Below are 72,089 nucleotides of genomic sequence, written 5' to 3' on the forward strand. Positions count from 1 at the left end.
TCTATTTATCAAGGGATATGTAGAACAGGAAGAAATCACACTCTTAAACGTATATGCACCTCATGAATGACCGGCTAAATATTTAAAATGATTCCTAACAGACTTTAAAGAGGACATCGCTAGCAGCACAATAATAGTTGGAGACTTTAACACCGCCTTATCATCTCTGGATAGATCGACAAGAGCAAAACTCAGCAAGGAAACACTGACTCTGAAAGAAGAAATGGAGAGAGAGGCCTAATAGACCTATACAGGGCTTTACACCACAAAAAGAAAGAATACACATTCCTTTCCAGTGCATATGGAACATTTTCCAAAATAGACCATGTACTGGGCCACAAAACATACCTCAATAGAATCGGAAAAATAGAAATTGTATCAACCATCTTTTCAGACCACAGTGCACTGAAGATAGAAGCTAATCACACACAGGCACGGAAAACCAAAGCAAACACCTGGAAATTAAACAGCTCGGTGTTGAACAATGAGTGGGTCAGAAAGGAAATCAAGGAAGAAATCAAGAGATACCTTGAAACAAATGAGAATGAAGACACAAGCTACCAAAACCTATGGGACACAGCTAAAGCCATGTTAAGGGGAAAATTTAAAGAATGCAAGCATTCTTTAGGAAGGAAGAAAGGCCCTACATAGATAGCTTGACTTTACAGCTCAAGATCTTAGAAAAGAACCAGAAAAAGGAACCCAAACCTGATCGAAGGAAAGAAATAATAAAAATTAGAGCAGAAATTAACGACATGGAAACCCAGAAAACAATCTGAAAGGTCAATGAAACCAAGACCTGGTTCTTTGAGAAAATAAACAAGATTGATAAACCGCTAGAAAGACTCACAAAGAGAGAGAGAATCCTAATAAACTGAATCAGAAATGAAAAGGGGGACATCACAACAGAAAGCAATGAAATTCAAAAGATCATCAGATCATCATCATTACTTTGAAAATCTGTATGCCACAAAACAAGAGAACCTAAAAGAAATGGATGAATTCCTTGATTCCTACAATCTCCCAAGACTGAACCAAGAAAACCTGGAATACCTGAATAGACCCATTAACATCAAGGAAATCGAAACTGTAATCAAAAGTCTCCCCAAAAACAAAAGCCCAGGTCCAGACGGATTCACTGGTGAATTCTTCCAAACATTTAAAGAGGACCTGTTGCCAGTTCTCTTCAAGCTTTTCTAGGAAATTGAAAAAACAGGAACCCTCCCAAACAGTTTCTATGAGGCACATATCTCCCTAATACCAAAAGCAAACAAAGACACCACAAAAAAAGAAAACTATAGACCAATATCTCTGATGAATACCGATGCGAAGATCCTCAACGAAATATTAGCAAATAGAATCCAACAACTCATCAAAAAGATCATACACCATGACCAAGTGGGATTCATCCCGGGGATGCAAGGATGGTTTAACATTCGGAAATCAATCAACATAATCCATCACATCAACAAAAGTAAAGATAAAAACCTTATGATCATATCAATAGATGCAGAGAAAACATTTGACAAGATCCAACATCCATTCATGATGAAAGCTCTCACAAAAATGGGTTTTGGAGAAATTTTCCTCAAGATAGTCAAAGCCAGCTACCACAAACCTATGGCAAGTATTATCCTCAATGAGGAAAAGCTAAGGGCCTTTCCTCTAAGATCAGGGACAAGACAAGGATGCCCACTCTCACCACTGCTGTTCAGTATAGTACTGGAAATACTTGCAACAGCTGTTAGACAAGAAAAAGACATGAAGAGCATCCAGGTAGGAAAAGAAGAAATCAAATTCTCACTACTCGCAGATGATATGATACTAAATCTAGAGAAGCCTAAAAACCTCTACTAAGAAACTCTTAGAAACAATAGACTTGTACAGTAAAGTGTAGGCTATAAAATCAATACCCAAAAATCCATGGCCTTCCTATTTGCAAACAATGAGATAGAGGAAAGGGACATGAAAAAAGCAATCCCATTCACAATCGTGCCCCAGAAAATCAAGTACCTTGGAATCAGCTTAACTAAAGAAATAAAGGACCTCTACAAAGAAAACTATAAAACGCTACTCCATGAAATGAAAGAGGACATGAGGAAATGGAAACATATCCCCTGCTCATGGATAGGGAGAATCAACATTGTCAAAATGGCAATACTCCCCAAAGCATTATACAGATTCAGCGCGATCCCTATAAAAATACTCATGAAATTCTTCAAAGAAATGGATCAAGCAATCCTGAAATTCATATGAAATAACAAATGCCCACGGATAGCTAAAACAATTCTTGGGAAAAAGATGATGGGAGGCATCACCCTCCCCAACCTTAAACTTTACTACAAAGCGGTAACAATTAAAACAGCATGGTACTGGGACAAAGGCAGAGTCACAGACCAGTGGAACAGGGTGGGATATCCCTACACACAACCTCAAATGTATGGTCATCTAATCTTTAATAAGGGAGCAAGAAATATGAAATGGAGCAAGGAAAGCCTCTTTAACAAATGGTGCTGGCATAACTGGACAACCACATGCAAAAGAATGGGCTTAGACCTTGACCTGACACCATGCACAAAAATCAGATCAAAATGGATTAAAGACCTCAACATCAGACCACAATCCATAAGGTACATCGAAGACAAGGTTGGCAAAACCCTCCATGATATTGAAGATAAAGGTATCTTCAAAGATAGCACGCAACTGATCAACCAAGTGGAAACAGAGATAAACATATGGGACTATATTAAACTAAGAAGCTTCTGCACGCAAAAGATACAGTGACCAAAAACAAACAAACAAACAAACAAATAAATAAAGATACAGTAATCAAAATACAAAGACAATCTACAGAATGGGAAAGGATAGTCAGCCAATACCCATCCAATAAGGGGTTGATATCAAGGGTATATAAAGCACTGGTTGAACTCTATGAGAAGAAAAGATCCAACCCCATCAGAAAATGGGGCTAAGAAATGAACAGAAACTTTTCCAAGGAAGAGATACGAATGGCTAAAAGGCACATGAAAAAATGCTCTGCATCACTAATCATCAGGGAGATGCAGATCAAAACAACCATGAGATACCACCTCACACCACAAAGAATGGCACACATCCAAAAGAACAAAAGCAACCGTTGTTGGAGAGGATGTGGGGAGAAAGGGACCCTCCTACACTGCTGGTGGGAATGCCGACTGGTTCAGCCCCTTTGGAAAACAATATGGACGCTTCTCAAAAAATTAGAAATTGAGCTTCCATTTGATCCTGCAATACCACTTCTGGGAATATATCCCAGAGAAGCAAAAAAGTGTAGTCAAAATGACATCTGCACTTATATGTTCATTAAAGCACTGCTTACAGTAGCAAGAATCTGGAAAAAACCCGAGTGCCCGAGAATAGATGACTGGTTAAAGAAACTCTGGTACATATATACAATGGAATACTATACAGCTGTTAGAAAAGATGAAGTCATGAACTTTGCATATAAGTGGATCAACATGGAAAGTATCATGCTAAGTTAAATGAATCAGAAAGAGAGGGACAGACATAGGAAAATTGCACTCATCTGTGGAATATAAAATAACAGAGTAGGAGACTAACACCCAAGAATAGTAGTATATAATAACAGGAGGTTGGCTCCATGGCTTGGAAGCTGGCCTCACATGCTGGGGAAAAGGCAGCCTGGGTAGAGAAGGAAACACCAAGTAAAATGTGGTTTGAAATCCCGAGCGGGAAGGGAGATGCATGCTGAAAGTAGACTAGAGACTGAACATGATGGCCACTCAATACCCCTATTGCAAACCACAACACCCAAAAGGAGAGAGAGAACAAAATGGAATATCCTGCCACAGAGGCAGGGTGAGGTGGGGGGATGGGATTGGAAGGTGGGAGGGATACTGGGTTCATTGGTGGTGGAGAATGGACACTGGTGGAGGGTTGGTTCTCGAACATTGTATGAGGGAAACACAAGCACAAAAATGGGTAAATTTGTACCTGTACCCTCACAGTGACTCACTAATTAAAAAAATAAATAAATGTTTTTAAAAAAGAAATGTCAACCTCAAAGCCATCAAGATATACTTTATTCTATCATCTAATGGTTTGATTGCCTTATCGTTCACACTTTGATCTTTATTTTATTTTAAAATTTACTTTATTTGTAGGGCTGGAGCAATAGCACAGCGGTTGGGCTTTCACCTTTTACGAGGCCGACCCGTGTTCAATTCCTCTGCCCCTCTTGGAGAGCCCAGCAAGCTACCAAGAGTATGGAGTCCGCACGGCAGAGCCTGGCAAGCTACCCGTGTGTATTGAATATGCCAAAAACAGTAACAATAAGTCTCTCAATGAGAGACGTTACTGGTGCCGCTCGAACAAATTGATGAGCAATGGGATGACAGTGACAGTGACTTTATTTGTGGTTGTCAGGCTCATACCCAGCTGTGCTCAGGGCTTACTCCTGGCTCTGTGCTCAGGATTATCACTCTTGGTGGTGGTCAGGGGGCCATATGCAGTGCCAAACCTGAGTTGGCCACTAGGAAGACAAATGCCTTACCCACTGGTTTTCTCTGGCTGCATATTTTGTTTTTTAATTCATTCAAAATTAATTCTACCAGGAATTTAAAATGTGGCATTTTTCAGAGCCTGGCAAGCTACCTGTGGCATATTTGATATGACAAAACAGTAACAAATCTCACAATGGAAACATTACTGGTGCCTGCTTGAGCAAATTGATGAACAACGGGATGACAGTACTACAGTTTTTATTTATATATCTTATACATTTTTCTTATTCTGTTCTATTATTCTGCTTTTTGGTACTTGTGCAAAAAACCCATCTTGGCTTGATGAGGCTTTATATTGTTTTGTTATCAATATTATAAAAACCTCACTTTGTTCTTTTTTGAGAGTATTCTGGCCTTCTGTGTTTTCATGTGAATCTTAGAATCATACTCAAGTTACACAAAAGCATGCACTGGTATCACAGTGAATCTCTAGAGTAACTTGAATGGAATTGGTATTTTTCTAGTAAGAATTTTCCAGTCCATGAACATGGTTTATCTTTCAATTTACCTAGATTATTATTTTCTCTCACAAATGTTTCAGTACGTATTTCTGTATGCAAACTTACACATCTTTGTCACATTTCTCCCTAGAAATATTTTAGTGATGCAAGTGACATTTTACCCCATTTAAAAATTATCACTGGTAAGCATTTTCTTTCAAATTTCTGCTTTAATGTAAATACATATGACATTTTAAAATCAAGTTATACTTTCTTTCTATTACAAAAATGCACTTATATTCTTATATGAAAATGGGATCTGGAGAGATAGTGTACTGGTTAAGGGGCTTGCCTTGCATGCACCTGACCTGAGTCAATAGTTGGAACCACATTTGGTCCTCAGAGCCCGCCGGAACTGCCCTCTGAGCACAGAGCCAGGAGTGAACTCTGGCACCGCTTAGTGTGGTCCAAGCCCCTTCTGCCACCTGTGTCTCCTGTATTCCTTTTTTATTACTGTTGTAATAAACCAATAATCTATCTTCCTGAGACTTTTACTATCCCAGGACAGTGTTTTTCCATTTCAGAAACACTATCCTACTTGCTGCTGCTTTTTTATGCAAGAATTTGTCTCTACAAATACCAATTTAGAATAGAAAAGCTCGAACTGGCAGGGCCCAAGGCTGTAGGTTCCAACAGGAAAGCAAGTACCCCCTTCAGTGAGAGCAGAACCTCAGACCCCCATGACAGCCTTCCTCTCCAGTACTATTACCCAGAATCCCACTGAAACAACATCAGTTGGGGGCAGGCGACCGTGTGGTTAGAGCAGACTTGTGACTCTCTAACGACTGGTGTTATGTTTTCTGAGCACAAGAATCATGCCTAACATCTATTAAACATGTTGATCCACAGATGCTTTATAATCAGATTTTTTTTAAATTTTAATTTTTTATTTTTTGCTTCTTGGGTCACACTCAGTGATACTCAGGGATTACTCCTGGCACTGAATTCAGGAATTATTCCTGATAGTGTTTGGAGGGCCAAATGGGATGTTAGGATTGAACCTGGGTTGGCTGCATGCAAGGCAAATACCCTACTGGCTCTACTATCATTCCTATAAATAAGAATTTCTAAGGGAAATGATTTGCAAAAGAAATTTAATAAGAGCTGGTCATTTTCAAGATTACACAACTATAGGAATCATTGTTCTCCAGGACTATCCAGGGCAATGGAGTTAAGTTTCAACGTAGCTATTCTCAGTCAAGATTTGCAGCAAGGTTTCCTTAAATACCATGCTCTAGATTGTGGCTGCACACATTTGATTAATTTCAAGAATTTTGAAAATGTTGAATGTGTTTGCCAGTTTGGGGAGTTTTGTTCTGTCTTGTTTTTGCTTTTATGAAGGGATGCATGTATGTACTTATGTATAGGTCCTCTGAATGCATTTTGGAAGCTTTACCTTTTACAAGTTGGTGTTATGGTAAAAATTAGTTTCACCATTTTATTAAGTACATAAAACAAATTCACAACATTGTGTAACCATAACTACTATCCATCTCCAGAAATGTCATCCTCTCATGGAGAAACTATTGCCATTAAAAAAACAATAACACTCCTCTCCCAAGAACAGATGACTGGTTAAAGAAACTTTGGTACATCTACATGATGGAATACTATGCAGCTGTTAGAAAAGATGAAGTCATGACCTTTGCATATAAGTGGATCAACATGGAAAGCATCATGCTAAGTGAAATGAATCAGAAAGAGAGGGACAGACATAAGAAAGATTGCACTCCTTGTGGAATATAAAGTAGCAGAATGGGAGACTAACACCCAAGAATAGTGGAGATAAGTACCAGAAGGATTACTCCACAGCTTAGAAGCCAGCCTTGCATGCTGGGAAAAAAAGGCAGCTCAGATAGAGAAGGGACCACCAAGTAAAGGGTGCTAGGAGGGCCCACTCAGGATGGGAGATTCGGGCTGAAAGCAGACTATAGACCGAACATGATGGCCACTTAATACCTCTACTGCAAACCACAACACCCCAAAGGGGGGGGAGAGAGAGAGAGAGAGAGAGAGAGAGAGAGAGAGAGAGAGAGAGAGAGAGAGAGAGAGAGAGAGAGAGAGAGAGAGAGAGAGAGAGAGAGCAAAAGGGAATGCCCTGCCACAGAGGCAGGGCAGGGTGGAGGGGACGGGGCGGGGGTGGTGGGAAGGATTCTGTGACCATTGGTGGTGGAAAATGGGCACTGGTGGAGGGATGGGTACTCTACTATTGTATGACTGAAATGCAAGCACAAAGTTTGGTGTAAATCTGTAACTGTACCACACGGTGATTCACTAATAAAAAAATTTTAAAAAAAACCAAAATCAATAACACTCCTCATTTCTACCTGCCCTGCCAGTCCATGATAAGTTCCTTCTATCTCTATAAATTTTCTTTTCTCTAGCTCCCTCATAAGTCTAATCATAACCCACTTTTTTTTTCTTTTTGGGTCACACCCTGCAATGCACAGGGGTCACTTCTGGCTCTGCACTCAGGAATTACCCCTGGCGGTGCTCAGGGGACCATATGGGATGCTGGGAATTGAACCTGGGTCGGCCGCGTGCAAGGCAAATGCCCTACCCGCTGTGCTATCACTCCAGCCCCCATATCCCACTTCTTAACTTACAATAGATTAAGCAATAGTTGTGCAGGATAGATTTATACATCTGAGGTTCCAACAACATTCCTCTCTGACTTATCCTCTTTCTGTGGTCTACAAGGCCTCAGGGCCCTTGATTGGACTGGTTCACACAATAGTCACATACCAAATAGGAAACAAATTCAATCTTTTGATTACCTTTACCAGAAGCTATATTTCTATATTTTTCTCTAGTTATTATTTTGCAAGATTTGGACAAAATGGAGTGCGCAGGGCATGGAGAAACCGCGGTGGCAGCCGCAGTGTTACCGCCTGCCCTGGCCGGGCTGAGTCACAGCGCCATTGGACATAGAGCCTTGGCGGCAGTGCACATAGAGGCTCATCCACTGTGGGGTGCTGTCAGCTAACCACCGGTGACCTGGGACTCGGCGCAGGTGTTTGACCTGGCACAGACCCTCCACAATAGGGTCCTGCTCTGCCAGCTGCTCAACAACCTGCGGGCACACTCCATCAACTCAAGAGATCAACCTGAGGCCTCAGATGTCCCAGGTGCTACCCAGAGATGCAAGCAGGTGTGTGTTTGTCAGTGTGCACATCGTTACAACATGCCAGTTTACCATTCAGTAGACTGGGAACACCTGTAAAGGTGATTAGAGGCCGCCCCAAAAGCCTCCGTCCCTCTTGGAGAGCCCGGCAAGCTACTGAGAGTATCCCGCCCGCACAGCAGGGCCTGGCAAGTTACCCATGGCGTACTCGATATGCCAAAAACAGTAACAATGATGGTCCTCATTCCCCTAGCCCTGAAAAAGAGCCCCCAATACGCCATCGGGCTACACTAGCACGTGACAGGGAGGAATGGAGACATTACTGGTGCCTGCTTGAGTAAACTGATGAACAATGGGATGACAGTGATTATTTTATTTTATTGAGGTGAGTGGGTCTGTTTGGATATTGATTTCAAACACTCTTTTCAGAAAGGACCCCCTATAGCACTTGAAGATTCTCTGTCTGGCCAAGGGATTGGATGAGGGAAGCCAGGGGTCATGAAATTCACAGATTAGCAAAGGTTTTCTCAGGCTAACAGAAGGACGGACAGGCTGTTCTGGACTGGAATCTGCCAGAGAAGCCATCTAATTGGAACAGTGTTTCTGAGACATTTCTGCCGTAAGCGCTGTTTTGATGATTTTGACAAGTCTGGAAGGCAATGAAACTACTATTTATTAGGATATTATTTGAGTTATTCCTCCCAGTTCAGGTCAGAGACAATGATTTCAATTGACACGCAAGTCAATTTCCAAGATCTGGGCAAGATCGTTGACAATTAATACACCGGGAAATATACTCTATCATGAGGCTTCCTGTTATCCCACATTTTCACTGTGCATTGTCAACATTATTGTCCACAACCCAACATTAGCATTCACAACTTTCAAAGAGTGTTGGGTGGGGGGTGTTGCCACGTATGCTCAGATGAGTGAACTCATCCTTAAGCCTTGGATCTGCCTCCTCCCCCAACCCTGGGGGTCGTGGTGTTTCCCCTTTCACTGGAACCAAGGGGGGTACTTCTGGGAGTTGTTTCTTAGGGAGTGGTTGGCCTTGGATTTGGGGAAGCGCATGTGCACCTTGTGATGAACACACTCTCCAACTGCTCTCTCTTGTTTCCAAATACTCCCACGTCTGCGTTGGAATAGCACGACTTTGGGTTGAGCTCAACAAACTTTCTATCTCACACCTATGGAGTGATGAGTTCTCTGAGGATGCTTGGGAGGAAATGCTGCTCACCCGTGTCTCTCTGAAGAGCACCCTGGTGTTCTCCACAACCAAACCAGCTCAGAAACAGGCGTGACCCAGATCTTTCCAGAAACACAGAGAAACAGAAATACTCAGAACACCTTCCGGTGTGCTGCCTATCATTTCTATGGCGGTGATGACCTGTGAAATGGAAACGAGCAGCGCCTTTCAGAGGGTTTGAACCATAACTGAAAAACCAAAATCCAGTAAGGCAGGACAGGGGTGTAGGCACTTGCCTTGCACACAGGTCATCCCTGTCCCTCAAGCATGGTCACATGTGATCTCTGAGCATAGAGCCAGGAGTAAGCCCTGGGCACAGCCTGGTGTGGCCCAAATCACCCCTCTGCCAAAATGAGAAACAAAAACCAAATAACAGAAATAATTTTTCAGGTCTTCAACACTTCCCTTTCTCAATTGATAGTATCAGGCATGGTGGAGAGAATTAAATGACTTTTCTCCTACAACCAGAGCCTTTTTCAAGTCCTGAAATTGGAAAAACTCAACAAGAAACCCAGGAAAAAATTCTCAGGAGAGCCTCTCGGCTGAGAGATGAGAACCAAATACCTATATAGTTTAACTAAATTTAAATGTTCATCATTTTTTTAAAGAGGAAGTAGTGAGGTATCATTTTAGGGGTGCTCAGTAGACTAGATATCATTTCAGCTGTAAACTGACATGAGCGCTTCTTCCCCCTGACATTTACACAGGAAAATACACAACTGAAGGCAATGCATCTCTGGTCTACAGAATCCTGCTGCTGATCTCATTTTTGGGTATGTCTACCCCAGGGTGAATTACAAAGACATCTTACTGGTTACACTCGGGCCAAAAATGGTGACTGCTCAGCGACTTATCCAGCTGTTTCTTCTGGTAACTGCCCATATATGTTGTCATAGAAGAATCTAATGACTTCGTTTGTGTTTGCCAAGATGCACCAGCCTTATGTCTGATCTTATCAAACTCCTTTGCAGTCAGAGGACTAAAGGGAAGAAGGACTTCTGGGGTCAAGTAGAAGTAGCATGACATAGCGAGGGCTGGCTTGCTCCAAAGGGCAACTTTGCAAGTCCTCTGGCCACAGGATTCTTGCCTGTGAATTTATTTCTTTGAGTAGCAGGAAGTCGCCCAACACTTTACAGAATGCAGAAGCTTAGAGCTCTGAAGGTTGCCCAGCAACAGATCACAAAATTCTACCGAAAGCAGCAAGCACATACGTAAGCTAGCTGACTTCTCTGGCCTTTGTGCAAAATGATCTATTGTGACAAATTATAGCAAGGAGGCAGGTGCAACTGCCTTGGTCCCTGAATATAGTAGATTCTAAGGATCCACTGTTCTTGAGAAGTGAGTACAAGAGCTCAAAGACCGGCCCTTGGTCACCTCTTGTGAGGTGAAAGGAGGTGGGAGCTGCTTGTGATGTCAACAATAGCCAGTGACTCAAATGGCTTCTCATAGGTCACAGAGAAAAGGTGTTCAACAGCTGCCCCCCCCCAGGAGTGGTCAGAATAAGAAGCTGCTTGGGACTCATGCCACCATCACCCCACCTCATCCCCACATAGATTAACTTATCTAGAATCATCATCATCATCCCATTGATCGTTGATTTTCTCGAGCAGTCTCAGTAACGTCTCCATTCGTCCTAGCCCTGAGATTTTTAGCAGCCTCTCTTTACTTGTCCCTCCCAACTGTGCCACACTGTAGGCTCTTTCAGGGTCAGGGGAATGAGACCCATCGTTGTTACTGGTTTTGGCATATGAATACACCATGGGGAGCTTGCCAGGCTCCCCCAGAATAGGAACTAGATTGCTGCTTGGTTTCATCAAAACTTTCTGAAAAGCAGCCAAGCAAAGCATTGAGTGCTGTGCAAAAACCTTTTTGACATCAGAAATCAAGCATCCATCTCTGTCCTGACTTCCTCTATCCTTCTCTCCCAAAGACTCCAAATCCCGTGGTCATGGCCATGCCGGTCCCGTGGTCTCCTTCACAGAGTAGTTGGGAGCAAATAGGTAAGATCTTTTAACACCTGTCCTTTCATCGCTCCTGGAGGGGCGGGTCTCAGCTCACAGAATCTGCATGATTCCCCACAAATGCACCTGGTTTGTCCCACCTGGAGGTGTGGAGAAGCACCCTAGGTTTGACCCCCAGCATCCCATATGGTCCCCCAAGCATCCCAGGAGTGATTCCTGAGTGCAGAGCCAGGAGTAACCCAAAAAGTGTGACCCAAAAAGCTGAGAGAGAGACAGAGAGAGACAGGAGAGAAGGGAGACAGGGGAGATGGGGGAAACGAGTGAGACAGAGAAGAGACGGGGGGAAGAGGAGAGAGGATTTCTGTGAGGGTGGAGAGTTAGTACAGGGGTTAAAGTGTTTACCCTGCATGTGGCTGACCTGGTTTCACCCCCAGCACCACTGGGAGTGACTGCTGAGCACAGAGCTATCAGTACCATAGAGCCAAGAATAGTCTGAGCACCTCTGGGGTGCCCTCACCCCTTCTCCACCCCCCCAAAAGCAAGTTTATGAATCTACATATTTTCATGACTTCATAATTATGATGCCCTGACTTTTTGAATTCTGGGTATACTGCTCTGGCAATGGATTTTAAACTATTTTGTTTTCGTATTTATTTGGTTTCGGGGCCACACCCAGCAGTAGAGTGCTTACTGAGTTCACTGTCCAGCGGTCATTTCTGGCAGTGCTCTGGGGGCCCTGTGTAGGGCTGGGGGTTGATCTGGGACCAGCTGCATGCAGGGCAAGACCCTTATCCCCTGTCCAATCTCTCTGGCCCATGCTCTGTATTTTTCATTACAATTTTGTTTTATCTTTGTTTTGGGAACACACCCAGTGGTACTCAGGGTTTACTCCCGGCTCTGTGCCCAGGATCACTCCTGGCAGGACTCCTTGGACCATACGTGATACCAGGGATTGAACCATGACTTCCAATACATACAGCATATGTTCAAGCCTTTGAACTGTCTGTCTGATCCAAAGCAGGAGTTTTAAGGAGTTACGCTAGCAATATATCTATATATCTCTCTATAAATCTATCTCTGTGTACATAATGTTGAGACAAAATAAACTGAACAGATTTTAAACGATTTGTAGGAATTTAAATTTTCTTCTCAAATCGAGTGGCAGCATATAAACAAGAATCTAATGAAATAGATACTTAAAAAATAAATCATGATGGAAGTGGACTTTGTCACATTTCTGTACTATACATTAATTTTTCTCCCAGAATCAATCATGATGACCTTCTTTTTTTTTCTTTTTTTTTTTTTTTTGCATTTTGGGTCACACTGGCGATGCACAGGGGTTACTCCTGGCTTTGCTTTCAGAAATTACTCCTGGCGGTGCTCAGGGGACCATATGGGATGCTGGGAATCGAACCTGGGTCGGCGGTGTGCAAGGCAAACGCCCTCCCCGCTGTGCTATTGCTCCAGCCCCTCATGATGCCATTCTAACAAGCATAACCTCAAGATACCAGAGCAGGAGTCTTGGGATCAGAGTGCACGTGGAAAGATCTAACACTGATTTTAAACCGTGTCAGGGTTCAGAGAATCGGTTGATTAGGTGCTGAACAAGTTTGCAGAAAGAGAAGCTGGACTCCAAATTAGAGGATGCGTAGGCCGACATGCCTGATGTGACCACCGTGCTGAGAATCTGCTGCAAGACGTTCCCTTTGCAGCTGAAGTTTGACAAACCATGTTGTTCGCTCTCCAGGGTCTTTAATGCTCAAACAAATCAAAACAAATCAAAAGCTCTGTCATGATGTGCTCTGGCTGGCGAGTGAAACTCAATCTAGAAGGTTCCAGCTTAAGACCTCGGTAGCCCGTGGAGCCAGCAGGGGCCAAACAGATCTCTCCACACGGGAGCGCCTGGCGGACAGGCCCTGACCTGGCCCCTAAGTAAGACGACAGGTTCTTCTAAGGAGCTGTTAGTAGGCCTTCATTAAGAAGCTACATGGTTAAGTAAATCAAGGATACTGTTGGGATACCGTTGTTTCTTTGCTGAGCAACTTTCTGGAGTCTTTGCTATTCCAATGCCCATGAGGAAAGTTTCAAAAAGACCCAGAGTAAGTAGCACTTCCTAAACTCATTTGGCCTTAGATCTCCTGATGCTGGCGCATCTCTGGATGCTGCTGTTGGGTGGAATGGCGCAGGATCTGGGCTGGGGGGCCCACGCTGAGGCAATCACGGCTGGAAGTCTCTGAGATTTGTTGACCAGCCTTCGCCACTGACTCCCCAACAAGAGGGGAGAGCAAATAAATTACAGAACATGATTTCAATAGCTGGTGTCATTGGGTGGTAACATGGCACTCCTCAAGCATACAAACATGCATGCTCTTAGAAACAAAATTACCTTTAAAACTCCACGAATTTCATTCAAGTTAAGATTGCTCTAGAACATTCCACAGGTTTTAGGTGTGCATCACTATATCTTGACCTCTGAATATACTATATCAAGTTCCTCGCTGAAAGTCAAACTCTATTCCAAGCATCCGTAGACTCTCTAGACATGCTGAGCCGCATCCCTCCACCGTCCTCTCTGGTAATCCTGGTCTTGCTTTTTGTGTTCTTTTGGGGCCACACCCAATGGTGCTTAGAGCTTGCATCTGACTCTGTGTTCAGGGATCACTCCTAGAGGGTTCAGGGGGCCATATGTGATGCCGGGGATCAAACTGGGTTGGCCATATGCAAGGTCAATGCCCTACCCGCTGTACTATCACTCTGATCCCTCGTAATATTGTTTTGTTCTTACCATCTTTGGATTGTTGATTTCTTTTTTAACCTACCACAAAACTATGAAAGAGGGGCTACATGAAGGAGGAGTATAGGGTGTTTGCCTTGCACGGGGCCAACCCTGGGTTCGATTCTCAGCATCACATATGGTCCCCTGAACACCACCAGGAGTAATTCCTGTGCATTGCTGGGTGTGACCCAAAAAACAAAAAAACAAAAACAAAAACAAAACATGAAAGAATGTGTGTGGGGGGGTTTCTTCCTCCACGTGACCCACCAGTGAGCACTGTCCCCTTCAAACTTGCCCACATCACTAGAGCCGAGAGGTGCTCCCTTTCATCCTCTTCATCCCAACATCTATCTGTCGGCACCTTTACTCTTGGTCACTGTGAATATGTCAAGCAATCATCAGACAGTGAAAGCACACAAATCGAGTTTACATCCAGCGGGCCAATCCTCATGCAACACTTGGTTCCTTTCCAGTCAAAATAACACATGTGCACATATACACATGCACACACACACGTGCACACACACATAAATGCACATATACATACAGGTCGCCACTATTTCAACTTCCATCCTCACCGAAGACTAGATACGTCTGGCTGTGTTCTCTGGCGGCGGAAACTGAAGCCCACCATTCCAAGATGAAACACCAAGAAGAGAACAAGTCCCACGAAGTAGGAGCAAAGCGGGATTCCCCAGAACAAAGAGGGGAGCCAGAGAGCACAAACAGAAGCTTCCATCTCAGCAAGAATCAGTCCTCCCCAAAGGGCCAGAGTCTGGCACTTTGACGTGTGTCCAACAGCTGAGTGAGCACAGAAAATGTGTCTCAGTAACTAACTGGGAGAGGCTGTTCATCATAATACTCTTAATCCTTGCTCCTTGATCTCAGAATGATTTCTTCATGCTTGCCAGTGGTGCGATTTGGAAATTTCTAGTTCAACGACTGTGTGGTGTGTGGTTGAAATGGCAGAGGAACAAGGGAACGTTACAACAGGACTGGATGGAAATAAAAGAAGGCTAAAGTGCAACGGAAGAGGAAAGGACATTGATAAAAATGAGTGCTTAGAGGCCCCCCCAAAATCTCTTTTTCCAGAAATTTAACTTTGGTTATGATTTTTTTATTTGAAAAGTGAAACTGATAATGGTGTATACCCTTGAGATTCTAATTTTGTGACTAAAATGTTTATGACTCTAAGCAAAGGCCTATAGGGTGAAACCATTAATACTCATAGCTTAGTGGGGATTACATGCGTCTTTCATATTTTACATTCTTCTTTCTTGAATGTTTTACAGTGGACGTATGTGAGTCATAATTGGAGACAAAGTTGTATTTTACAAAAGCCAAAAGAAATGGAACGAGTTTTCCTATCATCATGTTCCCGGATCTCACAAAGTAGGTCTGTCAGGGATTATTTTTCCACTTATTTGAGTCTACATTAAAATGAAAACCCAAGCCCACAATTTTAGAGCAAAAAAGATTGGAGCCAATTTGATCAAAGATGATGCTTCTTTCATTCCTGGGTCCATTATCGGAGGTAAAGAGAAAATAAGTGTCCATGTCTTTTGGATGTGTGTGTGTGTGTGTGTGTGTGTGAGTGTGAGTGTGTGTGAGTGAATGTGTGTGTGTGGCAGTGGGTTCGGTTGGGAATTGGAAAATATAGCTAGAAGATTAGGTATACACTTGAAACCCAATTTATTCATAATTTCTCACAAGACGGTGTCCTACAGATTGGGCCTCCTCCTCCTCCATGTAGCAGAAGAACTCGAGACAAGCCACAACCACAGTTAAGGCACCAGGCGTGCTCCCTGGGTAAATAGTTTGCAGGAGCATCTTATTGCTCTTTTATCATTTTTTGGTTTGGGGGACACCCAACTGTTCTCATGGTTTACCCCTGGCTCTGTGCTCAGGGATCACTCTTGGCAGGGCTTGGAGGACCATTTGGAGTACTGGGGATCGAACCCGGGTCGGCCACATACAAAGAGAAGCACCTCCCTGCTGCGCTATCGCTGCAGTTCCTAAGAGTTCCCCACTTCCTTGTTTCACCCCCGGAGAGTGTGTGGAAAGGGGCTGCCAGCTTAGGCCTGTCTCTACTGTACTATCTCTGTGCAGTTCTGCTGGGACACCACCCTCGGTCTTGCAGAGAGCATATTTTAAGGAAGTCAAAAGTCACGGAGAAGAGTATTCTAGAAGGGATTTCAAGATTCTGTTCTTGCATAATCAGCCTGAGTCCCGGGAGAGTCTTGCATGTATGGTAATAACCGGTGAAGAGAGAAGCAAGTCCCTCTGTGTTCGAGGCATTTTTCTAACCCCTTTACACTCTAAGCAAAGGCCTATAGGGTGAAACCATTAATACTTATAGCTTAGTGGGGATTACATGCGTCCCATTTATATAAATTCCACAACGTCCCTCAGAGAAAAGAACAGTTATTATCCCCAGTATCCCCATTTTACAGATGAGAACATGGATCCACAGGAAGTTTGCCCTGGATCACGCTGCTAGGACCTGAGAGAACAGGAGATGAATTGCGGGTTGGGGAATCACGGCCGGAACTCTTTAGATCCTAGCTTCTTAAACTGCGGGTGGTCATCCCCTTTGGGGCCCATAACCAAACTGGGGCAGAGGAGGGTGTCTGTAATGTAAAGTGTCTTTAAAACATGTTTTAAAATATTTTTTAATGATTTAGCAGTAAATGTTTGATTTGTATACCTATTCTATACATTGTCTTCATACCTGGGTGGCATAAAAATTCCTCAGTGAAAGGTATTAGAAGACATGCATGAAGTCCTGAGGCAGATTCCTCAGAAGTGTATCTCATCTCCACTTTGCTCTGTCTCTGCTGCTCTCTGCCCAGTGCCCTTGCCCCATTTCCAGTCTGCATGCCTGCTTGGTTTCCCACGCCCAAAGCACCCCCAACAAGCTGTATTTCCACATTCAAAGATCATTAATCAATGACTAAATAAAAGCACCCTGTAGAAAAAGCAAAGAATTATAGTCTGTTTCAATTCATGGAAAACTACCTACCTTGTGTTCCCAAGCCGAGGCCCATGGGTTTGTGTATAAGTGAAAAGGTGCATGCCCTCCTATTTATACACAGCGTTTTGTACTTTGAGGATTAAGAACCACAGGGGCCGAAGTAGATAGTACAGCAGGTTGGGCATTTGCTTGCCAGCGGCCGACCCGGGTTCAATCTCCTATCCCTGGCACCCTATATGGTCCCCTGAGCACCGCCAGGAGTAATTGCTGAGTGCAGAGCCAGGAATAACCCCTGAGCATCACCCAGTGACCCCCAAAGCCCTCCCTCCTCCAAAAAATAGATTATGAACCATAGATCAAAGATTGGTAGTGAAATACCAACCTGCAAACTCTTACAAGCCCAGAAATTTCCCAAGGCCAGAAGAGAGATTCCAGATAGTTGTCACCCACACATACTTCCTAACTGGAACTCGAAACATTTCTCTTAAAAAAGAAACTGAAGGGCAGAAAGGTAGTACAGTGAGCAGGTACTTGCCTTGCATGAAGCTCAACTCAGGCTCGACTCCTGGCCCTATATTATCCCCTGCCCTGCATCAGGAGTGACCCTTGCGCACAGAGCCAGGATAAGCCTGAGCAATGCCAGTGTGACTTTAGTTTCAAAACGCTTGAAGGCAAATAAATCTACTCCCAGTTTTGGAAGGGTGATGAGTGCTGAATGTAGACTAGAGACTGAATACAATGGCCACTCAACACCTTTATTGCAAACCACAACACCTAATTAGAGAGAGAGAACAAAAGGGAATACCCTGCCACAGTGGCAGGGTGGGGTGGGGGGAGATGGGATTGGGGGGGTGGGAGGGATGCTGGGTTTATTTGTGGTGGAGAATGGGCACTGGTGAAGGGATGGGTTCTCGAACTTTGTATGAGGAAAACATGAGCACAAAAATGTATAAATCTGTAACTGTACCCTCACGGTGATTCACTAATTAAAACATAAATAAATTTTTTTAAAAATCTACTCCCAGTTTTGACCGCCGAGATGTGATCCCGGGGGGCCGCACGCCCCAGCAAAACCTCTTTTGGCATGGGCAACTCTTTGCAGAATGTCTCCAGCCTGAGAACTCAGCCTCGGCCCCATGCCCACCCAGGAGGGGAAAGGTATTTCTCTCTCTCTCGCCTCTTTCTCTCCGGGGATGAAGGGCGCGGTGGACGCCATATTAAGACGACCACAGATGGGATTTACGACAAAAACTGCAGCAAAAGGACACGAGGGTGCTCTTGGGAAGGTGGGAGGCACCGGCCCCTCCCACCGCCGAGATGTGATCCCAGGGGCTGCACGCGTGTGCGGCCTCTCCGCAGCTGCACAAGCGTGAATCCAGACCCAGCAAAACCTCTTTCGGCATGGGCAACTCCTCGCAGAATGTCTCCAGCCTGAGAACTAAGCCTCGGCCCCGTGCCCGCCCAGGAGGGGGAAGGTATTTCTCTTTTCTCTCTCTCTCTCTCTCTCTCTCTCTCTCTCTCTCTCTCTCTCTCTCTTTCTCGCCTCTTTCTCTCCAGGGATGAAGGGCGCGGTGTCCGCCATATTATGACGACCACAGATTGGATTTTCAAGCCTGCAATGATCCAATATCTGGAAGAAATCTCCAAAACCGCGCGGCCGCTAGTGTGGCCACGCGACCTCATTTGTCTTCACAGTAGGTCTGAATCTAGTGGGGTACTCCTAACAACAATAGTGAGGTTTGAGTTGAAATATTGAATTTAACCAAAGTAAACAGAAAGTGAAATGAAACTTATCAGTTACAAGGTGGGAGTGGGGGGGCGGGATGGGAGGTGTACTGTGTGTGTGGTTTTTTTTTTTTGGTGGTGGTATATGGGTGCTGGTGAAGGGATGGTTGTTTCAGCATTGTATAACTGAGACCTAAGCCTGAGAGAATTGTAATCTTCCACATGGTGATTTAATAAAATAAAATTTTTATTTAAAAAAAAAATCTACTGCCAGTTTTTAAACAAGTTGAATCCTACCTGGAAGATCCTGGGCAGGAGAGGATGAAAGGCACAAAGTTGCAAAAACCAGCTAGAGACGGCGTGTTTGTGGGGGAACAACCACAATAGCCATAAATTCTTTTTAGGATTTAAATGGTGGACCTTCGTTCCCTTCCTCATCACAAAGGGCAGTTTGCTTCCAAAGCCATTGGCCTGGCTAAATACCAACTGAAATTCTACTGCCTTTTCTGGGTCACTAAATCTTACTACAAAAGAATCAGGGCACCCCAATATAAGGAACTGCGGGATGGAATGGAACAGACTCCCTAGAACAAGAGGGCCAATCCCCCGCCCCTCCTCCTCCAGTACTTAACCACACAGTGGCAGGTCTATACTCAGTACAGCCCTTGCGTGCCTGTGTCTGGACTTCCAAACATCTATTGAGACATGCTCTGAACTTAGACGCACAGTGGGGCTGGAGAGATATTACAGGGATGAAGGCACTTGCCTTGCACACTGCCAACCTTCAAATCCCAGCACCTCACATCGTCCCCTTTGCATCTCCAGGAGTGATCCTTGAGCACAGAGCCAGGAGTTAGCCCAAAGTACAGCTGGGTGTGTTCCCCCCAAGAAAAATCCAAAACCACAGAAAAAAAAAGAGAAAAAAACAGTGATGGAGAATGGGCACTGGTGGAGGGATGGGTACTTGATCATTATGTGTCTGAAGTGTAATCACGAAAGTTTGTATGTCTGTAACTGTATCTCACGGTGATTCATTAATACATATATATATATATGAAAAAGAAAAAACATATGACAGGAATTTGCATTACATATATGTGGTTATACTGACAAATGTAATTTTCGGGTGCTCTGGAGAACTGGGTTCATTCAATATCCTGCCAATATCTGTTTGCCATTCTCTGTCAGATTGGCTCAATGGTGCCTACGCCTTTTCATCTCTGAGGCTATGAAGGAAGTTTGCTCAGAATCTGCTCATTCAGCCATTCAGTCTATAAATATTTATTACATTCCTACCCCGGGTCACTGAACATGACCTTTTATTATTTTGCACTCTGTGGATCTCCTCCCTACAAATGCCATGAGAAATATAATGCTTTGGGCTCTGTCCTGGCTCTCTGCTTAGGATTTGTTCACTAATCAAGAGCCATTTAGGGAACTCTGTAAATGACAGTCCGAACAATGTTCAGATTGAACCGAGAACACTTCCTTTCAGGGGATGGCCACACCCAGCAGTGCACAGGGCTTACTGGGAGTGCAGATGTCTCTGCTCAGAGGTCAGTCCTGGTGTTGCTTAGGGGACCAGAGTGGTGCTGGCGATCTGACGGGGGGTGGGGGGGGAGTCGAGTGCAACACAAGCCCCTTAACTTTTGTGCAGTCTTTCTGCCCTACATGTTTGTTTGTTTGTTCTGAGTCACACCCAGGAGTGCTTAAGGCTTACTCCTGTTTCCGTGCTTGGGGGTCACTTTTGGTAGTACTCTGGGGGTCCAATAGGGTGCCAGAGATCAAACCAGGGGTGGTCACGTGAGCACCCTACCCACTGTACTATCTCTCTGGCTCCTGCCTTACATTTTTAAATACTGGAAAGTATTTTCTGTTGTCTTGGGTTCCAAATGCCTAGTACAGTTTTTCACTAATTATTATGGCTCCATTATTTTAGCTAAAAGTGCCTGGTGTTGTGAAGACCGATGGATAGAATTTCCTGCTGAATAAGTTTAAGATAAGCTATAAAAAGTTGGAAAGAATGAAGCGAGTCTTGTAATACTTTTAATACAGTCTCTGGTATCAGCCTGTGTCTCTTTCAGGGAGTGTAGCTCGGAGTGTCCACACATTTCACAGAGACTGTGGTACTGTTAGCAGTGGATTACTTGAGACGGCTTCTGGAATTTTTTTTGAATCCCTTTCACAGGAACCAACCTGCTGGACTTGAAACATTTCAGTCCTTTGGGATTGTCAAAGCCCACGATTGAGTTCCATGACACAGGAGAGGACAAATTGTGGGATGGAACAGAAGTCAGGAATTTCCACAAGGGACACTCAAGGACCCTCTTTGTTCCTGTGGTTGGAACGGTTTCAAAGGAAGACAGAACGCGGAGGTCAGCTGGTTTCTTGTTTGAAGTGGGGGTGAGGAGTGTAATAAACCTGTGTCGAGACTTCCCTCTGCTCAAGTTCTGGCAGGGGCTGAGCAGTCTATCAGCTTCCCGGCACCGCTGTGGCAGCTCCAGCAAGTCCGAGCCTTAAAACAACTCACACTCCGGAGGTGAAAGTCTACCTTCGAGGTGCCGGCAGAGCTCATGCACCCTTGTGAGAAGGGTGGGGCCGTCTCTGGCATCTTTCTTTTTTCTGCGGGATTTTCCAGCATTCTCCTGCAGGGGCCCCATCGTCTCCATCCCTGTCTCGAACATCTCACAGCATAGTTTATTTGTATCTGTCTCGCAGTGCTCTTCTTATGGAGGCAACATTGTTTGCAGCAGTTAATATTTATACTTTAGGCATAAAGTGTTATTATTCCATGCCCACCTGTAAATGCCAATTTCCTTCCATCACCTCCCTAGGTCCTTCCTTGATTACCCCCCATCCTTACCAATCACCCTTACATACACACACACACACACACACACACACACACATACACACACACACACACACACGCCTAGTTACATGGCATGTGCCTGTCTTCTGACAAAGACACCAAATATCGCATTGAGGCCAACCCAACTCCAATATGACACCGTCTTAGCTTATCACATTTGCAGTAACCTTATCTCCTGCGTAAGATCCTGTTCTGAGATACTTGGGATTAGGACTTCAACATTCTGTTTAGGGGGACACAACCCAAACCCTGACAGTGATGATGCTGCTAGATCGGCAATAAAGTGTTCTGTGGTTCATTGGCTGAAACTATTTCTGTACCTTCTCTCACTCGGAGCCCCGGGGGAAGACCCTGGAACTGGCAACATGCCTGGTTTTAAAAAGAAATGGTGTGATTTCTCAAAATTCTCCTCCTAAATAAAGGGGCAGTAGTGTTACAGATCTCTGATCTGCTATGGTTACAACATGTCTGGAATGAAATGTACCGAAGACTTACTGATGGAGAGCAGAATAATTTGAGATGTTCCAGCATTTTCCCCAGCAGTGCTCCCCAGCCATGCCTCAGAGAGCCGAGGAAGGCCTCAGGAGCAGCAGGTGTGAGCCAGGGTCACAGTGGCTGCTCCAGCGAACCATGTTTTCCCACGGAAACTCACCGTCTTCTTCGTAATTTGTTCTGTGTTGGGAGGGTGCCGTAGAGCCTGTCTTACCCCTCCACGGTGCCCTAGACAGCGGTCTTGAGGAATCAGAAGGCTCATATGGAGACTGTATTCCAGGTGCTGAAAAATACTGGTCCTGGGCAACCCATCCGTAAAGTAAATTTTCCCCAGTGACCCCTGTTGTCTCCATAAGACCAACAGGCAATCATACCTCAGTCTGGAATTTGAATCTCAGAGCCAAGAAACTGCAGTGTTAGTGTAGAAGCAAGGGCTAGACAGACCTTTGGTGATTGTGTAAAAAAAAGGAACCAAAAAACCCCAAATAACCAACCAATCAGTCAGGAGAAAGGCAGTATAGCTGGTAGGACGCTTGTCTTGCATGTGACCAACCTGGGTTCAACTCCTGGCACCCCGTATGGTTCCCTTAAGCCCAGCAGTCATAAAAGAATAAGGCCCAGAATAGAGCAATAGGGGGTAGGTAGCTCAATGTCTGGGGTGTATGCGTGGAACTCAGAGACCCCAGAGTTTGATCCCTGGCCCCACAAGGCTCCTTGAACACCACTGGGGTTGACCTGGCTAGCCCCCAACACTAGCAGGTCCAAGCAGCACTGGGCAGAATATCACCGGAGGGAAGTGGGAGAGGAGCCCTCATTCACCGTGGGGACGACTGGCTTCCGGTTCAACTTCTGTGGACAACAGAATGAAGACTTCTCAGAGAAGGCAAAACCGGAACTTCCTCATGGCCCAAACATTTCACTCTTTGGCATCTGTTCCCAATGGAACAAACACATTCATTCACAAAGATATTTGAACACATCTGCTTATTGCAGCGCTACTTACAACAGCCAAGGTCTGTAAATGATTCAAATGGCCGGCAACAAGAGAAAGTAAGGAAACTGTGGCGTATGTAACAATGGAATAGTACTCAGCTGTAGTAGTAAGAGAGTGAGGGTAGGCATTAAGGCATTTGCCTCACATGTGGCTGGTCCCATCCCTGATAACACACATGGGGGTCCCCTGAGCACTGCCAGGAGTCAAGGCAAAGGCCCTCTGCATTGTGCTGTTGCTCTGCTCCCCATGGGTTCCACATGTTAATGAGGTTCGGCACAGAATTCTAGTGGCTTTATTGTCATTCTAAGGTATCTGGAAACTCTTGTCCACACCTCAACCAGGTGAATGTTCTATAGAGCTTCATGATCCCCCATGATTTCCTGTTTAACGAAGAGCACCATTATTTATGCTTTTCTTCCCCATGTTTACTGTAGTACTGTGTCTGAGGAGTTTATAAGACTGCCATGCACACATCGTTCCAACACCGCATCCACACCAGAGTGCCTGCTTCTGTCCACCAAACTCCCAAGGACCCCTCCTCTCCATCCCCCACCACCCTCCAAGGAAATCTCAGTGAAAAGCAACGTGACAGAGATTAAACACTAAGCCTTACTCAGAGTTCAGTTCGCTGACTTACCTGAGCTTTCATTCCATCAAGAGACTGAAGTGGCTTAAGCCACCTACTCATCCAGATTTCAAGTAAAGATGGCTTTACTGTCGTCCTAAGATATCCAGAGATTCCGTATCAAGGGTCTAATGACAGCAGGAGAGGACAAAGGAGTTGAGTGCTTTCTGTGTCTGTTTTTACCCCGGATAGTTCCGAGGAGAAGCTGGAGACCCACTCAATGGGTGGGAGCTCAGCCATTGCGTGCAGGAGGCCTGGCTCCATCCTGGTGCCACCTGGTCCCTGAGGACCGCCAGAAGTGGCTCCTAAGAACAGATCCAGGGGTATCCCCTGAACATGCCCCTCCGCCCCCAAATCAACATCAAACTGAGAAGAAATGCGTAACCATCGAGGGGCTAAGAAAAGCCACAATTTCTCCACCTTTGTCAAGAAAACACGTGTGTTCCGCTGCAATTTACACTACCACAGACAGCAGGCTTGGTACTGCCTGGCCTGGCTCATGAAGGGGGAAAGACCCCTTCTCTGGAAAACACAAAGACGTTTTTCACCAGATAAGATGGTTCCCTGGGCACTGGAGTGGGGCGGCGCCAGCCCAAACTCCATATGGCCCCGGCCGCCGGAAGTCACGCCCTCGACCCACCCTCGGCGCCATCTTGCCACATTCAACAGAGAAGCGGCCAGGCATTCTGGTGAGCAATGCGGCCCGGAAAATGCTCCGGACCCGAATTGGGGCCAACAACACCGGGGAGCCGGACGGAGGAGGTGCAGTCAGCACACCTTCTCCAGATGGAGCCCTGGCGACACTGAGCAGCAACTAACACAGCTCTGGGATTCGGGACTGGGACACATCCGAGCTGCACGACCGCTAACTCGGCCGTGCGACCTTTTCTAAAATCTGAAAACACACAGTCTTTTAATGGAAAACTAATTATCAAATGCTTCCTTAGTAGGGCTATCTTGTTTGGGGGTATAACTCCCACAACAATAGTGAGTTTTGTGTTGAAATATGGAACGTAATCGAGGTAAAGAGAAAATGAAGTGAAATTCATCAGTTATACAGTTGGGGTGGGGGGCTGGGGCGGGGGCAGGGGGTATACTGGGGATTTTGGTGGTGGAATATGGGCACTGGTGAAGGGATGGTGTTTGAATATGGTATAACTGAGACATAAACCTGAGAACTTTGTAACTTTCCACATGGTGATAAAAAAAAAACATGTGCATCTCAAAATATATATATATATATAATTTTAATTATATATAAAAAAAAGATGGTTCCCTGGGGGCCCTGGAAGGATGAGAATCAACTTACCCTCTCAAAGTTTCTCCTAACTCTCAATATGGAAGAGCTCGGCGGAGACAGTACAGTGGGTAGGGCGTTTGCCTTGCATGCAGCGACCAAGATCTGATCCCCGACACCCCACAAGGTCTCCTGAGGCCACCAGGAGTGATCTCTGAGTACAGAGCCAGAAGGAAGCTCTGAGCGTTTCTGGGTATGGCCAAAAAAGAAAAAAGAAAAAATACACACACATACACACATATGTAGAGCTGTTCCACTAGTCTTATTTTTTAAATGTAAAGTTATATGTGCTAAAACAATATTTGAGATTCAATTCCAGATAGGAATGGCAGTCAGAATGAAAGCTAATATACCAATTAAAAAATACCCTAGGGTTGGGTTCAGAATAGAGTATGTTAGAAACTTCCGAGACAGTGTTTTGTGCACTGCAGACATTTTATGGCTAGGAATACTACTCAAATGTACCTGGATATATTCATCATCCAAAGTATAAAAGGTATCTGAAGAATTGTCACGAAAGGGCATCATCAAGTACCCTCAGAGCATGAATGTGGCCAGGCCCCAGAAGACTGAACCAAGAGTCTCACAGACTCTTACACCCACAACTCGAACACTGAACAAATATCTGCGAACAGCGAGTCTCCCAAATTGTCTCTTTCAATCACCACCAGACCTCAAAAGTTAGTGTGATCACCCCACTTTATTAGGGTACAGGCTGACACTGAGAGGTTTTTAATCTGTCCAAGTGAACACAGTTCATAATCCTGGGGTGCAGATATAAAGTCTACACCTGCCCTGAGTTCAGGAAACACATTTAAAACTTTTTTATTTTTTGGCTTCCAGCTGTGCTGAGGGCTGACTCCTGGCTCTGTGTCCAGGGATTCCTCCTGGCAAGGTTCAGGAGACTGTATGTGGTACAGGAGATCTAAACCTGTATGCAGAGCCAGGGCTTACCAGCTGTTCTGAGCCCCAGGACCCGAGTTCTGAACTGTGGCTGAGAAAGCCTTGGAGGCATCCTCCTTGGAGCATCTTACAGAGTAAGACTTCCGACTGCATCTTACAGAACACAGTCAACGCTGAAGATGCTAATACAAAGTCAGACAGCCAAGGTGGAAGAGAAAACCCCGTGCGATGGTCCAGGTAGGTGTCGCTGGGATCATTCTCATCCCCCGGGGCTCCTGGGCGGGCTGCCTCCCGCCACATTCGTGGCAACGGATTCCTCCAGCTCTGTCTGGGGTTTCTTTCAAGGCGGGAGAGCGACAGCCTGTACCACGTCGCTATTGGCTCTGTGTCCTGAACCCGGACGCTCGGAAACGCCCTCCAGCCCGCAGGAGTGGTGAGGGGCAGCAGGACCACCCCGTTCCTGGGGGCCCACTGTGCGGGCGTCAGGAAGCACCTCGGAAATGTGTCCATCTGTGCTTACATCTGCTCTGGAAAACCCAGAGGACGTGGAAATCAGAATTTTTTGCTTGTTCGCTTTTGGACCACACCGGCAGTGGTCAGTGCTCAGGACTTACCCTGGCTCTGAGCGCAGGGGCCACTCCCGGTGGTGCTGGGAACGGAGCCGGGAGGGCTGTGTGCAAAACTAGTGCCTTCCCTGCTGCGCTATGGCTCGGGCCCGCAAGGGAGCATAATTCAGGCACACTCGGCGAGCCGGCCTGACCGGGGGGAACGGGGAGCAGGAGCTGAGGGTCCGGCCAGTCCCCCGCCGGTCCAGCCGCCCAGCGCCGCCGCCTCGTCGCGCTGGAGCCGGGGGTGCGAGGAAGGAGGCCAAGGACACAGGGGAGCCTCTTTGAAAAGCGGACGCGTCCGAGGGACTTTTAATACTGCAACGCGCCGGGCCGGGCTCAGTCCCTGCTCTGGAAGGCCTTCAGCAGCAGGTCGGCGGCCAGCCCCGGGGCCAGCGCCCCGCTGAGCACGCGCTGCTCCAGGAGCGGGATCTGGCGGCGCACGGCCGCGTGCGCGCGGAAGTGCTCCAGCACGCTCTCCTGGATGAGCCGCCACATCCACACCTTCTGCTGCCGCCGCCGCCGCGCCGCCAGCTCCCCGCTGGCCAGCATCCGCCTCCGGAACTCCTGCATCGCGTCCCACATTTCCGAGATGCCCTCCCCGCTGCGGGCCGAGATCCGGATCACCTGCGGGGGCGGCAAGACCCAGAACCGTCACTTCAGGAGAAAACGTTTCTTTGGGAGCGAGGTGGGAGGAGGGGGATGATATTGGGCAAGTGATGGGGGAAAAAAAAAGAGAGAGAAAAGATCATTTGGCAGCGGTGGGGCTCGAGGCCCCCCCCCACACACACATGCGCGCACGCACACACACACACACACACACACACACCTGGCAAGTGTGCTGTCACTGAGCCTGGGTCTCACACACACACACACACACACCTGGCAACTGTGCTGTCACTGAGCCCGGGTCTGGCCCCAGACTCATTCTGGGCGTCAGGAAGGGGCGGGGAGGAGGTACGGGTGAGCACCAGCCCGAACGCTTTTGTGGCCATCGGAACTCACACACAGTTTCGAGCCCTGCTAGTCTGGAGCCCAGCAGTTCCTCTTGATTTCATGTGTGTATGTGTGCACGTGTGCGTGAGTGCCAGGGTGTATGTGCATACATGCATATGCATGTGTCCAGAGACGTCTGGGAGGGCTTGGGAGCTCAAGAGACGGGGGAGGGGAAGGAAGGGGGGGAGGGCGATGAGAGGGAGGCTCCCCTGGTGGCCCGCGGGAAGAGGGAAGCCAGTGTCCCCGCCCTGGTCCCGATGCCTGGGGCAGCTGCTGCCGGAGCCAGCGCGGGGTCCTGCGGGGCAGGCCACCCCGCCCTGGGCGCGTCAGCTGCAGTGCTCCCCGAGTGCGGCCACCTCCCTGTCCCTGAACAACAGCACCCTGCGGACCCCGGGACGCCTGGCCTTGCCTCCTCCTTTTGAAAAGGGCCCCAGCGGGGCTGGGGGAAGGTCGGCTGTGGCGTGGAAAGCCTCCTCCCTCTGACTCCGGTCTCCTGGGCCATCATCGGGCAGGAGGCTCCGTCCAAACCCTCTGTTCTGTTGTGGTTTGGCTGTTGGCCTTTTCGGCCACACCGGCACTGCTCAGGGCTCACTCCTGGCTCTGTACTCAGGGGCCACTCCTGGCGGTAGTTGGGGGGCCACATGGGGTGTTGGAGATGGAACCCCGGTCAGCGCCATGCAAGGCAAATGCCCTCCCTGCTGCGCTATCGCGCCGGCCCTCCAAACGGTTTCGTTTCCCTCACTGCCCCAACGCTCCCTGCCTGACGTCTGGACTCCAGCAGGAGGACCAAGTGCCTGACACTGAGCTCTGGGACAGGCATGGGCTGTATTCAGAGTCCCGCAGACAGAGGGCACACTTGGGGCCGTGACTGCTTTTCTGCAGCCGCCGTCCCCCTCCCAGACCCGTTCTCTGGCCCGCGCAGGGCGCGAGTGAGTGGCCGTGGCTGACCTTGGGGCTCCACACCTGGGAGCGCTTGCGCAGCAGCTTCAGGGCGCTCACGTACTCGGCCTGGATCCTGCGCGCCGGCACGACCAAGTCCCCGTCCGACTTGGTGATGGCGACCAGATCAGCCATCTCCACGATGCCCCGCTTGATGCCCTGCGGGGAGGAGAGGGGAGGAAACGAGGACACCGGGCCTGCGGGGGCCCAGGGGCCCAGCCGCGGCGTGGGGCGGGCGGCGCGGCCAGAGCTCTTACCTGCAGCTCGTCCCCTCCTGCCGGCGGCAGCAGCAGAACGAACATGTCAACCATGTCGGCCACCGCGATCTCCGACTGACCCACACCTGGGGTTGAAGATCATAAGTAGAGGTCGAAATAGACACACACACACACACACACACTCACACACACACACACTCATACACACACACGAGAGCATGCACTCATGCCCATGCACTCACATGCGCGTGCACCCAGACACGTGCACACTGTGCACACACGCACCCACATATGCATGCATGCACATGTATTTGCACGCACACATGCACACACATGTATATGGACACACATGCACACACGTGCACACATGTGTACACGCACATGTGCATGCACACACAAACACACACACACACTTTCTCACCTACACACACTTTCTCTCCTACAAATCTTGCTTGACTCAACCCACCCGGAGGTCCTTAGAAACAGGGACTTTGAGCGAAACAGTGAAAGCAAGAAGGCGGCGCTCTGCCCTCGGCAGGGCGGGACTCTTTCTCAGGAGCACTAGGGCGAGGCCACGAGGCCACAGGCCTGGCGCCTTCCTGGGCGCCCTGCTGTCCACGGACCAGCTCTGTCCTGCCGCACTCGCTCACCGGGCTCACCTGTTTCCAACCCTGCCGCTGAAGCCCGGGCCCAACATCTCACCTGGTCCCCAACACCCCATATTGTTCCCCGAGTCCTGCCGGGAGTGATCCCCGAGCACAGGGCCAGGAGTAAGCCCTGCCCCCCAAGCAGAAAAACAACAAAAAATGATTTTTCTCGAGGTTTCCATTTCAGGGGTTCTGTTGTGTGTTAACGCTATGCTGGGAATAGAAGGAGGAAATCACACATGGGTGTCCCCAAGAGGCCCCTGCCTACATGAACTCCGTACAGAGCATCGAGGACACGTGAGAAGAGCCTTAGCACCCCTGGAACTGGGTTCCTGTTGGGAAATCCTTCCGACAACCTACGGCACAGTACTCCCACGGGCTGTGCTCCTGCTTAAGGCTCTTTGGCGCTGCAACACACCACCTGCCTTACAGGTACGCGGCTACCCGCCCTCTTGCCTGCCAGGGGAAGGATTATCGCCCCCTGCACTTGACCTCCTACGAATTCTGACATCGTCTCTGGCATGTCATGACGCCTTTCGTGACCACCTGCCACACGAGCAGACTCGGCCTCCGCTCCTCTCCGGAGCACGGGCGCCGTGGGAGTGTCCTCCGGCTCGGAAGCGGGAAGCCCAGCACTCACCGACAGTCTCGATGAGGATGATGTCGTAGCCGCCGCCCTCACACAGCAGAATCGCCTCGTTGGTGGTGCGCGTCACCCCCCCCAGCGTGCCGCTCGTGGGGGACGGCCTGATGTAGGCATTCATGTCTCTGGAGAGTTCCGTCATCCGCGTCTTGTCACCCAGGAGTGACCCTGAAACGCACGGTGCACACCTGATCCTCAGGCAGGACCCCCGACCTTCTGGCGAGTTCCCCAGGGAAGGGTTGGATGCCAATCCTCCCCACCTCTCCCAACTCAGTTCCAGCGACAGAGCTGGAAAACCCCTTCATGAACTCTGAACTGCTCAACAAGTCCCTCCGAGCCCGAGACGGCTCTGCACGGCCGGGAGCTCCACTGTGACGCCAGCTCGCCTTACAGCCCGAGAACACGCTGACACGCATGTCCCATGTTGGCCCCCATGAGGCCCCACCCAGCAGGGACCCGGGCCCTGCTTCCAGCCGGGCTGTGATTTCTTCCCGCTCGTCTTGAGACTGCTGTGTTGTCGGCTGATTTGGTGATGTCTGGATTTTCAGGGGTCGCTCAGAGGAGGGTGCAACTGCCATTTGGAAGAGGACGGAGGCCAGGGGTACGGCTAAACACCCCTCAAGGGGCAGGAGGGCTGCCCGCCACAGAGACGGCCAGCGGAGCGTGCAGGAGGGTGTGGTGGGGATGGCGCAGCCAGGAAGACCAGCCCGAAGGCAGGAAGGTCACCCACCCCCAGGCCTGAAGGTCGAAGGGCTGGAATCGGCTTCTCATCACCTTCAACCGTTGCTCCCTGTCCCCACCTGCTCCCCAACGGTCCCCACCCCTCCTGGGCGACCCACACCTGAACCATGTTCCTGGGATCCTTCACCTCGTGCCACCTCCCCCCACATCCCTTGTCCCCTTCCTTCAACGGGGCAGGCCCGAGGCCAGGTTCCCATTCAAGGGGGGCGGGGGGCCGACTGCTCACTGCACAGGGGTCCGCAGGGATACTCACCCCCACTGGTGCATGAGGAGGGGTCGACGGCCAGCACAGACAGCCGGTGGCCACGCTCCGTGAGCATCTTCCCAAAGTATTCGATAAAGGTGGATTTCCCAGCCCCCGGGGGCCCCGACAGTCCTGTAAAGACCCGCACGCTTATTACACCGCCAGCATGGAAGGAGTCTCGCTAAGTTCTCGGTCTCCTAGTCCCTGAGACCCACCATTTGTACAGCTGCCTTCCTAGAGAGGGGAAGGAGGAAGGAAAAGCCGAGCCAGGTCTTGCTCTTGCTCCTAGGGACCGGGGCGTAGAGGAGTGATTCCGAGTACTTGCTCCGAGCTGTGAGGTGCGGGGGCTGGAGACAGCCCACCCTGACCCCGGTCACCGACACCTCCTAGGGTCCCCCGAGCACCACCAAGGTCACCCATGAGCACAGAGTCAGGACTAGCCCCTGAGCCCTACCGAGTGTGTGGCCCAAAAGCCGACAGAAAAAGTTATGAAATGTGCTTTTGCCTTTTTGAACTTGTGGGGGACGGAGAGCCAATCTTGGCTACCCTTGGCCCCTGGGCCAGGGGGTTCAAAGCCAGAGCCCCAGGATACCCAGGGGGCAGAGGGTGGTGGCACCCAGCAGAACCCAGAGCCAGGCCGTCTGGGGCAGACGGCGCTCGGGCTCCTGCCCCCGGGCTGTGTTCTCTCTCCTGCCCCGACTTCTGCCCTCTCACTGGAAGCGGGGCTTTGGGGCCAGTTTCAGCGCTGACGCTGCTCACATGCTGAATTTCCCCCTCTGCGCATTCTCAGCGTGATGGGCTGGCACGCCACCCACTCTGCAACGTTTCCTCTTCCCATTGCAAAGGCAACTCCTGAGCCTAGAAGTTCTCAGGGACTGAGAAAACCACTTTCCATCTAAAAAGCATAAATGAAAACCTTTTCCCCTTCACCTCACACGGAACTCGAAGGGAAGGATGGGGGGTGGGGGGAGTGTCTTAAGGAAGGTAGAAAATTCCCCTCCTTGGAAAATTCTGGAAGGCTTGTTTGAGAAGAGCACAGAGCCTGGGACTGGCAGACAAACATCTATTTCTAGCTCTGCCGCGTACCACTCGTGGCACCCTGGGCGAGTCGCTTAGCCATTCTGTACCCGGGCGAGCTGTGCAATGGGGCATGGGAACAGCACCAGCTCGTCATGTAGTTGTAAGGTTGAGTTAATATCGGCCCTATTTTTAGAACGAAGCACGGCACAGGGAAGAATATATGAAGTGTCTGATCAATAAAGCATATAAAACATAGGCACTTCATTGCAACTATATTCAAAGGCATGGTAGCGCGTGCTCGGCTCCCTGCTGTGCCTCGCAGGGTAGGCCCGCCTTAAACATTGGAACGGGTGCTGAACACACATGTTGGTTTTTATTGATGGGAGTGATTAAAAACAGCAGCAATAGCAACAAAACCCAAAAAACCAAAAAAAAAAAAAAACAAAACAACCGCAATAGACACAGGTTCACAGTTCGGAGGCCAGGAATTGAACCCAGAACCTCAGTCCTCGGGGCACACACTTTACCACATGGCTACGGGTTCAGCTCCCAGGAGATGCGGCTCTGTCGGGGCTCCTGGGGTCAGGACAAGCGACCCAGCCTCATGCCACCCGTTTGTGAGCTGCCTAATGAACTCCAGACGTTTCCGGAACGTTGCCTCATCAAAAGATTCTCTGGAGCCTAATAAGTAAATACTTTATCATAACTGGAATTTCTCTGTGGGAGCCTACTATTTTGTCTGTCTACAGAACATAAAGATTATTAACACCCGATGTCGCGCTCTCTAAATGAACACTCCCCCGGCGAGGGCAGGAGAGGAAGATGGGTGAAAAACACACACATCAGCTGGTGGGTGATTCGGGGAATTATCCTGAAAGCGTTTCTATCCTGTTACTCTGAAACCCAGGAGGTCTCAGCCTCCACATGACTGATGGATATCCAAGTCTAAGGTAACACCGAGTCACTTGTGAGTGTGTTTACTCATTCCTTATGAAATCTCTGCACTCTGTCACTGTTTCAAGCTGTTTTTCAGGGGAGAGCGAGTGGAATGACCTAATCGGCCACCGTGAACGGCTCTTACTCCAGCCAAGATGGACTTGAGAATTCCTGCTGGCTGCATACAGCTACACATATCTAAGTTGTTTCAGAATGCACAAGATCAAAGACATAACCAGCTGATTTGCAATTACAGAAATGAGGAAACCTTCCAAAATAAAAATCAAGTGAGCATCTAGTATTTCTAGGCTGCAAATGAAATGGTTTCTCCATAAAATGCCAGTTTTTTTTTGGGGGGGGGGTGAGGTGGGGAGAGGTGAGGAGCAGAGAGAGAGTATAGGGGTAAGAAGTGTCCTACATGATCTGCAGCCAGTTCCGTCTCCAGAACCTCAATGGGCCCCAAGCTGCACCATATCCTTGGGCCCAGCTGTAAGTGACCAGCCCTGGGAGTGACTCCTGGACCCACTGAAAACTGCTTGGGAGCACCCCCTCCCCGCCCAACAAAGAAACAAAAAGACAAAATACCTTTTATATCGAGATGCCTGGGCTTACGGTCCAGCCACCCCCAGGAAGTCTAGCAAAAAGCACCTCTGAAAAAAAGTGTGACTTGCCTCGGAAAGCACTAAGATATAAGAAATAGAATTTTGGGGGAGAGGTTGGGGGAGGAAGGGGAGGAGTCACTTCTGGCTCTGCACTCAGGGATCACTCCTGAGGGGGCTCCAGCCTGGTGGGCCACATGCAAAGCACGTGCATGTGGAGGTTCTGGGTTCAATTCCTGGCCTCCTACTGTCTACTATCACTCCAGCCCCAAGCAGAAGTTCAAAATCAGGTAAAAATAACGAGAGCTGATAGAACCTCAAAAACTGGCAACCTACCTCAGAACATGACTGAGAAAAATGAGTCATCTGGTTACTAGCTCTATGCACGCTTCTATTCTGAGAACCCTGGCAAGATTCATGCCCCGAACACCAATTCTACATTAGTCTCTTCAAATACACGAGCTTTGGTTCAAATACGTGCTCAGAGCAATGACTTTCTACCCACGGTTCACGATCACGATATCCCGTTAATCACCGATTTCTCGGGCGGGCTCAGTAACATCTCATTTCGTCCTTTCCCTGAGATCTTAGAAGTCTATCTCGACTTGGCCCTCCCAACGATGTTGCACTGGGGGCTCTTCAGAGTCAGGGGAATGAGATCCAGCTTGTTACTGGATTTTGCATATGAATACACCATGGGAAGCTTGCAAGGCGGTCCCATGTGGGCAGGAAATTCTCAGAAGTTTGCCAGTTTCTCCCAGAGGGAGAAGTAGGCAACCCAAGGTTAAAAGGTATTTAAAATCCATCTTCAGGGCCAGAGAGCTAGTACTAGCACACAGTCAATCTGGGTTCAACCCGAGGCCCCCCCTGTGGTCCCCCGCAAGCCTGCAGGGAGTGATCTCTGAGTGCAGCACAGGGAATAAGCCCTGAGCTCTGCTCTGGGTGGACCAAAAACACACTACACAGTTCATCTCCAAAATCTGAAGATATTTTAGAAAACAGCCCAACAGATTAGAAACTATATAGACCTTTTTTATTATTATGTATTATTTATTTTGCATTTTGGGTCACACCCAGCGATGCACAGGGGCTACTCCTGGCTCATGCACTCAGGAATTACTCCTGGCGGTGCTTGGGGGGACCCTAAGGGATGCTGGGAATCGAACCTGGGTCGGCTGCGTGCAAGGCAAACGCCCTACCCGCTGTGCTATCGCTCCAGGCCCAAGACGTATTTTTCAAAGCGAGAACATTTAGAAAAATGTTGATTGATGTATACGCCTCTCTACCAGCATCCCTCCTCCTCCCCCTCCCTCCCCCAGCCCCACCCCCCCCCCCAGCCCCAACTGACCCACTCGGAAGGCTAGCGGCTTCCCTTGATTCCGCCGCTCCTGCTCTCGGTGGTGCTCGAGGACCCTCTGCAGCAGCGCCTGGGCCAGCGCCTTCTTGCGGCTGTGCGTGGACTCCACCAGCGTGATGGCCTCGGCCAGGCTGGCCCGCTGCCCGCCGATGAGGCCGGCATAGAGCCTCTCCACCAGCCTCTGCTCCTGCTCCGAGAGGCTCCCGTGCAGCTCCTGGAGGCCGCGGTGCGCGCACAGCCGCCGCCGGGCGCCGCGGGGGTCGGGGCAGCTCGCGGGGCGCAGGCACGGGGGGCGGCAGGGGGGTCGCAGGCGGCCGCTCAGCGAGCGCGGGGGCAGGCGGCGCAGCAGCCCCGGGAGGCTCATGCTGCCCCGGCCGCGCGCGCGCGCTCCTGGGATCTGCACCTGCGGGGGCGAGAGAAACACGTGTGTGCGCGCGCCCGACGGGGACCAAACCCGGGGCCAGGGAGACGCCAGGCGCGGCCGGCGAGGCCAGTGCCCGGGGATGCTTGCTCTGCCCTCTGCCCCGCAGGCGCGGCCAACGGCAAACGTTTCACCCCACCCGACAGCAAACGCTCCAGGGAAGGCCGGGTAGCGTGGAGGGTGGGCATCCTGTCTTGCTTTTCCTCTTCCTGCGCCTCCCCCAAGTCCTGACCCTTTTGTTAGGTCCAGCAGGCCTTAGTTTGAAGCTTAATCAAAGATTTAAAAAAAAAATACCATAGTCCCAATCCTCCCCTCCCCCCATACCAGGCTTTCTACACACTCTGGAGTCGTGGGGGCTGGAAACTTCCTTTGATTCACATACTTGTTTCTTTCGGGCTCTTAGGACCATCTTTATCCCAAGTAATCCTTTCTCCCACGCTTTCCGAGGACAGGCTCGGATGTGACTCTGACCACGGAAGGGGGCTCCTTGGGCCCCAGCACCTCTGCGGAACAACCAGAACCTCCGATGCGCAGCGACTGGACACCGGACACGAGGCTTCGCGGCGTGCCTGCCCCTCTGAGCGACGCCCTGCTAACCGGAGTCACGGCACCACACCGAGGTCTTCACTCCCAGAAGCAGGCCCAGGGAGATGGGAGACCGGGGACGGAAGAGGCTGACCCTGAGTGGACCCTAAGGTCAAGGACCAGAACTCGACTATCCTGCTCCCGGCGGAGAAATGATGGAGCCCTTTGGGCTTGGCTTGGTCTGGGGAGGGCTTGGGGCCACAGCAGGCGATGCTTAGGAACTATTTCTGCCACCGCGGTGAAGACTGACGCCTGGTGTAACTTGGGGCACACTCTGCAGTGCTGGGGATGAGACCCGAACGGACACGACAGCAGCTGACCTGGACTCAGTTCCCTTCCCACACGCTGTCACCTAGGAGGTTGTCAATCACTCCCGAGGATGCTCCTTCATTTATTCTCCCCGAGTGTCCACGACCATGTTCTTAACTTATAGTTAAATATTGTGGTGCTTTGGCCTGGCCATTCGATGCCAGGGTAGCCCACAGCTTGCCCTGGGTCCACCCAGTCCCTCGTCGGGACCCTGCTGTGGGGGATCTAGGAAGTAAGGGCAGGTGAGGCTTAAATTGAGAATCCAGAGTGAATACTGTTTGGAGTCTGTTAACTCCCAAGTTACAAGAGCACAGCACTAACTGTCTTCCTGTGTCTGTATGAAAAGGACATTGCTCTGAATTAGCTACGCAAAGGACGCAAGGAGAAGAGAACAGCGGTATTTACAAGTTCACAGTCTGATTAGGAGATCAAGGTGACCGGCCGGTTGGGGAAGCAGAGCACAAAGAAGGAGGTTATAGATACACAGCGTATCAGATACACACAGAGGAATGGGAGTGCCTCGGGAGCACTGTGGTGGGTGTAACCACCACACCCCGTGGCAAGGCAGAAAGGACAAAACAATGTTATCCTATGCCAAGAATGCATAGACAGTTGGACATGTGTCACCGAACAGAAGGGAAACTAGGAGTGAAGGGAGGGGACCATAGTCACTGCAGGGCCACTTGGTGACTTCGCTTCAACGAGTCACCTCGGACTCCCCGAGCAGCTCCCGGCCCAGAGGGAAACAGGCCTCGGTCCCTGCGCGCCTCCAGAGCAGCCTTTCTGCACGATCCAGCGACACCGTGGAGGAGGCCTCACACAGACAGAGGAAATATTTCCTGGGATCGAGAATTTTCTGTCAAATCCAGACCAACCTCTTCTGAGTTTCCACAGGGAAGATGACTTCACCTCGCGTCTGCCACTGAATACCTCAGTGCAGGGAAAAGATTTCCCCACAGGCCCGTTTGGTGGGGGTAGGGGTTTGAGGGAAGGAGTTTGGGTCACCCCAGAGTGCTCAGGGCTTACTCCTGGCTCTGTGCTCAGGGGTGACTCCTGGAGTTGCTCAGGGGATTGACCCCAATTGGCTGTATCATAGCTCCAGCCTACCACAGGCCCTTTAAACCAACAACGTTTGCCCTGGCCATCACTTCCTCCCCGACAAAGCTGGATTCAAAGATGAGTGGTCACATACGGAGAGAAAACGAGGTCATACTGCCTGTCATCCGCCACGTCTCTGAGCAATGCCAACGTCTTGCGCGGGGGTCCAGCTGGGCGCACAGCAGGGGTCACGAGAGAAGCCAACTCCTTGGCTCCCCCCGAAGCAAATAACCTACCCAGGGCAGAGAGACGCCGACAACTGAGGCCGAAAGAAGTCAGCCTGCCGAGGTGGAACGGGCAAGAACAAAAGGAAGAGAGGCAGCCACGGCGGGTGGGGGCTGGGTGGGACAGAGCAGACTCCGACCTGACTGCTGGGTGACAGGGGGTTGGTGGTGACAGGGGGCAGGGCTGATGGTGTGAAGCACGCAGATGAGGGAGGGGGTGGGTGGGGGCTGGGGGGGACGTTCAGCCAGCACGTTCATTCTGGAATGTTCCTATTCAGTGAGACGGGGGCACGTGAGCAGTACGGGGGCTGCACCGGCATTATCGTGACCCCCCCGACCCCCAGGGTGGAGCTGCCCTTTCAGGAGGGGAGATCTGAGGAAGACTCAGGGAAGAATCCACTAAATACCCCAGAGGGCGCCTGAACCGCAGCGGTACCCTCCGTCTGAGGGCGAGGTCGGGCTGAGGTGCAAATGTGACCATGGCCGGGGTCTGGGTGCCATGTGACTCTCAGAGGCCCGGTGAGATCACCGGAGGAGTGACCGGAGGGTCCTGGAGGAGCAGGAGAAAGATTCTCCTGAGGTTTTACAGAGAAGGAACATGTGATGCCAGAACTTTCACTTTGGGCCAACGGGCATGATGTGGGTTTTTGGTTTTTGTTTTTGTGGATGGACCGTGACTTCCTGTTGTCCTGTTTATTTTTAAAGCAGCAGGCGATGCTGTGGCGGGCGGGACAATGGCCCTGCCTCCCCCCCCCCCTCGGTGAATATGCTGCTTTACAGGGCTCAAAGATGATTCAATTATGGCCAGAGTTAAGGTTGCTAATCAGCTGATCTCAGGATAAAGAGATCATCCTGGATTACCCAGGTGAACCTGAGGGTGATCCCCAAGGCCTTTTAAAACAGAAGGGGAGGATGGGGCTGGAGCGACAGCACAGCGGGTAGGGCGTTTGCCTTGCATGCGGCTGACCCAGGTTCAATTTCCAGCATCCCATATGGTCCCCTGAGCACCACCAGGAATAATTCCTGAGTGCAGAGCCAAGAGTAACCCCTGTGCATTGCCAGGTGTGACGCAAAAAGCAAATAAAAATAATAAAATGGAAGGGGAGGAGCCAGAGCGATAGTCCAGTGGGGAGGGTGTTTGCCTTGCACGCGGCCAGCCTGGGTTTGATCCCCGGCATCCCACATGTTCCCCCGAGCACCACCAGGAGTAATTCCTGAGTGCAGAACTATAGTCCAGTGGGGAGGGCGTTTGCCTTGCACAAAGCCAATGGGTTCGGTTCCCCTCGGTCCCCAGCATCCCATATGGTCCCCCCGAGCAGTGCCAGGGGTAACCCCTGAGCATCGCCAGGTGTGACTCATGAAGCCAATAAAATAAAAACCAGAAGAGGGTTTTGACATGCAGCACTTTCTCTCTGCTTCCCCGTCCTTCCCTCCCCCGTGGAAGCTACAGGACCTGGCCTCCTCCCTCTGACTAATTCCTCTCAGTGCATCCACGCTGCATGGAAACAAAAATCTCAGATTAAGGAGAGGGGGGACTGGTGTCAGGGACTGAGGTGGAGGGTCCTGGCCGCTTTCACGGTGGGGTGTAGCGCTGCAGCTGTAACCTGGGAGCCAGTCACACTGGCATTGCTCACACCTTTATAAACAAGCTCCCTAGCCCCGAATTTAAAAATTCTTAAAAAAAAATTGTTTTTCAAATAAAACAGATTTATTTGGGAGATAAAGGGAGAGAAAAAGGAAGTGAGAGGGAATACAGGCTGCTCCACTGTGGGGAGCACAGTGCTCACCCCAAGTAGGGATGTGGGCAAATGCACTGTCAGGTCCGTATCGCAAGCAGAAGTGGGCCAGAGACACAGTGTAAAGTCATCTTTCTTTCTTCTCTTATTGGGTCACACCCTGCGATGCTCTGGGGTTACTCCTGGCTCTGCACTCAGGAATTACTACTGGTGGTGCTCGGGGGACCATATGAGATGCTGGGAATCGAACCGGGGTTGGCCGTGTACAAGGCAAATGCCCTACCCGCTGTGCTATCGCTACAGCCCCAGTCATCTTTAGTCAAAGATGCTCAAGAAAACTCCCCAGCAGTGTCCAGGACGCAGTAGAAAGGGAGTAAGCGCTGATGTTAGCCCGGAGAGGCCCCAGTCAGACTTCCAAACACAGAACCCTGAAAAATTAAGTTTGTGTGGCTTAAGGCACCGTAGTCCCTTATGGCAAAACCCAATAGCAACAACAACACAGACCGTTGCTATGCTGTAAGGAAGGCCTTTGAGGATGGGTTAGGGAGTTTAGAATTTTGGTAAGAAACACCTAATAGTGATTTATTACTTAGTTATCTGGGCCATCACCTGTGCCTTGCTTCACATTGCATCTAGATTTCTTTCCCTCATAGGGAAATCACACTTTAACCAGTACTTCATGTAAGCGGGTTTCGTGACCATCAATGTTCCACATATGTCCACATGTTAAGATCAAAATTTGACTCACCATCAGCATTTATACTCACAAACCTAGTAAAAATAACGACTGGCGAGGTGAAAAAAGATAATCACACATTAGTTATTCATGGTGCACACCAAAGATTCTATCAGAGTCTCTTGCAATGTCTCATACTCCCAAACTCTGCCACGTAAGTGGGACTGTCACGACTTTTGGGCAGGTTGGAGGTTTTCTTTGTTTATTTTTATTTTTATTTGTTTAAATATTTTTGCTTTCTGGGTCACATCTGACAGTGCACAGGGGCTACTCCTGGCTCTGCACTCAGGAATCACTCCTGGCGGTGCTCGGGGGACCATACGGGATGCTGGGAATCGAACCCAGGTTGGCAGCATGCAAGGCAAACGCCCTACCCACTGTGCTAGAGCTCCATTCCCCCAAGTTGTTTCTTGACAGCACAGAATTCCCCAAGAGCTGCCAGCAACGAGCCCGGAGCCCAGGGCGGCCCAAACGCTTCCCCCGAAAACTGAGACGTCCAGAAAGCTGATCTTCCACCGTGCGTCTCCACAAACCTCCTCGGGTCCACTGCCACCTCCTCACCCCGCCTTCTGGCTGGCATCGAGCCCTGCCCCCACCCCCCACTCCCCCCATCCCCCATCCCAACTCACATCCTCCCCAAGAGGCAGGACATGAGGACCTTTCCAGAATTTCTCAAAGCCTCTGATATGAACCCCATCTACCTGATTTTGCTGAGCAAATCGACTAAAAAAACAAAAAACAAAGTTTGAGCAATAATTCCCATCCGCGCAGTCCACCTTCGACAACCCCCATGCTGAATCAAGGGGCCTCTGACAGCAAAGCAACCTTCTGGAACACCACCGGAGAGACAGGGTCACAAGGGCTCAAATCCGGCCACACTGGCCCGCCTGGACGCAGAGACGTCCACTTGCACGAACTCGGGCACCCGGGCCTCACGCAGATGAGGCGAACAGAAATGAACGCATGGATCAGAGACTGCTGGGAGCCTTGGAACCTCGACCTCTCACAATTCAGTGGCAGTCCCTCCCAGGAAACCCACGGCCGCTCTCTTGGCAGCTGCTTTTCCTCTCTTCTTACTGCCCAAACCAGCAGCTACCCACATCGCTGCATGCACATGTCTACGTGTTTAAACCCTGAAACCCCCCCACACCCCACCTCCGCCCCGAGGTTGGCTTTCATGGCCCCCCTCCCTCCCCTGAGTTTTCCGGATGACAGGAATGGCAGAGTCGCTGCTGTGGCCTCTGGCAGAATGTCCACCACGAGTGGGCCGTGGGCAGAGAGGAGAGGGCCGACCGGCCAGGGCCTCGTAACCAGCAGCAGAACAGAGGCCGAACGGGACTTTGCTTGTCTAGACCCGCATGGCGCCAACTCTGGACTGCTGGGTGGAGAGGGCCTGGCCTGGGCCGAAACCCAACTGCCCTTTCAGCTGTACGTCCCCACGGCTGGGAATGCTCGTGGCAGGTGGCTTCTCCCTTCTCTGTGCCAACCTTTCAGTAGCGACCCAACGATGGCTAGGGGGGACGAGCAGACCAGATCTCCAAGCTGCTGAGATGTGTTTCAGCTCCACACTGAATAACCCAACCTGGATACCTAAGGGCATAACCTGCCTAAAAGCACAATAGTTTATCAAATCAACCAAGTTTTATGTTAGGCATTCTTGATGCTCAGGGGTCCCATCTGCCATGCCTGGAACGGAAATGGGGCCAGCTGCAGGCACGGCAGGTGCCTACACCTGGACAGTCTTCCCAGCTATGTCCCCATCTGCATTTTTAAAAAGTTGCTGTAGTCCCCCATTAAGCTGGTACGGGATAACTTTCTAGCTCAAAAAGCAGGAGAGATGAAGCCCATCAAAACGGCATTTCTGCCATTTGGGGTGGGGGTGGGGAGTTGGGGGAAGGGCTGGCCACACCCAGTGTGTCTCACCTTACCTTGGCTTACCGTCTTTCCAGCCTCATTCCTATTATCTGATGGGGGAAAAAAGTCACCAACTGGGCCAAGAGTCATGTTAAACTGTTTCCACAGTTTTCCATAATTTCTGAGGGTATGTTCTCATCCTGCCATTTGCAGCACTACCAGAATACAGGAGGGCTACAGTATTTACAACCTTCAGTAAGACACCGAGGAACTTCCACTAACAGCCAGAGCGTCAGCTTATTAATACGATGAAAAACATCAAGTGAAGACAAATATGAAGTGGGCTGGCAAGTCCATCTCTTCCCATACCAGGGGATTCGCGTGGACAGTAGCATCTGAAGATCCAAACGGAGGGGCCCGGACACGTGGCCCATTTGGGGGGTATCTATCTTGGGACCCTGCGTTCAATCCCCAGTCCTGCCCAGTGTGCTGGAGCGCACTGCCCAGTGCGGCCACGAATGTGCATATATGACAATAAAGTGGGGCTCAAAGTGTGCATTTGTGACAACAGGGTGGGGGCAGGGTAAGGATTCTCACTTGTTTCCCTCAAATGTCTTTCGTTTGTTATTAATCTCATTGACAGCCAAGATCCACAGACCATAAAACAAAGTTCCTGGAAAGCAGCGATGCACAATCTCACATGGCAGAGCCTGTATTTGATGTGCCAAAAACAGTAACAATAATGGGTCTCATTCCCCTGACCCTGAATGCAGAGGGTCGAATGAGACATTACTGGCACCCACTTGAGCAAATTAATGAGCAACGGGATGACAGGTGATACAGTGATTTATTTACTGGGCTCAGGGTGATGGTTTGGGTCACATCCGGGAGTGCTCAGGGCTTACTCCTGGCTCTGTGCTTGGAGGCCATACAGGGTGCTGGGGATTGAACCTGGGCCAGCCACATGCAAGGCAAATGCCCCACCCACTGTACTATCGCTCCAGCCCCCTTTAAATCTATTCCCTCCTTTCTACACTCATCCCCACATCTATGAGCATGACTTTCAAGTTCTGATAAAATCCACTCAAAGAAATCCACTGGCAACAGATGCCTAATTGTAGGATAACATGGGAATTGTCCTTTTAGCCTTGCTGCAGGAAACTTAGTTTACCTTAGAGTAATAGCCTTTCTGTATGGACACAGGAAGACAGTTAATATTATGCTTTATAACTTGGGAGTTGATTGGCTCCAATAATATTTACTCCTGGGGATCTGCTTTCTCAATTCAGTTGCCCTTCGTTCCTAGCACCCCAAAAGCCGGGTCCCGATGAAGGGCGGAATGGACCCAGGCAAGCTGTGAACTACCCTGGCATCGAAATGGGCCAGGCCAAAGCGCCACAATACTCAACTATAAGTTGAAAGTATGGTCATAGACAAATGCTGTCATGATCCAAAGTAAGGACGAGACTAGGACCCTGCTGGGGTTGGGAAGACTAACCTGGCCTGAGGACTGTGGTCTGGAATATATAGTGAATGTCCTCAGGAAAAGCCAAACTTTAAGTCTGATACATCTCTTATCAGAATGACATTGCTAGAAATATTTGAAGCAGATTTACTACAACTACTTAAGTGGATTACTAGCTGAGGAAGAAAGAAAGGGACACACCCTGACACACCCTTGTTTGTACCCCCACCCTTGAGCAGATCTACTAGTAATCTCCTTAGATGCGATTTTGTTAATCTCCTGGAGAAATGGTCTTACCCTTCTTTGTTGATTTGTTAATGTTCAACCCACCTTTGTGTTACCTCCCTATGTGATTGCTATATAAACTAAGACTGTAGCAGAAATACGGAGAGACACGGACACAGGGGAGACACAGAAGTGAAGGAGACAGCAGAGACAGAAGAAGAGGCAGCAGGCCACAGACAGAAGGAGACACAGAAAGGAGAGAAGAGAGACAGGAGAAAAGACATAGGAGAAGACACAGAAGCAAGAGAGAAGACACCGAAGCAGAGACAGAGACAGAGAGAGGTTGGAAGAGACGAGAGGAGAGACTACAGAGACAGAGACAGAGATAGAGAGACAGAAGAGAGCACAGCGGCACACACAGAAGCAGAGCACAAGGAGGAGCCATCCTGATCCGGTCCATACACAGCGGCTCGAGACCACCGAACTCAAGCGGCGTGTGCGAGATAGAACCGCCCTCAAAGCCCTCGAACAACACAATGCAACACGACACACATCACACCTCCCCCCTCTCTCAAGTGCACCTTTGTAATTTTTTACACCTAATGACAGAAACAAAGTCGCACGGAATAGAATCCACCTCTACTACTAGAGCAGCTCGGGCACCTTCTTGTCCTTTCTATGTTCTAAATGCAACCTGCAACCCGCCAGTGGGTCTGAAGAAAAAAAAAACACCCTTCAATCTACCTCTAGGATGACCATTATCTTCCACACACATAAAACGCAACTAAACTACTACTCTTCTACTTAAAATACTTTAGTTCCCTTTGCCTTACTGACCGAAACAAAAACACCACCCTGGGGTCCTGCGATTAGGCCCTTGCGCCCTCAAGTACTCCTGGGCAGGGAACCTCTCACGCTCTCGGGCACTGCGCCTGGCCTTGGAACACACCAGCGTTTGGATCAGCCACAGTCCCGACATGACGTTTACCAGCTGGCCAAGGAGTCCGAGGAATTTCAGAGTGGTGGCTGCTCCGATCCACTTCTCCAACTTCAACATATTTCTTTTATGACACTGCCCTGACTATTCTGATCCACGGAGGTCCCGGGAAAAGGCCCCGGGGGAGCCCTCTGCACCACTGTCGAGATGTCCCTTCCGGTGGGACTGCTCCCCTCCTTTCCCCGTTTCACACACCCCTCTTCTGCCTTCAAGAACCAACGCGCATCTCCTCCACGAACAGTCTCTCTTCTGAGTGGTCAGTTCAGGGACCACTCTGACCTCCGCTAAGTACGTACTGGTCACCGCCTTCCAGTGATTAAACTGTGTTGTGATGATTTTTTAAGGCGTCAGTCTCGCCAAGACCAGGCATTATCTCTGTATCCACAGCATCGTTTATCGTGCACAGAGTAAACGAATCCATGTGTGCTCTGATTTGGGATGGGTCATTCCATCCATTATGCTGATTTACACAGTGAAGCACGTTCAAAAACACATTCTCCCCGCCCCAGGTTTTTATAATAAATATATTATTTATTTTTTAAACTTTCTTTCTTTGAAGCCTGATTTCAATATATGGATGTTTTTCTTTGTTAAAATTTTGTTCAGCAGCAGCCAGTCTGACTTGGGATATTTGTCTTGAAATTGATCCAAGGAATATTCTCAATTTCAATAACTACTCTGGCAAGAAAACTCAGGCAGGGTTTCCAAAATCAATATGTTAGGTCAGTGTCTGCGGCGCAGTGCGCCTCATCCGGACCACGCGGTGCGACACCACGAGTTTCCATCTCTCAGTGCTCATTTCTTTTGATTTGAGGATAAGCTGTCAGATGCCATGGGTCCCTCTGCCATCTCCCACCCCCCCTCCTGCGGAGAGCTCTACTTTCTCCTGTTCAAATAATTTCAGGAAATTCGGGTAGAGCAAAAAGACATTTGAAATAAGCCATTGGAAACGAAACTTTTCAACTAGGCCGCTGTGGTATCACAGAACGCACAGTGGATCCAGGCAGGAAGCTTCTCTGCCCAATTTGTCTTTTATCCTTTTGCCAGTAAGACTCAGATGTCCCAATTTTTTTTGTTCCTTTTTTGGGTTTTGGGGCCACACCCAGTGCTCGGGGCTGACTCCTGGCTCTGTCCTCGGGCCTCACGCCTGCCGGTGCTCAGGGGACCCCTGCAGTGTGCGTGGTGGAATCAGGTCAGCTCTAAGCGAGGCCAATGCCTTAACCCGGGAACTCTCTCTCTCTCTCTGGTCCCTTGTTTGTTCTTTAAATCTTCAACCGGGAGGAAGATGCCCACTCTCACTCCCGAGGCTGCTCAGGGCACCCGACATAGTGCCAGGGCTGGAACTGGGGTTAAGCGCGTGCAAGGCTGGCACCTTACCCCCCCGGGCTATCTCTCAGGCCAGAGATGTCCCAATTTCTATTGTGAGGTACCACTCTGCTAGGGAAGTCTCCATTTCTCCACATTACATCACCGTGAGACATCTTTTATTTCATTCATTGCCGCCCCGATTACTCTAGTTCATGTTCAGAGCTAGTCTCGGGGAGCTCTGAGTCCCGGCGGGCTCCACTCCTCCTCCTGGCGTGAACACGAGCACGTCCCCTCAGGATGAAAGAGAGTGAGGACAAGACGGTGTGCAGATGAGCCTGGCACTGGGCAGGCGCTAACGGGTGGCCAAGAACCTGCCTTTTCTTCCTCTCCCCAGTGCTCCAGGTAGGCCTTGGCTGACAGGATGACTCAGGCTGAATCTTAACTATGATGTTATTAAAAACTCCCATACGCTAGGCCGGCGGCTCCCAAAGTGTTCCCCAGGTGCACGGGATCAGCCTGGACTGAAAATGAATGAGAAAGGGGCCTCCCTCGCTCTCTCCTCCGACGCCCTCCAGGTGACCACGCTAAGGACACTCAGGTGTGAGCGTTTCACAAGCCAGTTTTCGCACACTTCCTGCGGTGGCCTTCCCAGCCCTCTCCCTCGAGCTGGTGGTTCGCTTTCACAGCTGAGATTTTACTCCCTCCGGAGACGCCCGTCCACTCCCAACCAGCTTCAACCCAGTTTGCTTAAATTCGATCAGTCCCAGAAAGTTTTCCACTTTTTAAAAGATTTTGTTTTGGGGCCACACCTGGCTTACTTCTGACCCTGCACTCAGGGATTCTCCTGGACGCTTCAGGGGGCTACAGGGGGTGCCAGGGACCGAATCCGGGTCAGGCACGAGCAAGGCAAATGCCCTGCCCACTGTATTACTGCTCCGGCCCCATTTCTCACTTTTTAAGTTCCGATTATCCGGGGGGCTAGAAAGGCACTAGTGGGTGTGGCACTTGCCTTGCACACAGCCAAGCTGGGTCCAATCCCCAGCATCCCATACGGCCACATGAGCCTCACCAAGCATGGTCCCTGAGCACAGAGCCAGGGGTAAGTGCGGAACACACTCAAGTGTGCCCCCCAAACTAACACTCATCATACTAAATTCCAGTTCGTTTGAAAACTGAGGCAACACCCAGATACAACTATACCTGGCCCACAGGTGTGTGACTATGTAATTGAGACAGTTGTCAATAACATGAAAAAAAAAAAAAGAAAACTTATTTTTAAATCAAATGGCTGAGGGGCCAGAGAGACAGTAGAGCAGGTAGGGTACTTGCTTTGCACACAGCCAACGTGGGCTTTATCCCAGCATCCCATGTGGTCCCTGAGCATGGCTAGGTGTAATTCCTGACTGCAGAGCCAGGAGAGACCCCAGCACCACCAGGAGTAACTCCTGAGTGCAGAGCTAGGAGTGACCCCTGAGCACTGCCGGGATGTGGCCCCAAGTCCAAAATAAACAAACAACAGCCAAATGCTTGAGTCTTTGTTGGAGAAATCGGGCAAGCCACGTCCCCATAGGGCCCCGCTCACATTCCCAGTACTCCCTGGGCCAAAGTTTGCAAGGTTCCTCAAGACCTCTTGCAGGACAGCCACACTGAGTCACATCACTCCTTATGCCACCTGTCCTGTCTGTCTTCCTCCAGAGTAGAATCCCGCCCGGAAAGGAGCAGTCCTGAACTTTGCTTTGAAAAGTCACCTCGCACCCAAAACGGTATGAAGTGTTCGCTGTCTAAAAGAATACTCTGCACACCTTGGATGCCTGCGCCGTGCCCCCGGAGGGGCTCAAGGCTCTGCAAAGCCCTTCTGGCAATTGCTCCTCTGTCGGGGCGACGCGTGACCTGGTCTGTTCTGCAAAACAGACACGAAGGAGGGTCTGAAGCCGGCAGCCTAGGAAATGGTGCCGCGCCAGGGGGCTTCTGGCTTGTGCTTTTGTCTTTTCCTCCCCCCAGGAGGAGTACAAATCATGTGCATCGCGAGCACTGGACGAGCCCGGGAGGGTTCATGCTGGGGAGAGGGCGTTGGGGGCTTCGCTAGCGCGGATTCCTCCCTGCCCCGGCAGGTGAGTCTTCACTGCACTCCGGACTGATGTTCGGACCCGTGCCGTTCGCGAGGGGCTGGCAGCGGCCCGGGGCTCTGCTCGCAAACCCGCCCGAGCCACGGAAACTTGCAAGCGCGCGCTGACACAGCGTTTTTATACGGAAAAAAAAAAACCACAATCACGAGCATTTTTTTTTTTCCCCTTTTGATCTCATTCTGCCAACGCCTGCCAGGCCGCTCGGCGTCCGCACCCGCCACGGGAGCCAATGAACATTATCCTCCTTTCCCCCGTGCCCCACTCGGGATCCTCCAGGGGGCGCCCCCGACGCCGAGGTGGGCGCCCCCCCGGGCGGCCCCAGGAGGCTGGAACCCGCGTCCGGCTCCCGGCCCCGCGCGCAGCGCCCGCCCCGTACTCACCCGCCCGAGGCCGCGGAAGTACCGCCCCGCCGCGCCCCGCCCCTTCCGCCGGGCCGCCGGAGCCCCGCCCCGGCCGCCGCGCGCACGCGCAGTGCCCGCCGGCGGCGCTCCCGGAGCGGCCGTGGGCGGGGCCGGGAGCGTGGTCAGGGCCGGGCCGGGGCGGGGCGGGGCGCGGCGGACGTGGCCGCGGGGGTACCCAGTGGGGCGGCCAGTGCCGCAGGGCGAAGGTGTCCCCCGTGCGGCGGGATGGGGGAATGGTCCGGGCGATCCGCCGAGGGCAGGTGGTTGCAGGGCCCTCTTGGGTCCCCAGCCCTGCTCGGGGTCCCCGGTGCTGCCCAGGGCCAGGCGGCGGGGTGCAGCCCGCCTGCAGTGCCCTGTGTTCTTGCACCCTGGAGGAGGCGGCTGTGGGCGAGCTACACACACACTCGGCCAGTGTCCAGCCTGACCAATGCTCAGAGAGCGGCGCAGGGTACACGTTTTGTTTGCTTGGTTTTTCAGTGATTTTATTTTATTTTTTATAAAGTTCACACTATTTGATTGTATTTAATATTTGAACACCAGTTCCACCACCATTACACCTTTCCACCACTGTATTGCCCATCCCATACCCTCCCCCCACCCCGCAGAACGGAAATAATTTATTTTCTATGGCTTGTTATGAATAATCTGCTAAAAATGAGACAAAGGTTTCTTAGAGGAAAGTGTGTGAAGATTGATGTATTTCACCTAGGAGCCATTAAGCCCTTCTATAAGAGATTAGCAACATGTTGTTAAAGGTTGAGCCTTGTGTGCATATATATATATATGTATATGTATATATATACACACACATATATACCTGTATAAATCTATTTCCCCCTATAATTGGTTGCCTTCCCAATCAAATGTGATGTTGCCACTCTTGGTATATTGCTGATGTAAAGTATGAGATGTTGCGTGGCTGTGAATGAGGACAGGCCACAAGTTTTTGAAACCCAACACGTACTTATTCTAGTGGATGAAGGACCCACTGCAGATTTTTCCTCTTAAAAGTTACCATTACTTGAGTGTATCACCACTGTCTTACACCTCCACCGGCGCCCTTTTGACTTGACTTTTCTTTTTTCCTTCCTTTGCTTTTCCTTTTCCTTTCTTTGCAATAAACAGATTGGTGTTTGCTGATGTGCTAACTTTTCTGTGCTAGAAACTCAGGTGCCAGTGCCTAGGCCAGCACATGCAGGAACCCGGGCCAGCGGGTGCAAGGCAAACACCTTCCTGCTCTGTTACTGTCTCTCTGGCCCTGACTTCCGGCTACTTGGGTTTCACGTAAGCTGAACTTCTCTTCCTGGCCACTGAGCATCACTCTCTTTACTGAAAGATGAGTCCAGAGTGTCCCCAAGGGTGGCCGGTAAGAACATTGCACCCGGACCCTTTCTTGGCTCAGGCACGTGGACAATGCCTGGTAAACAGAAATGCAGCCATTTATCTCCGCACGGTGGCAAATGTTTTCCTGCGTGGTTTTGTGACTTCTAGTTCAGAGCAGAGATCAAGCAGCGCTGCTGCGAGGGGCAGAGAAGGCTTCCACCCCCGCCTCCGTCCACGGTTTGAAATCCGCAGGAATGTGTTCTTTGATCCTTTCACCCGTCCTGTGAACTCTGTGCACAGTGGAGGAAGGGCCATGCTCTAGAAGGTCCGCTGGACACCTTTTATTTTTTCCCTTTTATTTATTTATTTGTTTGTTTGTTTGTTTTTTTATACACCTGACAGGAACGATAGCACAGTGGGTAGGGTGTTTGCCTTGCGCGTAGCTGACCCGGGTTTGATTCCTCTGTCCCTCTTGGAGAGCCCAGCAAGCTGCCTAGAGTAAGTATCCCGCCCACACGGCAGAGCCTGGCAAGCTCCGCGTGGTGTATTCGATATTCCAAAAACAGTAACAAGTCTCATAATGGAGACGTTACTGGTGCCTGCTCGAGCAAATAGATGAGCAACGGGATGACAGTGATACAGTGATTTATTTATTTATTTACCTTTCTTATTGAATCACCATGAGACACAGTTACAAACCTTTCATGTTTGAGTTTCAGTCATCGAATACCCATCCCTCCATCAGTGCACATTCTCACCACAGATGTCCCCAGAATACCTTCCCTTTCCAGTCCTCCCCCTGCCTCTATGGCAGACAATTTCGTCCATACTCTCTCCACTTTGGGGCATTATAGTTTCAATAGAGATACTGAGAGGTCATCACATTTGGTCCTTTATCTACTTTCAGCACACATCTCCCATCCTGAACGATTCCTCCAACCATCATTGACTTAGTGATCCCCTCTCTATTCCAGCTGCCTTCTCCCTCAACTCATGAGGCAGTCTTCCAAATATGGAGCAATATTCCTGGCCCTTGTGTCTACTGTCCTCGGGGGTCAGTCTCATATTATGTTATTTTATATTCCACAAATGAGTGCAGTCATTCTATGTCTGTCCCTCTCTGACTCATTTCACTTAGCATGATACTCTCCATGACCATCCACTTATAAGCAAATTTCATAACTTCATCTTTCCTAACAGCTGCATAGTATTCCATTGTGTAGATGTACCAAACTTTCTTTAACCAGTCGTCTGTTCTCGGGCACTCGGGTTGTTTCCAGATTCTGGTTATTGTGAACAGTGCTGCAATGAACACACAGGTGCAGATGTAATTTCTACTGTGCTTTTCTGCACCCTTGGGATATATTCCCAGAAGTGGTGTTTTGGGGTCATGTGGAAGCTCAATTTCTAGTTTTTCAAGAAATGTCCATATTGTATTCCAAAAAGGCTGCACCAGTTGGTGGCATTCCTACCAACAGTGAAAGGGCGTCCCTTTCTCCCTGCATCTGCACCAGCACTGATTGTTTTTATTCTTTTGAATGTGTGCCAGTCTCTGTGGTGTGAGATAATATCTCATTGTTGTTTTGACTTGCATCTCCCTGATGATTAGGGATGCAGAGCATTTTTTCATGTGCCTCTTGGCCATTTGTATTTTTTTTTTTTGAGGAAGATTCTAGTCATTTCTTTTACCCATTTTTTGATGGGGTTGGAGGTGTTTTTTTTTTTCTTGTACAATTCTTCTAGTGTCTTGTATATCCTGGATACTAATCCCTTATCAGATGATATTGGGTAAATATTCTTACCCATTCTGTGGGCTCTCTCTGTATTTTGGTCACTGTTTCTTTTGGAGTGGACACCTTTTCTAATGACTTCTGTTTGGTTTGGGGCCACGCCCAGGGGAGCTCAGGGCTTAGTCCAGCCTCTGCCTCAAGAATTACTCCCAGAGGCGCTCCTGATGCCCAGAATGGACCTGGGTCAGTGGGTGCAAGGCAAACACCCTCTTGCTGTCCGGCTATCTCTGACTTCCAGCTACTTGGATTTCACTAAGTTGAACTTCTAGAATGGCAGTTCCAGAAACCATTCCATAGAACATTAACGCTCTCGGTATCTGCACCTCTTGTAACTTAATCTCGCCTTTCCAGACTCGGTTCTTGGAAACCCTGGATTGCATGAGTAAGACTGTAAATTGCCATCTGCAATACCAAATTTAATATTTGTTTTGCTTTGTTTTGGGGGGCCATGCCCAGCAGCTCTTACTCCTGGCTCTGTCCTCAAAGATGGCTCCCGGTGGGACTTGGGAGACCATATGCACTTGTTGGGGATTGGACCCGGGTCCGCCTTGCGGAAGGCAAGCCTTCTACCCATTGTACTATGGCTCTGACCCCCACTTAATTTTTTAAAACTGGACTCTGTTTTGTATATTGGTTTTGTTTTGGGCAGGAGTTACTTTTTTATGAAAGTTTGATTTGAGTTATTTAAGAAAATAAAGTGTAAAAGAAAAAAAGGTGGGGCTGGAGTGATAGCACAGCGGGTAGGGCGTTTGCCTTGCATGCGGCCGACCCGGGTTCAAATCCCAGCATCCCATATGGTCCCCTGAGCACCGCCAGGAGTAATTCCTGAGATGCAGAGCCAGGAGTAACCCCTGTGCGTCACTGGGTCTGACCCAAAAAGCAAAAAAAAGAAAAGAAGGTTTTCATTCTCACCTGCCTCTTATTCCACGATCACTTAAACACCTGAGTGTAGTTTACTCTTTTTTCTGAAAAACCTGATTTTCCCTCTTTTGGCAGGAATGTTAGTCCTCTGCAAAATGTCAAGGGAAGCGCATGGGGAAAGTTTCTAGCATCCGGGTGCCAGGGTGCAACCACTAGCGGCTGTGAGCATATTCGAGTCTGCACAGACAGTGAGGTGGTTACCACACGCTGGTGAGGAGCTGCTGTGCTTAGTCCCCATATCCGCAGTGACTCCTACTGTGCTGAGTCCTTTCTAAGCCAATCAGCCGTGCCCAGGATCCTCTATAAACCTGCCACTCAGTGCTGTCATTCAGTTCCCAGAATTGGCTCTGCCAGTTCCTTCCCGCAGACATTCTGCCCAGATCCTCCACGCCCAGCTCCTAGGACTGGCCCAGGCTTTCCTCTCCCCAGAGGGCCTCGAAGCTTTTCATAGACATTTCAACCCATTTCATATGGGCTCACGTCACTTAATCTACAACTCACTCCCTTCCGGGAATTATCCAACTCGTTCTCGCATCTGGCTAACCTGTAAGAAACGGAGACGATGGGGCAATAGTCCAGAGGTTAAGGCGCTTGCCTTGCCTTGCACTGCATGTGGACCCTGAGCACTGCAAGGAGTGACCCCTGAGCATCACTGGGTTGGCCCAAGCCCCTCTTTCCTCCCCCACAAAAAAGGTTAGAAACCAGAAACTTCCCTCGTAAGTAGCCCAGAGATACACAATTATAGACTCTATCAGACTCGGGGGTCCTTCCCCGGTGTTAGTTTAACCAGTGCACTTTCAATAACTGACTCTGCTCTTATCTAAACCACCTTGTTCTGGTAACTTCTCTTGCATTTACCTGATGGCTCAGACCCACAGGGCCCCAGGTATGAGTTCCTCCCCCATCAGCATTGCCCCAAATGGAAGAAACACTCAGATACAGTCCAAATATGCTCTGTTTGGGCTTTTCAATAATATCAAGAGCCTGAAATCCAGAAACAAATGGATTGATCGGATTGAAAACAACTAGGAACTAGATAGGATTGTGATTTTTTTTTCAAAGTTACACAGCATGTTTTATAGACAATCGAGGACATTTGAAAGTGCAGACAAAGGTCTATTGTTGAGTTCAATCTGTCAGGTATGATAATGAGATGGTTACTAGAACAGTCCTTTTGTCCTTTTGTTCCGAGAAGACACTGAGTTCATAACGTCCCCAAACTTGTTTTAGATAGTGGGGGGGGGGGGAAGTACATAAGAGAGAAAATTGGCACCACGTTCATTGTGGTCCATGCTTTGTAAGTATTCTTACAACTTTCCTGTAGTTTTCAAGTTTCTCATAATAAAAAGTTTTGGGGAGGGCAGACTGAAGATTGCAGCTAGCAGTTCTTTTAAAAATAAGATGTATGTGTGGGGCAGAGGGTAGGTAAGATAGAGAAGAGACCAGCATGACAATAAGACCTGGGAATGATCACGCTGGACAAGATCTGTGTGTTACAAGTAGGTAAAGGGATATTTTTGATAACCTTTCAGTATTAATTTTTGCAAGCCATAATGCCTAAAGGGGTAGGGAAGAGAGACAGAGAGAGAGAGACAGAGAGAGACAGAGAGAGAGAAAAGAAAAGTACCTGCATAGAGCGTTCCATTAAAACCAGCATTATTTCTTCCGAATCTTCAATTAGTGATTCTTGTTTGTTTGTATTGAGGCCATTCTCAGAGGTATTCAGGGCTTACTCCTGGTTCTGTGCTCAGAGGTGGTGCTCAGGGAACCACTTAGTTTCGTATTGCTAGGGATCAAACTGGGGTTGACAGCATGCAAGGCAAGTGCCTGGGCCCTGTAACCTCTCTCCAGACCCAGCGGTGATTCCTTACCTCTCCAGTCGGTCCATTAGCCTCAGTCCTAGAATGATCAGACCCTGGGGGACCCTTGCAGGGCAGTTCCTGCTGCTGCCCTTAAATGGTAAGTGGAAATATGCCATCATCTATCTTCTGGGAGATGGAAAAGCACACCCTTCCCTTTTGTAATGTGCCAGTCAGATTTCCCTGGGAGGAAGCTCGTTTATTTTATAATTATTGATTTATCTCAGCCACCGAGGTTTCATCTTGTGGGCTAAGAAAAGTCATGCTACTCCTAGGGTCTGTAGTCTCCTCCTCCGAGGACACCAGCCACCCATTTCTGCCCCCGGCAGGTGGCAGCAGAGAGAAGGTGCTGTGGCATCCTGCCCCTCCATCCGGGGTCCTGGCTAATGCCTTTCCTGTATCTTAAGGCTTGCCACAAAAGAAATGATGCTGTCGGGTTGTAAGAATATGTACTTGTCATCTGGCGGAAAGAAAATATGTAATAAGTATCACTAGATTTTCTTATATTGTTATATTAATCTTGGTTTTGTCTTGAGGCTGCACCAGGCAGTACTGAGTATGTACTCTTGGCTCTGTGCTCAGGGATCACTCCTGGCCAGGCTCGAAGGATCCTATAAGGTGCCAGGGATCGAATCCATGTCGACCACATGCAAGACAAATGTCCTACGCTCTGGTTCCCGTTACATGAATCTTATCCTTCATTGCTCATCTCTCACAGAGCCAAAAGGCTGTACAAGCAGATTCCATGAAGTCACAATAATGCTCATATTTATCTACATGGATAAATAATACTCCCTGGAGCCAGGCACTGGCACGGGTCCCATCAGCACAACACGGCCTTTCAAGAGTGACGGGATACTGATAACTGATTCTGAGAGGACATGTAGCTTCTGCAATTCCTTTCTTAGAAACTCTGCACCCAATCAATCTAAAGAGGCAGATGCCAAGTGTTTGTAACGAGGGTTCACTCAAGGTCCCACAGACGTAAGAACACTGGCTCTCAACCAGAGAGGTTTTATTCCCGGGATCAGCTGGCACGAGCTGGCGATCTTCTGGGTGGTCACAGCTGGGGGGCTATAATCATTCCCTTTGTGGGTAGCGGCAGGAGGCTGCTAAGCTTCCTGTGCCCCCAGCAAGGTTCTCAACTGCAGCTCCCTCGCCCCAAACAAGAAGGATGCTAATGCACATGATAAAAAGAGGCAGCGAAGATACTGGAAGGAGTCCGGCCACTCATCTCCCTCTCCTGTGCTCCATTCCCATACCACAGGGTCCCCCAGCATCACTGGTGTAGCTCTGGAGCCCCTATGCATGACCCATGGCCTGGGTACCACCAGCGTAGTAGGACCCAAAGGCATTGGCAGGCCCTTGCTTTGAACTACCCCCTGAGAATCGCTGGCGGGTGCTCCCGACCTCCTGAGAACTGCCTGGCTGTGGCGGGGGGGGGGGGGGGTGTGAGTGGGAGGGGCCAACAACTACAAAAGGAGAATGTTATAAGTCTGGGCCAATCCGATTTGCTAGGGAAAACGAAAAAATTCTTTGAGGAACAAAACTCAGCAAAGCTGGCTGAAGAAATACAACTCAGCAGCGGAACATCCCTAACTGAAGCCAGTTAGAAACCACTCTGCAAAAATGATGCAATAGTTTCACCAGTCAATTCTACCAACATTTGTGTGTTTTTTTTTTTTTTTTACTTTAAAAAATTATTGATTGAGGGCCGGTGATTCACAGTGTTGCTCATGTTCGCTTCCTGTAACTCTACCAGCATGTAAAGCACACGGAGTCAGCCTGGTGTAGTCAACACGCAGTGACAAGCTTTCTCAAGTCTTTGAGAAGGGGGAGAAGAAGACAACACTCAATTGCATAACAACAGCAGGATGCTAAGAGCAATAGCTGACATTGATAATTAAAGGAAAACATCCTCTACTCAGTATTGCTCATGAAAATAGGGACAGAAATGCCCTACAAAACACTAGCAAGTTGAACACAACAATATAGAAAAAGGACAAATATAAAGTGGAGGAGGGCCAGAGAGATACTTCAGGTCTTAAGGCGCTGGTCTGCATGCAGCTGGTCGGTTTGATCTCGGCACCATTTCTGGTCCCCGAGCCCCGAGCCCTGCCAGGATGACCCCTGAGCACACGGTGACTGTGGCATTCCCTTCCCAAAAGATACAATGTGGAGTTCCCCCAGAATGCAGGTTTGCACAAATATTTAATAAAAACAAATAATGTGACAACCACATTCATCACATATTTTTAGGTCGCACTCTCAAAAAATTCAGAACAAGAATTTGAAATAATTTACTGTCGATTCTTGACAAAAACACCTACAGCACTGAAAACTTTGTTCATTTTGTTTATTTTGTTTTATTTTGCTTTTTTGGGTCATGCCTGGGGCCATGGGGTTACTCCTGGCGGTGCTCGGGGGAACCATATGCAATGCTGGGGATCAAACCCGGGTCGGTCATGTGCAAGGCAAACACCCGACCCATGGTACTATCGCTCTGGTTCTTTCTGCATTTTACAGCCTCAGTGAGAGTCGGCAGTTAGCTGTCATGCTTAGCCGGGACATATTTAATCCTAGGATGGGAAACAACGCAAAAACATTTGTTCTCACAACTTCTCATGTCACTCAACTTTGTATTAGAGGTCCTAAAAGTAATCTAGTCAATACGAGGAAGAGTGAAACAACTGATTTACCATGTTCTGTGCAGAAAACCACCTTTTCAAAATATCATCTTTTAATCAGAGAACACTAAATTGTCTTTGGATTACAAAAATATTCAGATAGAAAATCCTGAAATGAATCACAAATTAGTGAGCTCCTAGAGTAAAAGCATTTAAAAAGCAACACTTCACTGTGCAAGCAGCATTCAGAAAAGGTGAAGTTTAACATAGATCAGTCATACTGTCCACTGTACCACTGTCATCCCGTTGCTCATCAATTTACTTGAGCAGGTGCCAGTAACGTCTCCATTCATCCCAGCCCTGAGATTTTAGCAGCCTCTCCTTACTCGTTTTTCCCAACGCTTGGAGGCTCTTTTCAGGGTCAGGGGAATGAGACCTGTTATTGCTTCTGTATTTGGCATTGTACTAGTCTTACAAATACCCAGGAAGAGATCTAAGAAAGGCTTTTGAGAGCAGAATTCAAGTCACAAAATACTGCTGTAAACGGAAGCTATGGATAAATGGAGACAGATTCCTGTCTTCCCCCAAAACCTTCCACCAAGTGAGACCATATTGTGGGCTAAACCAAAGCAGTCTCAGACCAGAGACATAGCACAGTGTGTAGGGCGCTTGTCTTGCACATGGCCCACCCTGGATGTGACCTCTGGAATCCCATAGGGTCCTCAGAACCCTGCCAGGAGGGATCGAAGAGCCAGGATTTGGGTTTGGAGGTGGGTGTGGCTGCCCCAAGACAAAACAAAACAAAGAATCTCAATTCACTTGTAAGGATTCAGTCCTACAAAATGCACCCACTGGTCACACTGAAATTCAAATAGAAATCAATCACAGACTTCTGGAACATTCCCAAATCATAATCCTTGTAACCATAGATTTTTCTAGACTGCTGTTCCCCCCCAGGAGTTCAGGTTGATGCTAAAGACATTTTTCTCTGCCTGCCCAGTTGATGGGCGTGGGAACTGACTGTGAACCGCTCAGTGCCACATTCTAAGCCTCCATGCCACCGGGCACTGCCCTCGGCCGGGGCGGGCAGTGAGAAGGCGCGAGGCAGCGGAGCTGTGACAGCGTATTTGAATTTCATGAAGCCCTTCCCCTTGCCTGCTTCCCTTCCCTCATGGCCTGAAATTACTGAGGCAGAATCTGGGAGCAGGATTGTGGGTGTAGTTGACAAAACAGAAAATCTGTTCCTGGACAGCTTTTGATGAATTTAATAAGTAGGAAGATAATGAATGAGGACGGCATTTGCATAATTCGCCACGAGACTCACTGAATGACACCAGCTCCCCGAGAAAGGAGCGTGTGGAAGCTGAGCAGGGAGTCTGGTTGTAGCAAGACCGTCCACTCCTTTCCGTGAGAAGGCCTGGTGTCAAAGCGGGAGGTGGGGGGCGCTGTACCCCACAGGCCATCCAGACTTGGCCTAACTGTATCTTTCTCCAGGCTTTAAAAATGCATACATTTTTTCACAATAGAAATGGGTTTAAGACAAACTGGTTTTCGTATTCTTTTCTGACCCTGGACAAGGATATTCATTTACCCTCACATTTATTTCAGCTGTCAATCGTGGTAAATTTAACCACATGATTTTCAAATGTCACTTTGAGAGAAGAGTGTAGAAAACCTTTTCCGACCCCCCTTAGAAGTTTCTTTCTCTTTTCTAGAGCAGCATTTTCATTGACACAATTTTTCAGTATCTGCCATTTGCAGTTTTAACTTCATGGCTCTTTTGATCATTCTGAAAGTAGTGACCTGCTTTTGGTACAATTTTCTTTTTTCCTTTTTTTTAAAAAAAATTTTTTTGGCTGCACCCAGTGGTGCTCAGGGCTTCCTCCTGGCTCTGTGCTTAAGGATAACTCCTGGTAGGACTCAGGGGACGTATGGAGTGCCAGGGATCAAAGCTGGGTTAAGCACAAGCAAAGCTAGTGCCAACCAGCTATATTGTTGCTCCGATCCAGTACCACTTTCTAAATTATCAGGAGACATGGTCTCTTCTGAGATCCTTCCATTTGGGGTTGAAAGACAACTAGAAAATCAAATTTGATGGTTTGGGATCAGCTCATCAAAGCTGATATTGATGGACAATCTGGCGGCCACTGTGGTACTGTCATGTTCATTGGTCCTCTCAATACCTGTGTGAGGGAGATGCTCTTGGCATCCCTGCACTTCTCATAAGGAAACTGAGATTCAAGGTGAACCACTCAAGTTTCCAAGGTGACATGATAATCTATGTGGGAGCTTGCATTATTGGCCATGACACCAATGCCTCTGTGCTTTTAGTAAAAGAAGAAACTAGTTCAGATACCCCCAGCTTACTATGACCTATTACACCAGTTTCCATGTCTTCCGTATGTGGGGTGTCAGGGCCCCTGGTCTCACTGGAACGGATTTTCCCATCGATACCCAGTTTTACCATTTCACCACACGGTGGCGCCCACGAGGTGAGAAGCCACGTGCCGCTGGGATTTGACATTAGGCTCAGCCCTAAATATAAACGGCAACAGAATGCAATTAAAGGTGTTAGAAAATAAGATTAGGAATAGCAGCTATAAAGACTTCGTCTAGAGTGTCTTTTAAAACATAAGGAATGAAAAGATCACAACTATAAAAAGGGTAAGAGTAATTGACTCATGAGAGTTAAAAATAAAAAGATAAAAGATGAGCCTTTGTATTCACAAAGAAATATGTGGGACAGATGTCAGCGACTTCCTGCAGGAAGGAAAGCACCAAAGGAAATGAATTAAACGAGAGCAGGTGACTTACCAAAAAAGAGAGCGAATGAAAGAGACCAGCTGCATTGTGCTGTGTGGCACAGCAGGGTCAAACCGACAAGTGTTCCAGTAAGATTCCATAGCGAAGGACAAAGGGGTTAGCGAACGCCAGCGACTGCACGATTTTAGAGACCCTTTTAATAGACTTGCCACTTCCTCTCCTAACCAGGCGAAGCTTGACTATTTCCCCTCCACCCTCCCTGCAAAATCAAAGATACAGCCCTTCCGTGGAAGGAAGCAGCATTGTTTTAGTGTTTTTTATTGTTTTTGTTTTTGTTTTTTAGAACTGCATTAAAGCAAATCCTTAGCACAGGCTTTGAGCTAGAGCAGGGACGCCCAACGGCGGGTCCACGGACTGATGCTGGCCCGCAGACGCAGAGAAGTTGCAAAGCAACGGGCATCTGCTTTGGCTCGAACTCAAGTCTGGGGACACGTGTGCGGGTCTGAAGGCATCTAAAGGGTAAACCACGCTGAACTGGAATGTCTATCAAAACACAGTCCCTGGGCCAGCAGCACCAGCCGAAGTTGTCGGAAACACACATTCTAGGGGCTGGAGAGAGAGAGAGTCCAGGAGGAAAGGCTCCTGTCTTAGACATAGTCAGTCACCATTGGTTCGAACCCTAAGTACCACATCTGGTCCCAGCAGCACGGCCAGGGGTCACTGCTGAGACCAGGAATAGACCCTGAGCATTGCTGGGTGTGCCCCCACTCCCGACCCCCGCAAGGAAAGCATACTCTTTGGCATTCCCCGAACTTACCGAGTCACCAGCTCCGGGCCCATAGCACTCCATGTGTTTCTGACGTATTTGCAAGTTTGGGGTCCCCCGCATCACAGAAGGGGAAGCAGGGGTGGAGCACCTGGGCTGTAGGCAGGAGGCTGAGAGTCCAGTCCCCCCGGGCGCTGCTGTTTGTGGTGACCAGTGTCCTGACAGAGTGATTCTGACACACCATCGCCAAGCATGGTTACCCCCACTACCCCGTAAGCACCAAGGGCCAGCCAGGAGGGAGACACCGGAAAGGATCCCAGGCCAGTACTGTGGGGAGACAAAGGCAGTGAAAAATGGTATTCGAATCTTGAAGGGGTAGCAGGTAAATAATAGATAACCAGTAAATTGCAGTTATCAGACTTAAACAGAACACTGGTGAATTCAGAGAAATGGCTAATGACAGTCTCAACTATGTAAAGGCAATTCTTGGGGGAAAATAGGAGGAAACAAAATGGCTGGGGCACATGTGGCTTTGGCGGGTTAATTTGTTTGCTTTTGTGGTTCCAGCTTGAAGCTCAGGGCCTCGTGCACGAGTCTTGTGTTGTACCCCGGAGACGCCTCGTTTCCTGTGCACCTTTCCCCTCCTATTTCTTTATCTGCAGATGCTATTTTCAAATTTTCCATAAGGAGCCTTTGATTTTTGTTTTATGGGCCACCCACACCTGGTGGAGCTCCAGGACTACTCCCAGTTAAGTGCTCAGAAATGATTCCAAGCAGTATTGAGGAGATCATAAGGTGCTGGGAGTCACACCCAGGGCTCCTGCATGCCAGAATATGCTATAGCCTTCTGAGCCATCACGCAGGCCTGGAGCCATTTAATTTAATTTAATTTAATTTATTTATTTAATTTTTTTTTTTGCTTTTTGGGTCACACCCGGCCATGCACAGGGGTTACTCCTGGCTCATGCACTCAGGAATTATTCCTGGCAGTGCTCAGGGGACCATATGGGATGCTGGGAATTGAACTTGGGTCAGCTGTGTGCAAGGCAAATGCCCTACCTGCTGTGCTATCACCCCAGCCCCACCATTTAATTTTTACTGTAGCACTGTAGCACTGTCATCCCGTTGTTCATCGATTTGCTTGAGCGGGCACCAGTAACGTCTCCATTGTGAGACTTGTTGTTACTGTTTTTGACATATCGACTACGCCAGGAGTAGCTTGCCAGGCTCTGCTATATGGGCAGGATACTCTCAGTAGCTTGCCAAGCTCTCTGAGAGAGACGGAGGAATCAAAACCAGGTCGGCCGCATGCAAGACAAAAGCTCTACCCGCTGTACTAATAAATCTTGTGGAGTTCATGCTCAAATCAATCAGCTTAATCAATGGCTGAATAAATGCTTTACTCCCACATTAAAAAAAAAAGAAGAGTAAATCTTAGGCCAGATAGACGGCACAGCTGGTAAGGCACTTGTTTGCGTGCAGTCATCCTGGGGTTGATCCCTGGCACCACATATGGTCCCCCGAGCCCTGTCGGGAGTGATCCTGAGCACAGAGCCGGGGGAAGCCCTCAACATCACAGCAGGTGCCCCCCAAACCAAACAAAACTTTATTCACGATAGCGATTAAGAAAGAAATAAATAGAGAGAAACACTTTCCAAAGTCAAGATAAATTTAGAGATCACGCTCCTGCTCATTTTGTTTCTGAAATTTATCTGGAGATGTGGGGGAAATGGACACAGTCACAGGCCAAAGCGGAGCAAACAGCAGATGCCAAGTGGTGTTCACCGGGAGAGCAGAAAGATGGGTTGCTAGGGATCAGCGTTGAGAGAGGTCCGGAGCCTGGAACCTCACAGACCGAGAAATTAATCCTGCTGCAGACCTAAGTGGACTGGAGTGATAGCACGGCGGGTAGGGCATTTGCCGTTGTTCCTCGACTTCCTCGAGCAGACGCCAATGACGTCTCCATTCGTCCCAGCCTGAGATGTTAGCAGCCTCTCCTTACTCCTCATTCCCAATGATTGGAGGCTCTTTTCAGGGTCAGGGGAATGAGACTGTTATTGCTACTGTATTTGGCATATCGAATATGCCACGGGGAGCTTGCCAGGCCCTTCTGTGTGGGCGGGATACTCTCGGTAGCTTGCCAGGCTCAGATCACGTTTGAAATAATGTTAGAAAAATAAAAATAGTAATATCCATCTATCTGTCCACCTGTCAGTTTATACATATCCTGAGTCCTAAGACTCTTTGGTGGGCAAGGAAGGGTGTAGGCTACGCTTGATGAGCTCAGGTTTGTTCCTGATGGTGACAGGGACCATGTGGTGTCAGGAGTTGACCTTGGGACCCCGCAAGCAAAGCCTAAACCCCAGCCCTCTGAGCCATCCCATCTACTGATTTCTAACAAAGATCTGCAGAATGGCTGTCAAAACTGATAATATTTTAGATCACAAAAATAACTCAGTATGTTTTCACAAAAATTCTGAAACTACGCGGGCTAAATTCTCCGCAAAGAATAGAAGGCATTAACAATAACAAATGACATTAAGAGAGAAGACGCAATCATTTGGAAGTTAAGGAGGAAAATTGTTCCAAATAAGGCTTAGCACAAAAAGAAAATAAAAATTATAAGTAGAGATCCTCTTGAAATAGAGGACATGCAATGATAAAGCTACGGCAGGCATCCAAAGATGAACTTAAAAGTTTGTTTGACTTAAAAATTAACCGAAACTCCTCATTTGAATATCTTCATTAATTGGAAAGGAAATTTTAAAAGTAAATCGACTAAGCATTCAGCTCAGTATGTTCAAAGAACATAAATAAAGAGAATACTTTTAAGGGTTGAACACAGGCTTTGATAAGAGTCCCGGGTTCGACCCCCAGCACCGCAGTCCCCCAAGTACCACTAAGTGTGACTCCAAAGCAGAGCCCGAGGTAGCCCCTCCTGGTTTCTTAAATCATGAGAAAAGAACCTGGAGATGGAACTAGCCGTATGGCAGCGGCCTTGCTCTCGGGAGGTTCCTAGGTCTGATCCCTGACACCACACCCCAAGCAAACAATTCCCCTCCCCCCAAAGAAAGCAGGAGAAAGAAAACGGAGATAAAAACATACATCGAAGATTTAAAATTTAAAGACGACTAGAGTTCCAAATGAGTCGGGAGTTTTGAGTTTGGATAAAACAGAATCCCAAAATATCATTTTTTATATTTTCCCCGGGAGGAAAAGAAGTCCTGAGAATCTTTTTTTAAAAAAATTTTAAAATTTTATTGAATCACCGTGAGATAGTTATAAGCTTTCGTTTTGGGTTACAATCTCACAATGGTCAAACACCCATCCCTCCACCAGTGCACATTCCCCACCACCAATATCCCGGGTATACCCCCCCTTTCCCACCCTCCCCCTGCCTCTAAGGCAGACAATATTCCCCATACTCTCTCTGCTTTTGGGCATTACAGCTTGCACCACAGTCACTGAGAGGTACAGGGGTTAAGGCTGTGCATCCTAAAGGCCCAGTTTGATCCCTGCTACCACATATGTTGCCCAGAACACTGCCAGGGGCCACTCCTCAGCAGGGTCAGGGATAGCCTCTGAGAATAACTGGGTGTGGCCCAGAAACCAAAGAGAAAATGAGAGGGAGGGAAGAAAGGAGGGAGGGAGGGAGGGAGGGAGAGAGGAAGGGAGGAAGAAAGGAAGGTTGGAAGGAAAGGAGGGAGGAACAGAAGAGGGGAGGAAGGAGCCCAAGTCCTTGGCCTGACTTTCCTGTCTGGGTCATAAATCTCGCTTGCGTCATGTCACCAGATTTTAGCCTAAATACGGCCTCAACAAAAGAAAGGGCTAATGGTTCATAAATCTAACAAACCTTTCGAACAGAAAAGTCATCAAGGAAGCAAAAAAGAGAGTAGCCTGATAAACACTAGTATCTTTACAGCAGTCCACCCTGCTATTCTTGGCAATCTACAAGAACTCTTGGAGATGATTTAGAAGGGACACTGTAATTTTTTTTTTTTTGTCTTTTAGGTCACACCTGGCGATGCACAGGGGTTACTCCTGGCTCTTCACTCAGGAATTACTCCTAGTGGTGCTCAGGGGACCATATGGGATGCTGGGATTCGAACCCGGGTCAGCCGCGTGCAAGGCAAACGCCCTACCCACTGTGCTATCGCTCCAGCCCCGGGACACTGTAATTTCTCTGGGCAGTGGGCGGGGTATCGGGGGATGATTTAATAAATGATTCAGGAGAAACTGGTGAGTCTGGCAGGAAAGCGGGAGCAATGGCTTTTGGTAAGTACCCCAAGCTGCAGGCTGGAGGCTTTGGTCCCATTATCAAATCAAATGCCATCTATGCCCTCTTCTTGACGTCAGGGGGACGGACACAGCAGTGGACTCTACCCCGAGGTGTCCTGGGGTTTCAGTGGAACATGCCAACTTTTGACTTTGATGAATGGAAGAGATGAAGAAATGGCAGCAGATATCTACGCCCCCACCGGGGTTCCCAGCAAGACGGTGTCCTTATGTTTCCTTCATCCTCTGACCCCCCCCCCCCCCAGGCAGCCACTAGTCCTGGACACATGGACACATGCCAGGAAGACCCAAAGGAAAACTCAGAAACGGCCCAGAGAAGGTGAGTGGAGGAGCCCAGGGTGGGAGGGCAGTCAAGTCCCAAGCAAAGGTGTCATCTCCACGGTAATTTTGCGCCGGTCTTGAAATGCTGAGTCATCAGCTTCTAGCGCGGCTTCCCCCTTCTCATCGTCAGAGGGGGGCATCGTGACCCCGAGCAAAAGCTGCATTAGAGCAGAGGTGGGGCCTCTCCGGGCAACTGCCCCAGGGTCTAGGACAGTGCCTGTCTCGTCATAAGCATCACCACGAACTGAACGTGGGAGTGAGCACCATCGCCAGTCACTCCGGCACGGCACAGACAGAGGATGCGCTAAGTCCCCTTGGATTAGTACCCTTTGTGAGAATCTCAAAGGAAACAGTTCACACAGCACTTGCCTTCAACCCAGCAATTTAAGTCAGACCTCCCCTCGGCCCCCTCACATGACTTTTCCCCCCTCTCATCTCTGTTTATTCTCTTACGTCTGACTCGTAGGCTCCGAAGGCAGCCTCTGCTGCTGTGTCGCGTCTTGCCTAGATTCCTACGTCTACCTCAGTGCCATTGGCTTTGCGGCGTTTAATAAAAGTCACCTCGTGTCTTACGAGCCAGCTCTCTCTTGCAGCCCCCCAAGGAAGAACGGATGATTTGGGGGACTTGGGGATTCCTTGGGGTGGGGGTGAGCTGTTTCAGGTGCAGGTCTCAGTTTCCCCAAATCGTGCCCTCTAGGGAAGGGCTGCCCCGGGCCGACCAGGGATCATGGGGCTCCCAGGCTTCCGGGGAAAAGCAAGAAGGCAACTTTGCTCTTCTTCATTCTGTCAGTTCAATAGTGAAGATACATTTTTCATGTGCCGCAGAAATCTACTCTCACGCTTAATAATACCTGGGCTCCTGGGAGGGGATCCTCTCAGCTAACAGTCCACGGCAACCTCTGCTTGGGCTACTGAATTTAATATAGTGAGATGCTAATTACATCTGTGCACTTTACATTTGCTTTGTGTGTGGTGGTCTCCAAGTCACAGAAGCAAAGCAATTACATAAAAGTAGTAAAACTGGTGCATACGCTGCCCAAGCCCACGCGCTGCTTGTGCCCAGGTGGCCAAACAAACGCGGTGCCTGAGCACATGTGTCGCCCGCATCTCCCCTCCTGAGATGTGGACTTCCATGCTTTCATGCCTGATGCTGGGGAGTGTGTAGGGGCTCTCTCCACCCTTGGAGAAGCCCGGGCTCTCTCTTGAGCAGGTTACTCTCTCCTCTCTCCCCCTTTCTCTCCCTCCTTCCCTTCAAAACCTCCAAATAAAATCTGTTTTACTTAAAAAAAAAAGTAGTAAAATTGGGCGAAAGAGATAGTACAGTGGGCAAGGTGCTGGCCTTGCAGGTGGCTGGCCTGAGGTGGATCTCTGGCACCGCAAATGGTTCCCCTGATAGCATCAGGATTGATCCCTGGGGGCCGGAGCGATAGCACAGCAGGTAGGGCGTTTGCCTTGCATGCGGCCGACCCGGGTTCAAATCCCAGCATCCCATATGGTCCCCCGAGCATCGCCAGGAGGAACCCCTGTGCATCGCCGGGTGTGACCCAAAAAGAAAAATAAAATAAGAGGATTGATCCCTGAACACAGAGCCAGGAGGAAGCCCTGAATACAGCCGGTGTAGCCCAACTGCCCCCCCGCCCCCATAAAAATTAGTTAAGTGAGGAACATATAATATACATGAGAACAAACCTATAAATCTAATGTGGACGGAACTGAGCCTGATGTAAATATCGAAGGTGAAGCTATGAATTCCAGAGCAAGCGATCTTGATGAGTATGTGAAAATTGGATTTTACCAGTCCAGCAATCAATTTCCCTCTGGTCTCCATTGCACTGTCTGCGGGACAACTTGGTTAAAGAATGGCAGGAAGCCACAGAAGCTTTTGCATCGCTTTCAACGTACTGTGACCTTTTGGATAAGCCAATTGAGGTGTTTTTTTTTTCCTGAACAAGCACAAAGTAATGTTTTTAAATATGAAATGCATATGTGCTGTCATTTCAGGGCGGGGGGAAGAGACGAGAACTAAAGACATCCCTCACAGCGGCTGGCCAAAACCACCGGCACCACTACCAACACGGGGAGAAGTCACACCTTTGCCCAGAATAGTCTCCAAAGCCAGCCCTAAGGAGGCGCAGGGCAGGGCTTTCGTGAGTCCTAGCGAGCAGGTATTCTTAGAGATGAGCAGGGTTGATGGACTCTCGGCAGAAACGTGCAGCAACAGGGCAAAGGGGGAAGTCGTCACCTAGGGGATGGTCCAGCGCTTCAGCCCAGGCTAGAGGAGACTCTTAGTATTTGCTTGGGGGCTACCTCTGGCTGTGTTTGGGGGATGCTCCCAGTTCAGTGCTCGGGGGTTGCTTCCAGCCAAGCCAGGGGGACCACCTGGTGCCAAGGACTGAACACTGGCACCCGGCATGCGAAGTCTGTGCTTGGCCCATTGGCCTCTCTCTCCAGCTCCTCCAGATTTTCCTTGGAGTTGGCAGTTCTTTAGGGATCCCTGATACAGATGAGAAAGATTCAGATAGCACCTGGGTTCAATAAGGAAGGGGGGATTCTCTCGGGATTAAATGGTGGCCCCTCTTGTGGAGAGCCTCCACTGGACCATGCTTCGTAAACAACACCTATAACAACACCTATTTCTTGTTAATTGCACCGTGCTTCAAAAACAACTCCTAATAAGGAAACAGGATGTCCTGTCACACCCACAAGGTGTAACTAGCCTATCAGCTGCAGACACTTGGGCGGAAATAAGCAGCGAGAGGTATATAAGGGGGGGGGGGGAAGCTGCCTAGCTAGTCCGTTCCTCCTTGTTCCTTTTCTTTCCCGTCCCTCTTCATCTTCCCCAAGAGGCTGTTCCTGTCGATTTTGAGCAGTGACCCTGTGGTGTTCAGTGGGGCCATTTGTGGTGCCGGGGTTTGAACTAGGGGCGACAGGATGAAGGCAAGCACCTTAATCCTTGCACCATCTCTCCGGCTCTAAGACTGATCTTTTACGTCAAACTTTTTTTGTGTTTGTTTTTGTTTTTTTGCTTTTTGGGTCACACCTGGCGATGCACAGGGGTTACTCCTGGTTCTGCACTCAGGAATTACTCCTGGCGGTGCTCAGGGGACCATATGGGATGCTGGGAATCGAACACGGGTCGGCCACGTGCAAGGCAAACGCCCTACCTGCTGTGCTATTGCTCCAGCCCCTATGTCAAACTTTTAAAATAAAAAAGTCAAGGGGAGGATCAAGAAGGGGGTTTGTTGAAATACCTTTCTAGGCCCGGCTGCTCCAGCCCTAGGCACTGTGTCAGCAAAGTGAAAGTTCGATCATGTCCACAGCCCTGGAATGTTCTGCTCGGCCAGATCCACGGTTGAGGTAAATCAGCAAACCCCCAAACACCACGCCAACTCCACACCTTCTCATTCCAAAAGGTGACCACTCTGTGGCCTAAGACCACCAGCAGCTTTCTTTCCTCTTTCCTCCCATCTCTCCTTTATTCCTTTTTCTCGGTCCTAGAGATACTCTGCCTTCTGCCTCATTTTTTACAGTTATTTGAAAAGAGCATAAAACCGCTTCGTTTCAAACAATGTTTGTTTAAGTAACCTTAAAAGCATAAAACGAGAGCCAAATAATATTAAATTTTAGTTTGCCTTTTATTTGGACTATTTCTTTTTGGTTTTGTCTAGGAGATCCAAATAAATCAAAAGAAGAATTCATTAAACTTGGTTGTAGACCCATTTTCCACAGAGGGACACAGCTATGACACGGAAGCACAGAGCAGTGAAGGTGACAGGAACTCAGTACCTGCTCTCAGTGTCTTCTTTTTCCTACTTACAGTAGCGAGAATATTGCTGCTTTACCAGAAATGACTGTAGAGGTGAGCTGGGAGCGAATCATAGGAGGCCTGACTCTATGTTTAAGGACGGCAGCATCAATGCCATCGACCTGGGCATTGTACGAACGGTTCAGATCACAAGGCTGGAAAGATGTTGAGGGTAAACTGAAGGAAAAAGAATCACAAAATTGCTAGACTGGGAGGAGGCGGGAGGAGGATGTGGAAGCCATGTAATTTAGCTAAATCCTCTATCAAAGGCAGGAATCAATAAACAAGGTCTACAATGGCTAAGTCCAGAAACAGAAGTAAGTGGAAGCTTATTACTTAGAGCTGTGGAGAAGACAACCAGGAGAAAAACAACGGCAACAAAAGTTTCCTCAGAACAGCAGATAAGGTGCTTTGGGTTATTGCTGTGCAATTTTGAAGCCTTTCAAACAAGTGGAATGTTCGTGAATCATGCTGCCTTTATAAGAAACCTACATGATTGGGGCAAAAGAGAGTATATTGGGTCTGTTACTTGCCCTATATGCAGATGACCCTGGTTCAATCCCTGGCACACATAGAGTGAACCCTGAGTGCAGAGCAAGGAGTAACACCTGAGGACCACCAAGGGTGGTCACCCTGCCCTCTCTGCTAAAACCCTACACAACTATTTTGTGAAAAACAAAAACTCAAGAGAGAAGAGGCCAGGCAGTCTGGTGAGCAACGCGGCCGGAGAAATGCTCCGGATCGGAATCCGGGCCAACAACACCAGGGATCCAGACGGAGGAGGTACAGCCGGTACACCTTCTCCAGATGGAGCCCTGGCGACACTGAGCAGCAACTAACACGGCTCCGGGTTGCGGGACTGGAACACAACACTAGCGGCCGTGCGACCTTTTCTAAAAACTGAAAACATAAACAATCTTTTAATGGAAAACCAATTATCAAATGCTTCCTTATTTGGGCTGTCTTCCTTGGGGGGAAACTCCAACAACAATAGTGAGTTTTGTTTTGCAACATGGAACGTAATCAAGGTAAAGAGAAAATGAAGTGAAATTCATCAGTTATACAGTTGGGGGTGGGGGGCGGGGGGGTATACTGGGGATTTTGGTGGTGGAACATGGGCACTGGTGAAGGGATGGTGTTTGAATATTGTATAACTGAGACATAAACCTGAAAACTTTGTAACTTTCCACATGGTGATATAATAAAAATTAAAAAAAAAAAAACAACTCAAGACAAAAATAAAGAGCCATGAGAAATAGGTAGAAGATGAAGGTGACAGACAAAATGGAGAGCACTGAAGTAATTATGTGCTTAGTGAGAATTCAGAATCAACACTCCCTAGTCTTCTCCTGACTGACTTCCTCATGAAGCCATCCAAGAAGCATGTTTGGGGACAATGGTCCGTGTGTTAGAACACATAGCCTGGAGCATGGCAGAGAATTCTAGACCATGTCAAGTATAAGGTGATCGTAAGGGAACAACTGAGTCCCAGTCCATATCAGGGGACCTTCTGCCTTTGGCTACACCCCATCAATCAGCTCTGAGAAGACAGCAACTGGACGGGCAGGTGATGGCACCAGGGGAGAGGACCCTGAGCAGGTGACCTGACCCCCACTCTATTGAAGTCCAACTAATGTGCACTGGAAAAGAGAAACTCCTCCATTTCGCTCTGCTGGAAATCTCTCCTCCACCCAAACAGGGCCACCTCCAAGGGCCACCTCCGAGGCAAGGCCATGGTTTTTGCATGACTGGAAGGACCCCACAAGGAACAGGGAAGGAAACGCAGGAGAAGGAGCTGGTGTGAGAGCCAGCACGGGCCCACCGGCTGCTGTAAGAGCAGGAGGAGAGAAAGGCCTGGCTGTCTGGGGACCCCCTGGGACATCAGAGGCACAACCCTCCCCCGGTCCTTCCGTGTCCCCAACCACATGCAGCTCTGGCTGGCCCAACTTGGCTTGGCAAGAGCCAGGGACGGCTTCAACGTGTCCAGTAACGTTTCTCTTATTATCATTCCCCGTCATGTCCTGTCAGGCCGGGCCCGTTCACGTCACTGAAATGCCTTCTTTCCTACAGGACAAGTCTGTGCCCTGCTTCCCGGAGAAGCCACGCCCCTGATGAACTGTGAAGAGAATCTGCTGCCTGTCCCCTGGGCCACGGCTGGGCTTGAAGCGAGTGTTCTTCAACCTTCCGGTCCCGAGGACCAGCAGGGCGCTGATTGAAGACTGCCGGCTCTTAATATCCTCTAATATTACTATTTTCACTGTTCAGTTTGGGATCTGCCTCCTGGCCGTGTTTATCTCAGCAGCCTGCCCAGCACACGGGGAGAGGCTCGGACAATCACTGGGCTGCTTGGGAGAGAGAAAGGGCGGTGGTGGTCCAGGTGAGTCCCTCCCGAGGCTGGGACCTTCCCCAACTCAGTGAATGGCTCAGGCTTACTCAGAACTGGTGTTCTTTCCAGGATGCTCCAGCCAAGATAAGATGGGCTAAAGGAACTCCCCTCAGGGCCGTCCTCCATGGAAAGAATAATGGCTGCTTCAGCTGAACTCTACATAGAGGGTGTGACAGGTTGACACGGGATGAGTCTGCTTCCTTTTTTTTTTCTTGCTTTTTGGGTCACACTCGGCGATGTTCAGGGATTACTCCTGGCTCTGCACTCAGGAATTACTCCTGGCAGTGCTTGGGCGACCATATGGGATGATGGGAATCGAACCTGGGTTGGTGGCGTGCAAGGCAAACACCCTCCTCTATATTCTCGAGGCTGGTTCCCTTCGTATTTTCTTTGGATGGCGGGAGTTCCCAAATGGTGCTCAGGAAGTCGGAAGAGAAAGGAAGGCACCAGTGATTCTCAACCAGCTGTTCAATGCAATGGGCTGAGAAAATATTGCAGGGGTCCTGGGGACCTCCAGGACACTCTGGGGATGCTGGGTGGCATGCCAGGAATGGAACCCATGTGAGGTGCACACCCTAAGCACAATACTATCTCCTGGCCCCCAAAGGAAATTTTTTTTTCTTTTAGGAAATTGTTTTAAGGTGACACATACCTAGGAATACAGCCCAGCTTGTACATTCGCTCCTTCTATTGGATGGTACCTGGGGTCATGGGCTAAGATGGGGACCCTCAAGTCCATGATCACAGT

The 72,089-nt window shown here is 49.1% G+C and overlaps 1 protein-coding gene across 1 annotated transcript; it reads right to left on the minus strand.

The window, feature by feature from the left end:
- Nucleotides 1-26,286: 26,286 nt before the first annotated feature.
- On the minus strand, nt 26,287-48,516 carry MMAA (metabolism of cobalamin associated A). The gene is made up of 7 exons (XM_055144546.1): nt 48,464-48,516; nt 34,991-35,402; nt 31,097-31,219; nt 30,100-30,270; nt 28,852-28,937; nt 28,604-28,753; nt 26,287-27,286 (listed from the first exon to the last, which is right to left on the minus strand). The coding sequence occupies exons 2-7, from the start codon at nt 35,361-35,363 to the stop codon at nt 26,999-27,001; spliced, it is 1,191 nt and encodes a 396-aa protein (XP_055000521.1). The 5' UTR covers nt 35,364-35,402; nt 48,464-48,516; the 3' UTR covers nt 26,287-26,998.
- Nucleotides 48,517-72,089: the final 23,573 nt, after the last annotated feature.

Source organism: Sorex araneus, chromosome 7 (genome assembly GCF_027595985.1).
Source record: "Sorex araneus isolate mSorAra2 chromosome 7, mSorAra2.pri, whole genome shotgun sequence".
Classification (NCBI taxonomy): Eukaryota; Metazoa; Chordata; class Mammalia; order Eulipotyphla; family Soricidae; genus Sorex; species Sorex araneus.

Bases quoted from the DNA above. Each gene is read 5' to 3' on its own strand.
- MMAA (XM_055144546.1), bottom strand. From the start codon at position 35,363: ATGAGCCTCCCGGGGCTGCTGCGCCGCCTGCCCCCGCGCTCGCTGAGC. The intron at 31,220-34,990 runs GTCAGTTGGGGC...GGGTCTTTACAG, and splicing joins GCCGCTAGCCTTCCGAGTGG to GACTGTCGGGGCCCCCGGGG. The intron at 28,754-28,851 runs GTAAGAGCTCTG...TCCTCCCCGCAG, and splicing joins CAGGAGGGGACGAGCTGCAG to GGCATCAAGCGGGGCATCGT.